At 40.8% G+C, this 60,194-nt stretch overlaps 1 protein-coding gene across 1 annotated transcript; it reads left to right on the forward strand.

Annotated features, from left to right (window-relative positions):
• The first annotated feature begins 1,484 nt into the window (after positions 1–1,484).
• On the forward strand, positions 1,485–37,482 carry drd4-rs (dopamine receptor D4 related sequence). Its single transcript, XM_072673838.1, has 6 exons — positions 1,485–1,831; positions 22,799–22,957; positions 25,036–25,313; positions 28,383–28,495; positions 31,615–32,318; positions 36,260–37,482. Exons 2-6 carry the CDS (start codon positions 22,942–22,944, stop codon positions 36,466–36,468), a joined length of 1,320 nt encoding a protein of 439 aa, XP_072529939.1. The 5' UTR covers positions 1,485–1,831; positions 22,799–22,941; the 3' UTR covers positions 36,469–37,482.
• The last annotated feature ends 22,712 nt before the right edge of the window (positions 37,483–60,194 follow it).

Below are 60,194 nucleotides of genomic sequence, written 5' to 3' on the forward strand. Positions count from 1 at the left end.
AGAAAGAAAAGACAGGGAGGATAGAGAGAATACGAGAAAGGTAGCGAGTGAGTGAGAGAGAGAATATGAGACAGGGAGGAGAGAGAATACGAGACAGGGAGCGAGTGAGTGAATGAGAGAATACGAGACAGGGAGGAGAGAGAGAATACGAGAAAGGTAGCGAGTGAGTGAGAGAGAGAATACGAGACAGGGAGGAGAGAGAGAATACGAGAAAGGTAGCGAGTGAGTGAATGAGAGAATACGGACAGGGAGGAGAGAGAGAATACGAGAAAGGTAGCGAGTGAGTGAGAGAGAGAATACGAGACAGGGAGGAGAGAGAGAATACGAGACAGGGAGTGAGTGAGTGAGAGAGAGAATACAAGACAGGGCGGAGAGAGAGAATACGAGACAGGGAGTGAGTGAGTGAGAGAGAGAATACAAGACAGGGAGGAGAGAGAGAATACGAGAAAGGTAGCGAGTGAGTGAGAGAGAGAATACGAGACAGGGAGTGAGTGAGAGAGAGAGAATACGAGATAGGGAGGAGAGAGAGAGAATACGAGACAGGGAGTGAGTGAGTGAGAGAGAGAATACAAGACAGAGGAGAGAGAGAAAATTCGAGACAGGGAGTGAGTGAGTGAGAGAAAGAATACAAGACAGGGAGTGAGTGAGTGAGAGAGAGAATACAAGACAGGGCGGAGAGAGAGAATACGAGACAGGGAGTCAGTGAGTGAGTGAGAGAAAGAATACAAGACAGGGAGGAGAGAGAAAATACGAGACAGGAAGTGAGTGAGTGAGAGAGAGAATACAAGACAGGGAGGAGAGAGAGAAAATACGAGACAGGGAGTGAGTGAGAGAAAGAATACAAGACAGGGAGTGAGTGAGTGAGAGAGAGAATACAAGACAGGGCGGAGAGAGAGAATACGAGACAGGGAGTGAGTGAGTGAGAGAGAGAGAATATGAGTTAGAAAGGATAGAGAGAATACAAGACAGGGAGCGAGTGAGTAAGAGAAAGAGAAAAACAGAGAAAGTACATCAGCAAGCATTAGAGAGAGAGAGTGCGAGACAGTGAGCATGTAAGTGAGAGAGAGAATACGAGACAGGGTGCGAGAGTGAATTTGAGAGAGAGTGAGAAAAAGAAAGAGTAAGAAAGAGAGAAAGACCAGGAGTGAGTGAGTGTGTGTGTTTGTAAGTGTATGACAGAGAGAGAGAGAGAGAGAGAGAGAGAGAGAGAGAGAGAGTACGATACAGGGACTGAGAGAGAGGGCATAAGAGACAGGGAGTGAATGAGTGTTTGTGTGTGTGTTTGTGAGAGAGAGAGAGAGAGAGAGAGAGAGAGAGAGAGAGAGAGAGAGAGAGAGAGAGAGAGAGTGGGAGTGGGAGAGAAAAAGCATATGAGACAGAGAGTGAGTGAATGAGTGAGAAAGAGAGAGAGAGTGAGTAAGTGAGTGAGAGAGAGAGAGAGAGAGAGTTGCACCCAGCAGGAGAGAGGAGGTGGAGAACACACACTGCTCTCCTCAGTGCGCATAATGAACACAGAATGACAGAGAGGAGAGGCAGGCACCAGCACCCCCAGGAAACTTTCTGCCATATGTGTGTGCGTTGATGTGTGTGTGTGTGTGTGAGAGAGAGACAGCGTGTATCAGGTAGAGGAGGGGACAGCAGAGCAGCACAGGGCTAAGAGAGGAGTCCAGTGGCCAGATAAGAGGTCAGAACAGAGGGAGCAGCAGAAGGACAAGCTGCTCTGACCTCCAGGCTAAAGTGCTTTCGGAAAGCAGGAATGGCTCACTGAAAAGCGGATTTCAGAGGATTTTCTGTGATGCTCCTCTTCAACCTTCAAGTTTTCTACCTTGAGGTGAGTGGCTTTAAGTCCTTTATGTGCATTTGTTTTGAAACACTTTTCTTATTATATCTAAAGTGCCTTCGCTGAATGATGACAAATACAGATTCCGAACACATCTGCTGTGAAAAGGAATAGCCAATCAAAAAACCAGAGCAGACTCACGTCTACCTGTTTAGGAAAAAGACGGACTGTGTTGACTTTAAGTTATGTAAATCACAGCAAAATGTGATAAATATGGATGAGTTCCAGATAATCAAATCACAAAGCTTCCTATGTGTATCTTCATACTATAAAAAAACACTACCACCCATTCATTCGTCTATACATTCATTCATATCTGATTCACATCTCACAGAGAGTCAGGAGACCAAATTGAATGCTATTAAGACATATTATGTATAATAAGTAAAACAGAGCAGATGCTGATGGGAAGAAGTGTAAATTCATGTCAATTGTTTTTTGTTTCTATAAAAAATAACTAAAATTGCTTCATCCAAAACTATTTACCTGAGGTCCACTGTAAATGCCTCGTAGATTACCCTGACCTTCAACCAACATTCAACCGAATATGTATTAAATGCAACTGAACTCTAAGTGGAATGTAAGTGACTCTGTATTGAATGTAAATGTGCACCTAGCCCTAACTTTACCCTTGCCCTAAAAACAACCCTAAATCCTAAACCTAACCTTACCCTAAATCCTAACCTTAACCATAGCCTTGAATGAACCCTGAATCCTTACCTTAACCCTAATCTTACGCTAAAAACATCCCTAAATCCTAACCCTAACCATACCCTTACCCTAAAAACAACCCTAAATTCTAACCCTAACCCAAACCTAAGCCTTAAATCAACCCTAACCCTAACCTTACCCTAACACAACCCTAACTCCTAACCCTAACCTTAGTCTTAAATCAACCCTTACCCTAACCTTACCCTTAAAACAACCCTAAATCCTAACCCTACCCCTAGCCTTAGCCTTAAATCAATCCTAACCCTAACCTTAACCTTTACCTTAAAACAACCCTAAATCCCAATCCTAAAAGGGTGAGGTTCAGGGTTAGGGTTAGGGTTAGGTGTAGGGTTACATTCAGTAGACGACCATTTACACTAAACTTCAGAGAGTTCAGGTAATTTAAGTTGAAGGTTAGTTGAATGCCATGTGGGCATCTACGACTACAATAGACCATCCAAGCAAAGTGAGTGTTAAAAAAACAACAACAACAACAGAAACAAAAAGCTTAAATCCTGTTAAAGGTTTTATATGGGCTAAACTGATAACATTTTAATATAGCATTACCAAAATATATGAAGGAATAATTATGAAGAATTTGAATAGATTGTACACTGCTTCATTTACTTGTCTCAACTGACCTACTGCTATGTAAAATGCTTTTGTGCCTTATGAACATTCTTCCTTACTGTTACTGTTACTGTTACTGTTACGGAGATTCAAGGTTTGCTGTGACAATATGGAACAGGTGGACAGATCCACTAACCATTAGTGAATACAGGTGCTGTAAGGTTTCATTTTTCATCATGTATGCCGTGATGTGTAGTGCGGAAGCTACACACTCCCTCACACTCTCCCTGACCTGACCTTTGCCTCAACACAGAATTCAAACAAACAGTATTACTGAGACCCCTATGGCAACTATACAGGCAGCTAGTTTATTGCTAGAGCTTTATGGTGATCAAGAGAAACTGAGCCAATAGTGAAACACGCACACACACACATATAACACCCCACCCCCCACCCACATACAAACCTTGGTCATGGGGCATGCACTGACACATAAGGGACCTTTTTTTTATCTCTAGCACTCGTCTAAAACTCCTCTTTTTAACAAGCAATTTACCATCTGCTCACAGCTGATCTAAAGGGTTCAATTAGAGCCATTTAATCCCTCATCATTTAGACACTTGCACAGTGGACATGGTCCAAAAGAACCCGAACCAAAGAGTACTGGCTGGCCATAGCCCAGACAGGTGCTTTGGTTGGCAGCTGAAGAGCATGGCAGCTGTTCCACCTTAAACAAGAGCAGCTCCCTGTTAAGCGTAATGATGGCGCGCCAATGCTAACATAAAAAAGGTGACACTCGGATTCCATCACCATGCGGCTAATTAGGCATCCTAATTAATAGAGCTCTTGGGAGCGGTGGTGTCTCCTCCTCAGCTTTGTATACATTAGCGAGACTGGGAAATTTTGGATTAGTAATAAGTATTAATAAATAAGCTCCCGAGTGGCACACCTGAAAAAGAGGAAGGTTTAGCTGTGAACAATACCACAGTTGTGTCCTGCAGGGCTGGAGCAAACGTTTGAAAAGGGGAAAGAATGGCAGAATGACTGGACCTTTTTCCACTGCACAGCAGGCTTCTAAAACATCAAACTGGTGCAGCTGACATGCTGGGTAGGGGGAATTGGCTTTGATGTACCTGGTAGAACATAATAAATATTTTTTTAAACAGCAAATAATAGTTAATACAACTCCTCAACAACTCAAACACCTGAAGTACCCTCAATTAATGAGGGTCAGAAAATGGTCCAATAAAAGCAAAGACAACAAAATCTGTAGAGAGTAGAGCTACACTGTTTATACTTGTCTTCTTTCCTTCACCCTTTGCAGTCTAAGAGCATTTTCTCAATTTTTAGGTTCAGAACAGTCTCACCCTTCTCTATAATGAGACCCCATGTGACCTAGAGCAGTGTGTGAAGAGATACTCTGCCCTAAACCTAAAAAACTGAAGTCTGATTTTAGAAATTCTTACTATTTCCTGTTAAAACAGCTTTACTCACATGGATGAATTGTTTTGGTGCTTAAAATGGGTTTATCAGAGTCTTAGCTTTACAAAAGCAGAGCAATTTATAAATTAAATTAAGTTTTGAGTTAATTAAGATGAATGTCCACTGGTCAGTTTCCAGACTGACCCAAACCCACAGACGGACATGCGAATCCAGTTTGACAAGGCAAGAGACAGGGATGAGTATGCCGCCTTGTCTTCATGGCCTCGTAACTCCAGATGTGTGTCACTTATGATCTGGCAATGAGAAGCAATGGAAAGAGCGGGTGCTACAGATTCAGAAAATGATTGAACTGTACTATTCTGTGCTGTACTATTGCAAATATATTAATAAAAGATAATAATAAAAATGCTGAGAAACATCACATTTGACACACCGGCACCTTTATAGACTCCAGAGGGTTCAAATAAAACATCTTGACCATGTAGTGGGTCAGTTTCAGGGACATGAAATAAGTCTAATCCTGGACTACAAACCATCCTGGTTGTACATTGCCTTATTGAATGAAATATGTAGTCCAGGGCTAGGCTTAAGTCCTGTCCCTGAAACCGACGTCATATGTGCAAAAGTGTGTAGACACCTGCTCATCCATTTCCTCTGACATCAAGGGTATTAATAAGGATAACAATAGCCTCTGCCCTTTCACAAAGGCTTTATATTAGATGTTGAAACATTGCTATGCTGGATTGATTGCATTTAGCCACAAGAGAATTAGTGAGGTCAGGTATTGATGTTGGATGATTAGTTGTGGATAACAAATGTCACTCAAACTCATCCCAGTGGTGTTGGATTGAGCTCCATCACTCCAGAGAACACAGTTCCACTGCTCCACATCCCAGTGCTGAGGGCTTTTTTTGTAACCCCCAAGCTGATGCAACTGGAATAGTGAACTTAGGCTCATGTGCAGCTGCTCCAGAGCGTCCCCCATTCCGTTGGCAATGCAATGATAATTATGCAGGCTGTGTGCACGCAAATGAACACCTGTGTCTGTAATGAGTGCACCTCAAAGTAGCCGAGTTCACCAATTAGAAGAGGGGTCTGGGTACTTTTGGACATACTGTGCATTTTCTTTAATTATTTTAGCTGACTTCAGCAATTTTCTGTATAAGATGCCTAAGAACACACTGAAGCACCCAGATAAGGACAGATATGTGTTAATGGTATAATCCAAAATGATCCAAATAGCCAGAGGAATCATGTGGAGTTCATTTTCCTTTGTTTCCCCTTCTCATACCATCATGCTGCGCAATTACGGTTCTCCTGGCACAGAGGGTGAGAAACACATTCGTTAAGCCTTATGGCCATCTGGCAGAGTGATCCACAGGTTGCCATGGTTTTAGGGGCCTACATTGTCACTGCCACTTTCTATCGTTGGGTGCGGGGAAGACAATTACTTCACATCTTGGTAGCAGTGGAGGGCGGAGGGCTTGTGAGTCAGAGAGGTGCTACTGAACATGCTATTTCAGGCTTGCAGTCAGTTCCCAGGGTTAAATCTGTCAAATCCATCCTCCATGTTCACAAGGAGACGGAGGGGCTGGCATTGCTGTATTACTGGGCTGCCTGTCTGTGAAGTCAGATAACAATAGAGAGTGCAGGAAAAAAATGGAGAAAAACAACGGTGTCAGAACAGTTTACACCTACGCGCATCTTGGCGCATCTCGGCGCAATCCCATCGGTCCCTGTGGATGAGACTAGAGCCACTTGTGTGTGAGTTCGCCTTGGAATTCAGTAAGCAGCCAGTGCTGCAGGATGCTAAAGTTCAGAGGCAGCGTGAATGACTCGTGAATGTGGAGCGCAGTGAAAGGGCCCTCTCCTCTGTAAGTGTTTCTTTGAGCTGTAGCAAGAGACTTCATTCAGAAGCGGTCTGTACCGCTGAGCTTGCGTAGGTGGGAGTCGATGTGCAGAAACTAAGTTAAGGGGCAGTCAGACAAGACAGCACTAACAGCCCCACAGCAGGTGCTGTTGTTAAAGCCACCATGCAAGGCTGAGGGTGAAAGATAGATAAAGATGCCCAATTCAACAGACCTCCAGATCTATTTCTTTTGTTGTTGTTGTTGTTGTTGTTGTTTACATGCTTTCTAAACACACCTTTCCAAAAGCTGCTTCTGTGTCATCATGAACATGTGCATTAATAATAGCTAGTGTTAACCCTTAGTTTCAGGAGTTTGTCATTCACTGGAATTGTTAGAAACTGACATGCACGCAGTGGCATGCAAAAGTTTGGGCACCCCTGGTCAACACATTCTGTTCATGTGATCAGTGCAGTGCGTAGAATATGGATTGATCTCCAGAAGGTGTAAAAGTTTTAAAAGCAAGATCAGTGTGTTATTTTTGTACACTGAGCATTGGGGCAAGTTAGGGCAAACCAAGAGAGTTACTTTTACCAGGGTCCATAGCCTTTAACCCTTTTCAAGTACAGTCCCACCAGTGGAATTTGTTGCGATGTGATTGGAAAGTTCAGCATAGAGCGTTTAGTTTCAATCTTGACACAACAATCAAGCTGGAGTAATTCTCTAGCTTCTTACAGGAATTATATGGTATAGAAGTTACAGGTCCCAAAATGTAACTGAGTGGAATATCGGCTTCATGCTGCGAGATATGGCAAATGCGGCAAACTTTGCTGTACTGTTTATATTTTGTTTAAAATTGCAATTTTATTTTTCATTTCTTTTTACATCACTTATCACTTAGATCCAGGAAATACATGCAACAAAGTGTCACTACTCTACTATAATAATAAAAAGATACCACAGGATTCTTGATCTGGTCTTGTCTGCACAGTTACCGCCTGTTGAATCACTACAGATGACGTACAGCCGATGAGTTGCTCAGTGCTGGTCCAATTCTAGAACTCGCCGCTGCTTGTTAGCTCACTCTTTGCAGACCGTCACAGACAGACAGAACTCACTTGTGAATGTGTGAAAGGAACGTCTATACATTTGAACATGATGCATTTTGAAAACAAGTCCTGTGGACTGATGAAGTTCAAATAAAATGTTTTGGCTACAGTGAGCAAAGGAATGATTGGAGAAAACCTGGGAGCAGAATTTCATGAAAAGAACACCTCTCCAATTGTTAAACACAAGGGTGAATCTATCATGTCGTATGCTTATGCAGCCAGTGGCACAGGACACATTTCACTGGTAGAGGGAAGAATGAATTCATTAAAATACCAGCAAATTCTGGAAGCAAACATCACACCATCTCTGAAAACAAAAGCTGAAGATAAAAAGTTAATGGCTTTGACACAGGATAATTATCCTAAACACACCTCAATACATACAATATATAATGGACTACCTCAAGAGGCACAGTCTGAAGGTTCTGCAGTGCCAGCCCAAGAATCTCAAGAGCTAGAAGCCTTTTGCAAAGAAGTATGGGTATAAATTCCCCAAACAAGAATTGAAAGACTCAGCTGGCTTCAAAAAGCATTTGCAAGCTGTGATACTTGCCAAAGGGAGTGTTCTAGAATGAAGTGGAAAAATGTATCCTGCTTGTGTCCCTTGCCACTCCTGCACAAAAGTGGGGGAGCTTGGCTGGCAAAGCAAAATGATTCTATGACACATTTGTTGAGATTTGAATTTTTAGAGAGAGAAAATTTAGAAATAAATGAGCTGTAGGCTGCTCATGCTGAAGTCGTCACATCTTGTGTACACATCCCGGACGGTGTGGCGACCCAACCTTTCTTGTGACAGACAGACTGGCTAGCTGTGTAACAAATGTAAGTCGATCTGAATAAAATACCATAAATGGAATTTACCAGGAAGATTATGTCAAGTGTGATCATGTGCATCCTAATAAATAAAATATATTATTAATTAATAAATAAACAATATTAAAATATTGTTTAAAAGCTGTATGAATGAAAGATGCAAAGTCATGCCTGTCGAATGAATAGTTAGTAGCTAATGCCCTCTCTTTTATGTATAAAAAGAGCATGGAATTATTTAAAGATATATATCTTGCTTGGTTCATTCAATAAAAAGAGCCAATAGTCAATAGGAAAGACTGTTTGTACATGCACAATATGGACAAAAGTATTGAGACACCTGTTAATTAATTGTTTCTTCTGAAATCAAGGGTATTAAAAAAAGATGTTTATCCTGCTGCTGTTGAAGTAACTGTCTCTACTGTTCAGGGAAGGCTTTCTACTAGCTTCTGAAGCATTGCTGTGATGATCTGATTGCATTCAGTGTTAGTGATGTAAGAATGTTGGATGATCACCACCCCACCTCTTCCTCAACTCCACAACCCGTCCCCTAAAGCATTGGATGGAGCACCACCCATCATTCCAGAGAATGTAGTTCCACTGCTGCACAGCTTAATGCTGGGGGACGTTATACCCCTCTAACCCAATGCCTGGCATTAGTCCTATTCTATTGGCACTTTTCTACAGGGACTATACAAGCTTTGTGTATGCATTAGCACTTCTGTGTCAGCAATGGGGGAAAATAAAAGTAGCAGAATGCATTCATTAGATGGGGTGTCCACAAACATTTGGACATATAGTGTAATTTGGGCCAATGACCACAAATGATTGTAAGAAAGTACCTAATAGCAGAAGAGTCCTGATTCCAGTCAAGCAGAAGCAGATCCCCTGCAGTCTGAACACCCCTGTTCTGTTTACAATACATGTTTTCCTGGGACCATCACCTCAGGCCACCTCAGGCCACTGTTATTGGAGTTTGGCCAAATATAGAGTTTAAAAGTCTAGCAGTACGTTTCCTTTCTCAGAATAAAACATGGGGCTAGAAAGAGCAACCACAAACAAAGCCTGTAATGCAAGATGCATCATGCAGCATAAACACCAAATATCCAGAAACAGACAGAGATGCAAACGCCATAGCTAACAGATGTACAACAGGCAAGGCTTCTGAAAATACCCAACTTGCTACAAACATGCACCTTCCAGCTGGCTCTGTTCCTACAGCTGATATCTCATTCATCTCATCACAGTCGTCTCTGTTTGGAACTGGCTCAGCCCCTCATTTCTCCCTCTGTTCCTTCTCCTTAGCTTACTAATTGTCTGCGTGAACTGACAGCGAGAGTAGGGCCCATCTGTGCCAGAGTCCATGGAAGAGTTTATAGCTCTCGGCACATTAATGAAATTTCCCTTCTTGAGTGCAAATTGACGTTTATTTAAAATCTCATTACTATCTCCAACAGAGCTGAGGGTGCCTGCAGTTCGACCACAGAACATAACAAGCATGAGAGAGAGAGAGAGAGAACTGTCACGAGAGAGCTACACATCACTCTTTACTCACATGTGGGGGGGGAGGGGGCTCTTTGAACATACTAGTGAATGAATTCTGTTTATCATGGAAAACGAATGTGTTCTGAATACTAATAGATCACCTGAAAGACAGAAGCCGCTGTTGTGAATTTATTTTCTTTGCCTTAGGGACTGGGATGCAGAATGATTTCTTTATTGTGCACGCTGAATAAGCATCCCTGAAACCAATCCAGATCAGTTATATGGCCTGGTCACTTCCAGTCCAGTCTCACACCCAGTCTCGTATAACTTTTTATAGTCTGAATAATCCTATTTATATAATAGTTAGTTCCAGCCACTCAAGCTGATTGGTTGAGAGGCATGTATATACTTAACAGTTTAAAGACTGTTAAGCAAAGTGGATGTAATAAGTGAAATGAAAAAGGAGGACTACAGCAAACCTAGATGTTAAAACCTTCTCTTTGTTGCGGTCAGGGACGTGATATCATATACACTGACCTAGTCAGTATATATATATATATATATATATATATATATATATTTATATATACTGACTAGGTCAGTCAATTATGTATTTTATCAACACATCAACACAGGGCCAAAAGTATAGATACATGGGTAAAACTATATCTACATACACTTTGATAATTAATCAGTATTGCAAAAAGTTCCAAAATGTCTTTAAACTTACCAAGTCCATGGCTTTTTAGCTCCCTGCTAGTGATCATGATAATATAATGATTATATCATGATTATAAAATAAAAAAAAATTGTTTGACAGCACTCTTGTTGGACTGCAGATCTGCAGATGACTGTACATTTACCCAACCAGAAATGTGAGCCGAGTTTAAACAACTTTATGTAAGTAAAACCTTTGCCAAAGTCCCAAACTGTCACCCTTAGCTGAGAGGTCAGGAACCAACAAGGTGCAGGTCTGCCAAGTCAAGCAAGTTTTACATCCCCATGGACTGAAAGGCTGCCGTTCAAGAAAAAAAGTGCTTGTCCAAAAACAACACCTTCAGTTTTGACTAAAGCTTGTAGTGACCACAAGGACAAAGAAGAAAAGTGTATAGTCAAATTGGACAAAGAATGTGTAGTTTGTTCACAGTGACCAGAGTTTAAAGACTGTTAAGCAAAGTGGATGTAATAATGAAAAAGGAGGACTACCGCAAACCTTTAGCTAGATGTTAAAACAAAACAGCAGCAGTATTTTACACTCCTCGCAACAATGGTTTAAATACGTCTTGCTTTACAGGCTCTGGATTTATACATCATTTGGTGCTTACTTCACACTCCCTAGCTTACCAGAAGAGGTCCTAGCCTCTATGAGGAGTTGGGTGATCCTCGTAATCTAAATATTATTGGTTTTTCTGCAGAGCTCTCCTCTTAGTCACTTATTTTCCCATCAATAAAATCCAAATTCACAGTGTTAACTTTTCTGCCTGAAGCAGAGTTTCATCACTGACTGAGACAACTTGAGTTGAAAACTACCCCACTGTCCAAACCCCCTCTGGGGGCTCTGCTAAACCCTCCTAACATAAATGTGTAGACTCTAAAACAGGAGGATTTTTTGAGGACGCCCCTTTTGCACACAGATTTTCAATTTTTCTTTGGGATTTTCCCATTCATTCTGGCAAAAGACTCTGACAAAAGGTCTGTTTAAGACATACCCACAGGTTTATGATGATGTTTGGGTTTAGGGATTATGAGGGTCATGGGAAACCTTTCACCTTGTGGTTTAAATTGAGGTGTGTTTGAGATCACTGGCCCACTACAAAAGCCATCCTCTTTTCACCTTCAGCTTTTTTCAAACAGAAAGTGTGATGTTTGCTTCCAGAATTTGCAGCCATTTAATTACATCCATTCTGCTCTTTAAGAGTGCGGTGTGACTGGCTGCACCACAAGCCCAAAGGATGACTGCTGCACCTTGTGCTTAAAAATTGGCCCTCTATTTATGCACTTTTTATCTCCAAACATGCCAAGCAATGTTGAGATGTTTCTTAGAAAACATCTGATGAGGTTTTCTAATGATGAGTCTGATGACCAGGTGTCAACTCTGTGCGCAGGTGTTGCTGCACAGTAGAATAGTGCACCACCACTCCAGAGTCTTCCTAAAGGTCTGCAGTGGCCAAACAGAGCTATTGAGTTGCTTTTCTAGCAGTCCTACAAGCAGTTCTGTCCAAAAGGATTTCCTAATTTTGGTGCTTGTTAACTGCCATTTCATAATTACATTAGGAAGGCTACCTGAAACACTTTACTATCATTGTATAGCCTTCTCCTGCAGTCTACCTGCTTTGGACACAGAGAATTACACTAGCTTCCTCATCTGCCTATATCCCCTTGAATGGAGCTCTAAAAAAAGCCAAAGCTGAAATTATATTGCTGTCATCTAGAGGGCAACAACTCTGAACTCAACTCTTTCACACCTGCACGGAAGAATGAAGCAATTTCTTTTAGCCTGATTTAGCCACTCGATACCAGTTGTAAGCTGAACATTGTTGCCTGCTTCCTGGACAATGTTAGCAGCATGTTTCTAGGTTGAGCATTCTTGAATTACCCTGTTAATTTGCTATTGTTGCCCTTTCATAATAACAGAAGCCACTCTCTAAACACCTGCTCACATCCTGCAAGATTTTTTGTCCCTCACACATTTTGCCAAAACTGTAAACTGATTTTCATGCCAATAATAGTGTTCTGGTAAACTATTTACACGGTGAGCATTTTCTTTTGCACACAGCTCATCTAACATCTGCTTCAAATCTTCTTTAAACGCACCTTTGTTGACATAGACACTACAAGTCTACAAATGTAGAATCTGACTTTATTTATTTCCCACATCAAGCAAAAAGCCCAGATTTAGCAACCCTGAGCAATATGTACCTACATGAATTGGAACGTCCAAAACCAGGATGTCTGAGACCCTTCTGTGTCCTTGAGTGAGGAACTCCTCACCCACATAGGCCTGAAAACTTGTTGAATCTCCATCCTAGAGCAAAACTACAAGGCACACCCACAAAAAGAAAAGAAATAGACAGAAACACCAACTGACGCTCTTTCTTCTGGCAGGTTTCTTTTTCTTTTTTTTATGACTCACTCTCCACCATCCTGGGTATTACAGCATGTGTTGTAAATTTATATTCTTGGTCCCAGAAATAAAAGAATCAGGAGACTGGAACAAAGAATGATTCCATTATTTAATGTGGAAAATAAGCATCCATTAAAGCTCAGTTCTAGTCCCTAGTCCCTTCATGTCCTGTCTCAAAGTCTAATCTACACTCAGTCTAAAGGCATGTCTTAACATGCACCTTTTTATCATAAGGACTGGGAGACAATATAAATGTCTGCACACCCCTGCTTAAACTAATAATCTACCTTGTGAGGTTTACCAGCCAGTGAGGTTTAGAAAATATCAGTAACTGATCATAATTCCATTCATGCGGGCAGATATTAGTGAACTGACCGTTTAAAAAATCTTCCACGGCTTGCTGATCTTAGTCATGGAATGATCAATGCTCAAGTATGGAAGCTTGCTTGCTTGCTTGCTTGACTGATAGACGGAGAATAAGATGCGAATGAGATAAACACCGATTTTTTGATGTCAGTCGTGCCTATGTGTGAGCATGAAAGTAAATGAAGCTGAATTCTTCTCACGGTTTGTTTATAGATGTCTAATATAGCCAGCAGCCTCTGACAGAAGAGATTAACCATATCACGCTAGAGAGGCCCTTCATTAATCTCACAGAGCGGTTGGGCTGTCATTGCTGTATTGACAGCAAATGACAGTGAATGTGTATGATTGCTCAAAGCTGTTACACACACTTATACACGGCCACTTGTCATTTAACTTTTTAATACACATACAGTCAAACGTCAGGATACACACTTTTGCACACACACACTTCATAAGGGCTATTGGCTCTGTTACATATTTGTGGTAGTGCTAACACAAGCCGCATATGCAAAAGCATCCTCGGCTGTCTATCTATCAACCTGTGTGCAGAAGGATGCTACTCAGCTGCAGGGTTTGGCACACCTGACTTCATTAATTAGCACTTTACAGAGAGGCGCTATTGGGCCAGAAATACACAAACACTGACAATCTGAAGAGATTTATAACTGTTAACTCTCTCTGGGCATTTTAAAACTGAGATTTAACTTCTCCATCTTCCTGATTTTGTGCAAATCTGTTCTTGGCATCTCCACGATTCTAATTCTTAACCATCGCCTGAACAGCATTTTTCAGGGTTTGATGTTTCTAAATGAGAAACCAAACACTCATTCTCAAAACCACCTGGAAAAACAATTATAATTATTTTTTATTATTCAAAATATATCCAGAAGGCAGCAAAAATGTAGTGATAGTGAATACTGCATGTGATAACGTTTTCTGGCTCACAGGCCTAGCACAATGTGTAAGGCATGTAGCCTACCAATTGAGTCTTAAATAACTTACACTGTGATTGTTAGGAATGCAATGATCACGGCATTGGATTTTTTGGGCAATTTCTAAACACACTAACTAAAGCCAAATGCACAACATAAATGACATTATTTGCTTTTTAATTGATCAAACTTCCAATCTTAAAACAAAATAGTTGCCTATTGAAATAACATGAGGTCAAACAGAGCCACCTCAAAAATACAAGACAACTGCAACACACCTGCTGAATTCCAGTAATAACATCAGCCAGGTGCTTGTTTGGAGTAAACTGGGATTTCACTCCCTCTAACTGTTTGGTGAAACAGCTGATGTGAAGTGTTACAGTTAGGGTTAGGCTTAGTTTTAGGACCAGAGAAAAAGATTAGCTTTAGGTTTAGGTCCAATTTAAGGGAAAACTAAAGTGACAAGAAGTTTAGTTACATGTATGTTTCCACTAGTTAAGTGAACGGTAAATGACCGCCAAGGAGGTGGCAGAAGTAGATGTATTTCTGCCATGCCAAGGCACCAAGACTCGTACATCCTCAGGGACCGGAGATCCCTTCTCACAACTCCCAGGGACCAGGAACCCTGGCAGTCATCAGTATTCACCACAGTTAGATATGTAACCTGCATTATGTTTCATGCCACCTGACTGGCTGCCAGGACAGTGCTAGAAGTGGATGACAAGTACCAACAGCATCACGAGCATAACTTAGGAGCAGCCCATGAACCGAAACAGGACAGCTATAGTCAGTCCCTTGGTGACAGCAACATTCACATTGTAGAAACCATGTAGCCACAGGGTATATCAACTTCAGGGAATCCTCCAGAGTGCAGCCCAGTAAGCCCTCAGAGTTAGCTCCAGCCAAAGCAACAGCTGCTGTTTCAATAAGCCCAACTTGGCAGCAGAAAAACAAACAAACATACTTTGACGAACAGTATCTATGGATGAACAGTAGCATGGATGTCCACATAAGCTTGGACATCCATGGTGTGGTCCACAAAGGCAGGATCCACAACTTAGACATGACAAGACAATCATATTTGCCATTTGTGTCAGACACAGATGGAATTTAGCTTCCACCTTTAACCCGTCTGTGCAGTGAACAAACACACATACACACTAGTGAGCAAACACACACAGTAACAGTGAGGGCCCAACAGTGGTAGCTTGCCAAGCCCCCACAAACACTTTAAGCCTCAAGGGGTATCTCCCCTCGCCATGCCTACCCATTCAACTGAGAGATTAGATCTGCCTGTATCAGTGCAGTTGGAAGTACTGGACAGGTGAGTAGTTCTCAGAGACTAGAGCTCAGCGTAGGCCCTTGTTCAAAGATCCTGACTGAGCCTCAGTAGCTCCAGGGACCTCATCCCACCAAAGTGGTTCATGTGGCAGACAGCCAATACAATATTGTCCAAGCACACTAAAACCTTTTTTATCAAGTCAAAAGGAAGCAGAGAACTCAAGACAAGAAATCCTAATGCAGGGGAATTAGAACAGCGTGTTGGAGCATAAGCTCTCGGTTCCTAGAGTATCTAAGCCTAGTCTAGCCAGTGTTAACTTCAGTGTTTTAATCACTTATTTATTCACACATATTTGGCATGCAGCAGAAGGGCCCAGGGCAATTTCTGCTTGGAAAAGGCTTAAGCACCAGTCTGTGGTCAAGAACTGACAAGGGAAAATCTATGTTTGACATGTATAACCTGTCTTTCTCCATGGCTGTTCTAAGCTCTTTAGCTGGTTTAGTTTTGGAACAACCATCTCTATGGGTAGAAAGAGTGCTCAGCTTAGCGTGATCTTACTTTGCAGGGACACAAAGGTCTAGCACAGGTCAATAAGCACCTTGCACAAGTGAACCAAGCCCAAGTATGATGGGCATAGTGCCCAACATCTGGTTCCAGAGGGTCAGGGTAGTGCATACAGCTTACCTGAAAAAGCATTGCCGTGTGTGGTTTAGCAACAGGCCATGGCCACCTAAGCAGTGTCAGCATTGCAGGAGCAAAGCTAACATAACATGCTGGGAGCGAGAGTTGATCAGCACGTAAGGGATATCCTGATGACCAAGTAGCAGCAGCAGCAGTGAAACACCTGAAAGGAAACGCTCAATGGTTCTCAAAAGCATATGTGATTAGCTACAGTGAACTCAGTGTCCCAGAGCCCAGTGAAGGTCTGTGCTAGTAGTAGCTTGGCTAACTAGCAGTGAAAAAGGGTTATGTACCACTTTGAAGAATGCAGTAATCCAGCACAGCTTGTGAGAGCCAGTAGCGGAGGCCCTGTGTACATTCTGTATGGCCAAGCCAGCCACTGCCAATGGTCCATGATAGGAAAAGAAGAGAATCCCAATCCAAAAAAACAAACAGCTTTGGAGGTCGGAGAATCTGCAGCTCAGAAGAAGCTGCACTCAGTTGGATCCAGGCAAGAAGAGAAGTATGTGCCAAGCTGTATACACACATATACCCACGCTTGGTTCCATGAGCTACCGTATTGGCATACACTCTTAGTTCGCTGTGGTATGGCAGAGATACATCCACTTCTAACATCGCTCTGGAGATCAGGAGGTATATATATATATATATATATATATAAATGGTAAACTCTATGTGTGAAAACAACAAGTGTCCTCTGCACATTTGCAGGTTCTTTCTTCTCCATCCCCTTTTGAGCATCTATAAAAGAGGAATGCTTAGAAAGGCCAGCAGAAGTTTGCTGCTTTATGACACAAATACCCTTTCAGTTCCTTCACACACACACAAGTGCGTCAGGATCCATTGCGCACACACAGCCTCCACATGTATGTACACCCCCCATCCATCGAGAAATCCATAACACTGATGGTTTCCTCGCCTCCCTCCACAGGCTGCGTTGTCTCTAATGCCTCCCCCCATCTCTCTCCCTGTCGGGGCCCTGATGGCTCAGCTCAATAGCCAGGTTGTTATAAATCTTCAAAAAGACATTCAGACTTACAAAGGAAATGTCACAGGCCACCGCCTGGTCGAACATCTCCAGCGCTTTCTCATAAATCAAAGGGCTAATGGTGAAAAATACTTTCTGTCTCCACTTTTTTCACCGTCTTGAGACAGGGAAAACTGTTACACTGGCTGATTTCCTCCAACATTTCCTTTATCTGGTATGCACTTTCCTGAAGATTTGACAGTAATGCAACTCATTAGAGCAAAACAAGGCCCTTCAATGACTTTAGTCACTTTCCCTTTCACACTCTGGAACTGGGCAATGTCTTTTTGTTGAATTAGCAGTGCCGTGTCAGAAGCAGGCCCAGCTCAGACCTGCTGCGCTTTGATTGGAAGAGTGGTAATAAGAGACAGAAGGAGGGCTATAATTATAAATAACAGTAACAAGGGACAGAAGGAGGGCTGTAATTACCTTGATCACACTTCATTGTTCCTGCTCTAGAGGAATGCAGCGGCTCTGGCTCTTTTTTGCAGCCTGGCTGCCATTAGACAGCCTGTGCAGCAGGAAATCTGTATGTGCTGGGAGGGGGGAACAGTTGTTCAATAGCACTAAATCGATTCATAATTGAAGAAAGAGAAAAAGGCATTCAGTGACTAAGAACCACAACTGTGAACAATCCTTAAATGAGCCTGAAATGTAACAGAAAACATGTACATGTCTTAATTTGCATCCTTCTACTATTGGCTGACCAAGACTAATAAACACTGTATTCAATAAATGCTAACTTTTGATAGCACCCAAGAAATAAGTCTAATAGTATGGTAGCGCTAAGCTAATGATGATGCAAATGAACATTTTTGTACAGACATGAATGGACATTTGTAGCATATGGCATTATTACTGCTAATGTCTGTTATTTGAACAGACATTAACATGCCTATTTTCGTTGTTTGTGACTTTTTCAGCAAAGAGACCTGGCTTTCAAATAAGAGAGCTGCCACAGCTTTACTCCATTTTTAACAACTGACTGAAACTTGGTAAGGCTACGGTTAGGCCACGTATCAGTGCAGTTGGAAGTACTGGACAGGTGAGTAGTTCTCAGAGACTGGAGCTCGGGGTAGGCCCTTGTCCAAAGATCCTGACTGAGCCTCAGTAACTCCAGGGACCTCATCCCACCAAAGTGGTTCATGTGGCAGACAGCCAATACATTGTCCAAGCACACTAAAGCTCTCTGTTCCTAGAGTATCTAAGCCTAGTCTTGCCAGTGTTAACTACAGTGTTTTAATCACTTATTTATTCACGCATATTTGGCATGCATATTTGACTGAAACTTGGTAAGGCTACGGTTAGGTTACGGTTAACACGACCTGTAGTTTATAATCAGTGATGCTTCTCCAGAGAGGAGGGCTGCTTGATCCTGGTCTTGGGATCTCCCATCCTGCAGTGTTTAGCTCCAACCATAATCCAACCCTAAACACACCTTATCCAAGTAATCAAGACCTTCAGGAACATCTGAATATTACAGCTGGGTGTGTTCGATCTGAACTCTGCGGGGAAGTAGACCCTCAAGACCATTATTGGGTCCCCCTGGCCTAGAGTACTGTAAATCAAAATATGAATGGCTCAAAATATGATTGGCTCATTCCACTGTCTGTTCTTATTTCTGTTAGTAGATAACCAAGACTTAAAAGAGATGGTTTGGCCATATCGCGTTAGATAACATGGGGTATCTAGCAATATACAGACCCAATATGTAATGGATGAACTGGGTGTTTCAAGACCTCAAGCTTTTTGATTCCAACCAACACTTAATAATAATGGTATTACAGCAGTATTTACAGAATCTAAAACTACTTTCAAGTAAAAATGTTGCTACTTGAAGGACACAATGACTGTGAAAGTAAAAGTATCTGCCAAAAGCCAACCTAGTTAAGAGTAAAAATACATAAATACATGTGACAAAGTACATGACACTAGCTTTGTCCTTCACTCCATACATCCATACACACGTCTTTCTGAAGAGTACCTGTGTAGAAGAGATTAGCACGCATCCAGCCCCACTTGCAGTAAACGAAGGCTTTGCATCAATGTGCGAGGCTAATAAAGCGGCTCTAATCAGAGAACAGACGTTCGAGTGAACACAATGAAAAGGCCTTCATGCATGAAGGTTGGGGGGAGGGAGGTGGGTGACTTGTAACATTTGCAGTTGGCTTATGTGTCCACTGTGGCATTTCAGTGTTTATTAACGTGATCGTTTTCACATCTCTCTCAAGAGCAGGCCGTAATGGATGTCCTTGTTTACCTCTGAGAACACTAACTGTGTGCTACTGAGGACTTATTAGCAGTTTCAAACATCCTGATCCTGATAAAAATCTCACCCTATGTGCATTTTGTTTTCCGCCGTTCTTGTACATTGTCTTCTTCCCATCGCTCCCGTTACACTGCGATCTCGCTTGGGGTGACATTTACAGCAGAACGTTGGGTACAAGAGCCGTACAGATGGATTACTGACTGATGAGTGCCAGGGACGCACATCAGGGGGAGTGGGTGTGCGTGTGTGCATGTGTGTGTTTGTGTTCAGACAGCAGGGGATTAAGCAGATGCTCCGCAGACAAGCTTTTACATTTAATTTCAAATCTACACAGTTAAACAGGCAGGAAGAGCAGTGAAGAGGATCACTGACAGCACTCGTGAAGTTGCGAGTGTCAAAACTGGTGAAAATACTGTAGTTAAAGGCAACAATAAGGGAGACCTATTAAACATGCAGAGCATATGATGAACTGCTCATACAGCTACAAATCAGCAGACAGTGAGGTATGAAATTTTCATTTTTGCAAGTAAAACAATCTCAGGCTAAGGCAATGATACAAGATGGCATTTAATGATATTAGAAAGGCTTTGTAGTACTGAAATTAAAATTAGTTGTGGGCTCATCATGGCTTAATTCAAGTAGGAACTGCAACATTTTGAGTCTCACAGTCCATTTCAATAAGCCCTCATCTACTTGACCTCATCAGTTCTCCTCAGGGGAATACACAACATCATTTTAAGGGCCTTTCCATTACTACCTTATTAGCCCAATTGCAGTTTAATAGATAGCCCTCAGAGAGACAAACCAAGACAAAAAAGGCAAGCTGCTTGTAAGTTACTGCAGCAAATTACTTTAACACATTTATTGCCGGTTCACTGTCTGTGGCTACTTTGTTAAGTGGCTACTTTGCAAACCCTAATCCTAACCCTCATCCTAGCCCTAATTCTAACCCTAACCTCAACTCAAACCATAATCCTAACCCTCATCCTGGCCCTAATTCTAACCCTAACCTCAACTCAAACCCTAATCCTTAAACTCAACCCAAACCCTAATCCTAACCTTCATCCTGGCCCTAATCCTAACCCTAACCTCAACCCAAACCCTAATCCTAACCCTCATCCTGGCCCTAATCCTAACCCTAACCTCAACTCAAACCCTAATCCTAACCCTCGTCCTGGCCCTAACCCTAACCTCAAATCAAACCCTAATCCTAATCCTTAACCTAAGACATAACCCTAACCTTAACCTCAACCCAAACCCTAATCCTTACCCTCATTCTGGCCCTAATCCTAACCCTAACACCAAACCAAAACCTAATCCTAACCCTCATCCTGGCCCTAATCCTAACCCTAACCTCAACTCAAACCCTAATCCTAACCCTCATCCTGGCCCTAATTCTAACCCTAACCTCAACCCAAACCCTAATCCTAACCCTCATCCTGGCCCCAATTCTAACCCTGACCCTCAAATCAAAAAACCCTAATCCTAACCATTATCCTGGCCCTAATGCTAACCCTAACCTTAAACCAAACCCTAATCCTAACCCTCATCCTGACACCTTAATCTCAGCCTAATTCAGTTCCAGACCGGTGTTAGCAGCAGGTCTATAATGGCTTGCTGAGGATGCCTGAATTAGTTCTAGATCAGTGATTGCTCAGATGAACATCTGCAGATCTGAATGTGGACTCTACAAATAAAGTGAAAAGCAACTGAATTCAGCAGCCAATAAGAAAAATGTGTTCATGCAGTTAATTAAAAGGGTTTGATCATTGTTTATTGAATCTTAAAAGGAACACTTCAAATAAAGTGTCATCCTAATTTATATCTTATTCATTCTGCTTTATTTCTAGGTTTTGGGAATGGCTGTTTTGCAGTGTGTTGAGCAGAACTGTGGGACTTACTCTTAAGAGAAAAAGAGAGAAAGAAAGAATGAATTAATGAGTAAATGAGAGAACTTCGAACGTAGATACTTTAGGCTAAGTCTGAAACTGTGCTTTATACACGTTGTGCAATACTTTCAAAGCATTGCACTATGTAATATGGCCTAGTTGGACATAGCCAGAGGGTAAGAAAGAGAAAAAGAGAGAGAGGGACATTTAAACAGACAGAGAAAGGCTGTGTAAAGCGCTGCAGAGAGAGATAGAGAGGGAGATAGAGAGACATAGGATGAGTCTATTCTTTGTCAATGTTGACAGAAACAAGGGACAAAAAACTTCTCTCAATTAGGTTTTTTTGATTTGAAGAAGCAGGCAGAGGCGCTTCATGTGAAGTGGAGGGAAATGGTGCGTCTGGGTTTTTGTTTATGTGCATGACGACAAGTGCCTCTCTCTTTATTCTGCTACGCACATCGCTGGGTGTCATGGCAACCCTCACCTGTAGTTTAGAGAGGAGAGAATTTCAAACGGTGCTACGGGGCACTCTCATAGCCCACCACTATCCTCTGATTCCTCTCTCCGCGCTGGCTTACAGAAAACACACAGTGACTTCACGTGGTTATCATAACACACAATGCTATTTCTGGAAAAGCTGTCAAAGTGACTTAAACAAACTGATTTAGCCAGCAAAGCAAAATGTGTACTTGGCTGGATGGTACATAAGAACAGAGCACACACATCCGTTAACACCACTACATGTCACAGTCCGCTCTGTTTGTACAGAGGCACATTACTGATGCATTGGTCACTGCGCACACTGCACTCTTTTCCTACATGGTAGAATAATGCAAGGCAATGTCGATAATGCAAGGCCAACAGGTGACATCCCTAATGAGCACATTTACTCTATGTAGGACAACTTCATAAGAGAAAGCAAAAATATTCGTAACGTAGACAATGTACTTATGATATGTTAATACAGTACATTTTATTATATAAAAATTCTTGCAACAAGTCATTTTGGACAGTTTCTACTGATCCATTGAGAAAGAGAGAGGTAGCGATTACTTACACAATGTAAAGGACATTTATGAGTTATGAGCTATAAGCTTTGCTTATGACAGCACTAATACCAAGCATACTTTTCCTTGGTTCCTTCTTGGTTGTGAGTGAATCAGGACTGTACCTGACTAATCACACCTTCCGACCCGCCAATGACACTTAGAGCATCTCCTCGACACTGTCATGTTGAACTAGAGGCCTGGAGTGAACTTCAATCAGATCCTTCCAAAAACAGCAACATGAGCACACATTTGCTTCACAGTTCTTTTCAAGCCCTGTTTTCACACGCAGCATCCGCAATGCAGATTCTGCCCGTACGCAGCGGAGGCAGCCGTTTCAATTATCACCCCTCTTCTCCTCTCGCAGGTGCGTGTGCCTCCAAAAGTGAGGTGTGAGCATGGCATCCGCGTGCACTGACGACACATCCAAGATGTTTGGTGAGCGGAACCGGAACTCGAAGGCCTCGTGCACTGACATCTTTAACTACGCCGCACCCAGCGCAGCACTCTATGGGACTTTCTCAAGGTAGTAGACACTACTTGCATGTGTGAGAGCGTTTGATCATGACACAAAGAGATAGAAAAGAGTGCTAAAGATGATAAGATATATGACATCAGCAGCACACAATGTGAATTCACTTTGAGCTGAGCTCATTTGTTCACATGTATGATCACTCCTGCAATGCATTTACCCAGTATATACTATATGGGTAACACCAACCTATGCTTTATACCATGTATTAAGAAGACTAGCACGCTTGCCACATTATTAAAAACAACTATACAGTTGAGTTTTTATATTCTCTGCTTGAGCCTGACCCAATGCCCAAACCGAAATCAGGTGTGATTTCCCACCACTTACCTTTTCCACATTTTTTAATGCTCTTTTTTATTTTACATAAAGCTAAGGCGTGATAATCACAATATATCAAAGTAACAAATCACAAGTTAGAATGTTGTAATCGCCCAACGATGACTGGACATTGCGCACACCTGAGCTCCTCCACCTGTCTGCATTACACTTGAACTGCAGCGCTGTGTGTAGCCAGCGGAATGGGCCCGCCGTAAACCTGTGTTGGAAACATTTAGCCTGCTAAATATAGCCTCATTCATAATGTATTTTTTATCTTATGTTGTAACCTAAATACAGAATGAATGCGTGCTATAACATTATTTATTTGCAGCAACTGGAGCATTTGCACCAGCACAGCCCAGGCTACAATTTGTTTGATGAGCTATTATAAGCCTTTATTATTTAAAGAATATCCAATGTTATCTTGGTTAATTTTGCAAGTAAATTATGATATTGTTGTTGGCCTATTGCAGTTTAATGATTGTGCAGTGCATAGCCTTATTGCTGCTTTTTTGTGGTTTTGCACTTAGGCTATACGCTTATTATAAAAATGTTAGTTTGTTCAGAAAGTATTTTATATTCTTAACCCTTGTTAAAATCAATGTCCATCATTCTTGTAGCCTATTTTGCCAATGTTAAGGCCTGTGGATCATTGTTTCGCATTGTTGGTGTTTTATTCATTTGGAGTTCCAATCTTAATAAACAGTTTTAATAACAGGCCTATGCTTCTTCCGTATTGAACTGTTCGTTAACGTCATTCTGAACTCATTTCGGTAATTCAAACAACTCAGAATTGTAGTTAAAAAGGTCAGTTTTAATGCTCTACTTACTAAAAAATAACGTGTTTAAATTGACCAATTGACCAATTGAAATTTACGAATGACCAAGAAAAATTACCAACGCCCAGCACCTGCCTGGGTATCATAATTGGACAGGCTACATCACAGAAAACCAAAAGTTCCAGCTGTAGAATCTAGGAAAAGAAGTGCCAATTAAGAAAATGCAATTAAATGTGTGTGGTATCAAATGTAACAACCCACTGTCAAAGGCAGATTATAAAAAGCGAAAGTAACAATATCCAGATATACAGGTTACAAAATCTGCCTGGTTGTTCTGACCAGCTGAGCCATGTTCAAAGCCATTGTAAAAAATACAAAATTCTGTATTAACACTGGAATGGCCAAAGCAGTCATTTTGATATGCCTGTTTATAGAATTACACAGAATAAATGTTGTTAAATACACAGCCAAAAATTGTAACATTGTACAATTGTAACATGTAACAGACCTTAGTCCTTATGGGCTGCATTACTGCAGGCTTCATCATGTCAGTGTGATTGTCGGGCTGAGAATGCGGTCAACAGCGGTCAGTGGCCTAAATATTATCTGGTCAACAGCTGTCCTGGGGTCAGAAACTGACCAGTGAGTATTGCAATAAAGGATGACTAACTAACCGTGCATGACATCATTCAAATGGGCTACACTTGTAAAGTAACTTAGGTAGGTGGACCTCAGAAAGTGACCTGTGAGTGAATTTAGTTAATATAGATATGTTAGATAATATTAGATAAATTGAGAGTATATACACTATAGTAAGCACATTAAAAGCCCCAACTCACAGCAGTGCACATACATCTATCCTTGGGACAGTTTCACAGACAAGCAAACACACGCACACACACACCATGCAGACTCACTGATGTTCCATACACACCCTGCACAGCTCCATAACCCAATAATCATTCTCCACAGATGTTGACTACAGACAAGCGTCAGAACCCGGGGGCACCATGGCCAGTAATGTGACGCCCAGCCACGGGTCAGAAGAGGCCCATGAACAGTACAACTACCTGGCTTTGGTGTGTGGTGTGCCTCTCATCCTCATCATAATCTTGGGCAACGTCCTGGTCTGCCTCAGCGTACTGACGGAGAGGTCCCTCAAAACTGCCACCAACTATTTCATCGTGAGCCTGGCTGTAGCGGACCTGCTACTGGCAGTTCTAGTCCTGCCACTGTATGTGTACTCAGAGGTGAGCGCCAGACATTTCCGGAGGAATGAGGATAGTGTGGCTTCAGGTTATTTTATCTGTAACTGGATTCTAGGTACATCCCCAGTCAGAGTTTTTTTTATACTTACTTACAGTGGGGGAAAAAGTATTTAGTCAGTCACCAATTGTGCAAGTTCTGCCACTTAAAAAAATAAAGGAAAAGGTAAAAAAGGATAAAGGTGCACGTATTCGTCACTGTACAGTGTGGACTGTACAGCGAAATGTGTCCTCCGCATTTAACCCATCTGGTAGTGAACACACTCACACACACACACGTGTTAGGGGCAGTGAGTACACACACACACCCAGAGCGGTGGGCAGCCAACTCCAGCGCCCGGGGAGCAGAGAGGGTAAAGGGCCTTGCTCAAGGGCCCAACAGTGGCAGCTTGCCGAGCCCGGGAATCGAACCCACAACCCTGTTATCGATATCCCGGCGCTCTAACCGCTGAGCCACCACTGCCCCTATGAGAGAGGCCTGTAATTGACACCATAGGTAGACCTCAACTATGAGAGACAAAATGAGGAAAAAAATTCAGAAAATCACATTGTCTGATTTTTAAAGAATTTATTTGCAAATAATGGTGGAAAATAAGTATTTGGTCACCTACAAACAAACAAGATTTATGGCTGTCACAGACCTGTAACTTCTTCTTTAAGAGGCTTCTCTGTCCTCCACTCATTACCTGTATTAATGGCACCTGTTTGAACTCGTTAACAGTATAAAAGACACCTGCCCACAACCTCAAACAGTCACACTCCAAACTCTACTATGGTAAAGACCAAAGAGCTGTCGAAGCACAGCAGAAACAAAATTGTAGACCTGCACCAGGCTGGGAAGACTGAAGACTGATCACAAGAACGGTGAGCAGAAATCCCAGAACCACACAGGGGGACCTAGTGAATGACCTGCAGAAAGCTGGGACCAATGTTACAAAGGCTACCGTCAGTAACACACCATGCCGCCAGGGACTCAGATCTTGCAGTGCTAGACGTGTTCCCCTGCTTAAGCCAGTACATATCCGGGCGCGTCTGAAGTTTGCTAGAGAGCATTTGGATGTTCCGGAAGAGTATTGGGAGAATGTCTTATGATCAGATGAAACCAAAGTAGAACTGTTTGGTACAAACACAACTTGTTGACTTGTTGATGCTGAGTTGCATCCAAAGAACACCATACCAACTGTGAAGCATGGGGGTGGCAACATCATGCTTTGGGGCTGTTTCTCTGCAAAGGGACTAGGATGACTGGTCCATGTACATGACAGAATTAATGGGGCCATGTATTGTGAGATTTTGAGTGCAAACCTCCTTCCATCAGCAAGGGCATTGAAGACATGACAATGATCCCAAGCACACTGCCAGGGCAACAAAGGAGTGGCTTCGTAAGAAGCATTACAAGGTCCTGGAGTGGCCTAGCCAGTCTCCAGATCTCAACCCCATAGAAAATCTTTGGAGGGAGTTGAAAGTCTGTGTTGCCCGCCGACAGCCCCAAAACATCACTGCTCTAGAGGAGATCTGCATGGAGGAATGGGCCAACATACCAGCAACGGTGTGTGCCGACCTTGTGAAGACTTACAGAAAACGTTTGACCTCTGTCATTGCCAACAAAGGATATATAACAAAGTATTGAGATGAACTTTTGTTATTGACCAAATACTTATTTTCCACCATTCTTTGCAAATAAATTCTTTCTCATTTTGTCTCTCATAGTTGAGGTCTACCTATGATGTCAATTACATGCCTCTCTCATCTTTTCAAGTGGGAGAACTTGCACGATTGGTGACTGACTAAATACTTATACAGTGAATGCTTTTTAAATAGGCTTTCATATATCAGTATATGTGCCCAAATACTTAAGATTTGCACTGTCATATAATGGTAACCGTTTACTGTTTATCTAAGGTCAGGGTGATTGGTGATCTACCATTCCAAGAAATTCCAGAAACTCATCTCATACATTCTTTAAAGAACTGCCTTTGCAATGACTTTGTTTGTTCCTGTAAATAATAAATAATACATAATTTTTTGGGATGCTTTTTGTATATGTGTATATAAAGCTGTTACTTTCCTACAGCTCCCCTGACAAAACCTAATTTCCTAAAGAGTTATTGCATGTTACAGACTTGCAATAACTAATCCAAACACATTCTTTCTCCCTCAGTTTCACACAATTGTGGAAAAAAGCCCACTAATATGACCTAATGAGAAACTGTAGTGTGTTTTGTCACAATTTCTAAGAGCAATATTAATTTTTAATTAAAATGTTTAACATGTCGGCACATTCAACGTCCTTGTTGCGGGTCTGTCATTGCCAATGTGAAAAAAGGCCCAGCACTTGCCTGGGTACCATAATAGACAAGCTACAACACAGAAAACCAAAAGCCGGCTAGATTCTAGGGAAAGAAGTGTTGATTAGGAAAATGCAATTATATTTATGCGGTATCAAATGTAACAAAAACTTTAATCCCACCAGTCTTAAAAGAAATATTCATTTAAAATGAAAATGTTCAACATCTTGCACATTAAATGCCATTGTTCAACATCTTGCACATTAAATGCCATTGTTGTGTTCCTGTTATTGGCAGTGTTTAGTTTTGATTAGCTGCCTGCTAACAATGCAGCTTGGTACTGCAGCATTTTAAACTGGGAACTCGAGTTTAAGAACACAGCAGTTCTAAATAAATATTGTAATCGTCCTAATGAAATAACTTACAAATGTTTTGACAAACCTGGAGATGTTTGCTACAGTTTCTCACTGGTTTTCTCATTTTCACATTTTGCACTGAACCCTCCTTTAGAGCTGGTTAGGCCTTAGCAACAGTAACCATGAAAGACTTTTGTGGGTGGACCACTGAAAAATTAATTAATCTGAAACCAACTTAAGTCATAAAAAAGCATAGGTTGTACTCTGTTTAGCAAATAAATACACTGCAATAAGGTGTTCTGATGATGATACTACTACTACTAATAATAATAATAATAAAATAATATTATAACAGTGTAGGATAGATTTTTGGTAACTATGTGTGTGTGTGTGTGTGTGTCTGTGTTTAGTTCCTTGGAGGGAAGTGGACTCTGAGCATGTATATTTGTGACGCTTTGATGACCATGGATGTTATGCTCTGCACTGCTTCTATCCTAAATCTGTGCGCAATCAGTGTCGACAGGTAAGACAAACACTGCCACCACCCGCTGAAACTTGCATATGGTACATTTAAACACACAAACACACACTTGCACTTGCTTGTAGCTCCTCAGGCATCACAGTTCAAACTTCAAAAATCATTGTCAAATAAGTAATAAATAAACAAATCCAAAAAAAGTGCATCAAGCAAAATGATAGGCCAGTGTGGTGAAATTGCACATATGATTTCTCTAAAAATAAGAAACAAGGTTCTGCAAATAATCTTATCTTAAAATCTGGAAATATTTACAATCCAATTTAATTAAATTTATTAATTAGCGCTTTTCACAACAAGCATCACAGATCAAAAGAGTCCAAGCCCCTTTTGAGCAGGCTAGTGGCAAAAGTGGTAGGGTAGCTTAGATCGAAAGGAGAAAACCTTGAGAGGAACCAAGACTCAAAAGGGGAATCCATCCTCCTCTGGTCGACAGCAATAGCAAAATAATAAGCAAATTTACCATGTCTAAACATGTATCCCTCTCTTCTAAACCTTATAAATTACTCATCAACCAGTAGGAGTTGTTTTTCACATATTTACTGAAACATAATCATAGAATGTAATATCGCAAAAGTCCCAGAGCTTCATGAGCTACAGAACCTCAGTGTGATGTAATGGTCAAAAATTAATGTAAGGGTTCTTCTCAAAACATTTACTTAATGTGTTGCTTCTTTAAATGGTTTCAAAAGATTCTTCACACACATCCTATTTGCAAACATGGTTCTCAAAGTGGACATCTGGGGACTTCCAGAGGCCTCTGACATTTGCACTCTGATATAGGTCAAAAGAAACATGTAATTATATCAAATCAAATATACTTGTATAGTGCTTTTTACAACTGGGGTTGTCACAAAGCAGCTTTACAGGAATTAGTAAGAGATCAACAAATCATATAAAAACCTAAAACCCAAGCCAAAGGAGACAGGAAAAGGAAACAACTTCCTCAGAGTTAGAGGAAGAAACCTTGGAAAGAACCAAGACTCATGAAGGGGACCCATCCTCCTCTGGTCAGAACTATTTATAAATTATTGATAAAAGCCACTGTACCACCATACAATACTGTTCTACTGCTCAGGTGTGTTGATATAATCATAAAATAAGATAACTAATATAAGTGAATCAGTCTGGTGGGTTGGCAGCTGGTCTGATGCAGGTGCATGAGACCTTACCAGGCTCACAGCTCTGTAACTCCACTAAATACCCTAAATTTCAAGTGCGATGATGACACCATTGTTTAGTTTTAATGAGACCAGTGGACCACAATATAAGCTGTCTCAAGGTTCTAGTGAATGGGGTCATGAGTCCGTTTACACAGTAACCTGATTATATGAGCCAAAATAAAAACAACAACAACTGAGGCTTACTTCAAGCCCCCCGCCTTCTTTTCTGAAAAAACAAAATATGGCCACCCTACTTGTTACCCTCACCCTACCTGTTTTTCAATGACGAGAGCGATGTGGCATTTTCAGTCTGAGATCAGAGGACAGAAATAACAGCATAACAACAAGTTAGTGAGTTCCTTTCATTCATTTTATGAATAAAAATTTAATATCATGCACATTCAGCAGTTGCTTGGTGGCCTCTTGCCTTCCCCATGGTGAGTTCAGATGGTGAATCATAAGTCAGTGGTTAAATGCGGCTGTTGCATGCTGGGGCTGCCTCCTGAGCACAACATGCAACTAAACTCCTCTAATGAAGCCACCCAGCAAACATGACCCCAAGCAAAGAACTCTGCCTCTATACATCCAGCAAACAACATTTTACCACTTCAAGAGTTCCCTGGGCGTGGAGACACTACAAAAACTTGCTTTACTGGACAAGTTAAATATTTAATAACCTCTGCATTTCTCTGGGATTCAGTGTTTGAACTGTTTTGTTAGGAGGGTAAGAAGGAGAGCTTGTAATGAATGATAAAATGCACATAAAGTGAGAGGATGAGGGGAAAATACACTCAGCGGCACACACTGAGATTCCAAAGACCACTGAGTTTTACCCAGAAGCCAATTCCCCTGGTGCTCATTAGATAAGCATACAAAAGCTCCAAAGCGAGAGACAGGTGCTGGCTGCATAACGCTATAAAATTGGGTGTGGATGTCTGCCAAAAAACAGATCACTTCTACAGTGATAAAATACTGTGAATGAAAGTGCAAATGAATGAAAAATAAGAAAAATAAGAGCAAAAACTGATAGCAATATTGTTATACTCATTGCTCAATATTTTGTGTGTAATGCAAGATATATGCCAGTATAAAGCAATGTGCAGAATGCAACTCAGAATGCAGCTCTTTCCTGGTGTGAATATTGAATAAGCACTGGTTTAATTGTATTTGTATGATTTAGTTGTTGTTGTTCATCATAAATTAAAGATTACATATGAATGAGATCATGAGGTTTTGTAATCATGTGTAAATCCTTCCCCATTTAGGCAACAGTGTTTATTAAAGGCTCATTAGGGACAAACATTAGCATTAGCATATCATTATATGTGTTAGGATTTATGGCATCAGATTATTCCTTGTCATTTTACATTCTAGCAAACACTGCTTTCTAGGGTGGGGTACCAAAGTCTGTACTTTTAAAAGTACAAAGTTTTGGAGCTTCTTCAGTTTGAAACCTTTTCTTCTAAAAACCTTCTCTTGAAGGTTCCTCAAAGCACTTTAAGAAGGTTCCTCCCCAGTTTCAAACTAAAGAACCTCCAACTGCATTACGTTGGCACCACCGAGTACCAATTGACGTCAAATCAATGTGACTACTTTTGGTTTAAGCATAACATACTGTCAGGGAGGTGCCAAGCTAAAAGTGGCTCTATGTTAAATATTTGTGATGCAAAACTGAGCAAACACCTGTATATTTCTGTGAACCAGGGATTTACTGCCAAAGTTTAACCATAAAGTTTTACTGCTGCCGTAGTCTTTCACACATTTTATTCAAGCCATACACAGACATTTGTAGCTTGTATTAAAAACCAAAAATAACAATTTTAAATGATCTTTTCCATGTAAGACAATCCTTAATTCATTTATTTAGCTAATAATGCACTGCCTTCATTTGTGTGCTTTAGTGATCCAGCCTGAATGAAGGATAAAGTCTACTATCTGTTGCAGGTACATCGCAGTGGTGGTCCCTCTGAAATACAATCGGAACCAGTTTAGCGTTCGTCAGCTGGCCCTGATCACAGCCACGTGGGTGCTTTCCCTGGGTGTGGCCAGTCCTGTCATATTTGGGCTGAATCAGGTGCCAAACAGGAACACACATGTGTGTAAGCTGGAAGACAACAACTTTGTGGTCTACTCCTCTGTGTGCTCTTTCTTTGTACCATGCCCTGTGATGCTCCTGCTCTACTACTGGATGTTCAGGGGCCTGAAGCGCTGGAGCTCAGGCCGCAGCCGCTCACGCCTCAACCGGGCCCCTGGGGGCCGCCACAGTCTGTCCCTACGGCTGGGGGCGGCACTGCAGAGGGAGAAGGGCAGGGCCAGGGAGAAGGTGGTGTACCTCATGCCGGGAGGCCTTAGCCCCACCTCACTCTCTGCCACACCTGCTAGTCCACTGTCACCTACCAGCCCGGTTACGCTGAGCCCAGACGAGCAACAGGAGGGGCACAGCCCGATGGCCGACAGTGACCCGATGACCACGCAGATGGACAGTGTGTCGGATGCAGAAAATGTGGAGAAGGCCACTGAAGGTGGAAGCATGCGGGAGAATGGCTTGGGGAAGAACCACGAGGCTCGTAGGGTGCGTAGACACAGCAAGACCAGCAGAGTGAGCGGACGTGAACGCAAAGCCATGAAGGTGTTACCTGTCGTAGTGGGTAAGTTATATATGTGTTTTGGAAGCAGGGATTCATACAGATACAGCCAGAGGTGGGGCAGGGTACCCTTAAATACACTCAACCCAATCTGTTGTTAGTTGAACTAGATAAATCTTCAAGTAGGAGCAAAATTAAAAATATTTTGAGGGTCATTTTAGTCAATGTCATTTTATTAGCCAATTTAAGTCCACTGACCCAAACTGAACTTCCATGGCCGCCTCATATCAATCAGTGCTCAGTGGCTCTTAAACTAGAATAAAAAATAAAACACAGTGTGTCTAATAACTGTGTAGTTACACATTAACAATCCATGTTATAACAATGTAATTACCAGTAATGCATTAACTGATTAGTTGATACGGAACGATAATACAGCGTAGGTAGTTACATATGTGTATGTCAGTTTCAGCTTTGACACAAGAGCATCTCAATAGGTGTAACAGGAACAACAGCACATCCTATGAGTGCAGTTTACCTCATCTTGTTACATTAAATAAACACATAAAAGAGTATGATGTTAAGACTAATGAGATACACTTGTAGAATTACATGAGTCAAAATATTGTTAATACACCCCTAATTACACAAGTTGTACTACAAGTTATTACATGATTATTAATGTGTAACTACACAGTTATTACAGAAAATATAAAGTGGGCCCTAAAACGCATTAGAAATCCACTAAAGTAGAATGTCCTTAGCATAGTCTAAAGGCTCATCTTCCGTGTATTCTACTGCCTTTAAAAAAAGCTGTGCCTGAATCAGTGCACAGTTTGTAGTTTTACAGAACTGACTTGTTTTGAGCTGTTAATCTTGCTCTAAACAAAGAATTGCCAGCACACTACATAAAAAGTGCTCCTTTCTTCATAAGCATACTCGAGTGTGAGTCAAAGAAATGTCATTTAAAAATGCACATGAAAGTACAAATCCATCAAAAAGTACAAAATCAAGGACACATGGCTACACTGTGACCAGATTTGTTTGTGTAACAGCGTGACCTGAGTGTGCTTGTGCACCAAAACAACTAACTGTAGAACACCCCTGCCCACATATGCTCTTGTGCACTCACTTGAACTCATGAAGGATTTTCTAGTTAGTTGGAGTTCATTAGTTGGTGTGTTAGAATGGGAAAAGCACCAAAGTATGCAGGACAGGACATACTGGACGGCAATCAGGATCACTGCACACACACATCTCTGATAGTTACAATAAAATATGGTTCTGGGATGCTAGAACCTGACTTTATTTTATGCAAAGTTTTCTTTTCTGGTGTTTGCCTGGCTTTGCCTATATTTCTTGGGCTGTCTTGAGTTGTTTCAGGGATGCGTATGCCTTAACAGTATTTAACTGGTCAATCTAGTGTAAGAGAAAGAGAAAATGCACTCTGCTGCACACAATAGTCTTCCGTGAATGAAATAAAGTGAATTGAAAAGAACTGATCTCAATTTGTGCACATCCATTCATGTACATCCATTATGTACATCCAATAAGACACATTCATTATAATGTCAGATTCTGAGTCTCTGACAATTCTGCAAGCCACACACAGGCTGATGTGGGAGTGAACTACTCCCTGACCATACTCTATCCATTCTGCTCCTCGAAACTCTTTCCTTTCAGTTTTAGTTACTCTTCTGATATAAACAAACTGACTTGACCTGAATACACGTTTGAGCCTGCCCCATACATCCTAATCCACAGGAAGTGTCTTTCCACCTTAAAGTAAAGGTAAAGGTGTATATCCCTGCATGCAGGTCTTTACATGGATGCTGCCAGACTGTAGATACATTTTTATATTTTGAAACTGAGATTTAAAAATGACTGTTAGAAAACAGTAAGTCAAATGCAACACTCTTTCAGCCAGAACTGGCCTTGTGGCAGCAGATCACTGTATAGCAAGCTAATGGTGTACATGTGAACACATGAAATTAATGCAAATGGAGCTGCATTTGAAATGTCTTTATATAATTATAGATCACGTAAGCATTTATCAAATTTGAAAGTAAAGTCACATAAGAAAACTTTAACCTAATTACAGGAGTCAACATCTGTCGCAGGTTCTTGTTAAATGTTTCTCTTTTGGATTCTGTGCTTTCAGTTTAGACCAAACTGAGCACAATACAGTCAAGCTGAAAAGTCTGCACCCTCCTTTCACCTTCTCCACAATCCCTTTTTCTATGATACTCATATTCTATAATATTAAAATACTCTAATTCTACAATAAATTTGAGTTTATTGTTTGCCTCAAACATCCACGTTGAAAAATATTAGAAAATATACAATTTAATTTCCAAAACAAATTAGGTAATTTAGGGGTTACATACTTGTACAAAGTCTAATACTTGATGGATGCACCTTTGGCAGCAATTACAGCTTCAAGGCATCTTGGGAAAGAAGCTATGAGTTTGGCACACTTGTCCGCCAGGTTGGATAGGGAGTGTCTTTCCCTATCCCTTCCACAGATGTTTTATTGGATTCAGGTCTGGGCCCTGGCTGGTCCACTCAAGGAGATTCACAGACATTCTCTGAAGCCACTCCTTTGCTCTCTGGGCTCTGAGCTTCGAGTCGTTGGCATGTGGAGCAGGTGTTCTTCAAGGATCTAGGTGTACTTAGCTGTATTCATATTTCCCTTTTTCAGGACTAGTCATCCTGGTCCCACTTTTCACTGTAGGGATGGCATTATCCAGGTGGGGAGCGGTGCACAAGATGTTACATTTTGATTTCATCAGACCACAGAATCTTCTTTCTCATGGTCCAACTCCAAGCAGGCTGCCTTTTACTAAGGAGTGTTTTCCCTCCGACTGCTCTACCACTGAGCCGTGATTTGTGGAGTGCTGCCTAGATGGTTACATTTACATTACATTTACATTTATGGCATTTAGCTGACGCTCTAATCCAGAGCAACTTACAAGGTCACACGTATTACAGATGTGGGCCAATGTAGTGTTAGGAGTCTTGCCCAAGGACTCTTATTGGTATAGCGCATCATAGTCACCCAGACTGGGAATCGTACCCCAGTCTCCTACATGGTGTGGTAGCTCACTGACAGCTAGTGGTGTTATTTGTGCCGCTTGTCTGTCGCGCCACACCAACCAGATGGTTGATCTGAAAGCATCTCCCATCTCCACAAGTATATGCTGGAGCTCTGTCAGAATGACCCTCTGGTTCCTGTATACCTCCCTGGCCAGGGCCCGTCTTCCCCGATCACTCAGTTTAGCCGAGCACACAGATCTAGGAAGATTCTTGGTGATTCCAAACTTTTAGGAATTTACAAATGATGGTGGCCACTGTGCTCTTTGGGATCTGTAAAGCTGCAGTAATTTCTTTGACTCCTAGGCTAGAAGTTTGCTCTGACATGTGACAATTGTGAAATGTTATGATATAGGCAGGTGTTGGCAATCCCCAATCATATCCAATTAACAGAATTTACCATGGGTGGACTCCAATTAAGCTATAAAAACCTTTCAAGCAGTATCAGTGGAAACAAAATGTACCTCAGCTCACTTTCGGGTGTCATATTAAAGAATGTGCATACTTGTGTACATATGATATTTTACATTTGGATTTTTAAGAAATGTCATACAATATAGCAGTACTTCTGAGTGGACAGCTTCTATTTGATCAGCAGGTGAGACGATTATTTTATGTATGTGTAGATGTACATTGTCCACCCTTTTTTCTAGGACCTACACATTATGTGCCTTTTGTTGTAATGCCTTGACTAGAAGGTAGTTACGACTAGTAGGTAGGTATTTCATTCTCTCACTGAAACAGCATAAAATGTGGATCAACCATTTCTGACTGGTATCACATTCCGATAAAGTTCAGTATCGGCTGTGATGCTAATCCAGCAAGTTACATGTTATGATGCATCTTTAAGAACTTCCATAGTCTGAATGTCACATGAGTTCCCTAAGTTGAGCTTTTATTTGTTTCTTCAGGTGTGTTCCTGGCCTGCTGGACTCCTTTCTTTGTAGTTCACGTGACCAAAGTACTCTGCGAGTCATGTGACATTGGACCAACGCTGATCAGTGTGGTCACGTGGCTTGGCTACGTCAACAGTGCCGTGAACCCCATCATTTACACAGCCTTCAACGCTGAGTTCAGGAACGTCTTTCACAAACTCCTGTGCTGTCGATCAGGAGACTGAGCCTTTCAGGAGAGTCACGTGCAATGGTCCTTTATCAAGGCTGAATGGCCCGAAGACTTGTGGGAAAAGCTTTGGTGTTGTACACCTGTTCGTTCCAGGTAATGAAGAGATACTTTTGGAAAGTGGAACCTCTGAATGGTTTACTGACTCAAGCAACATGCTACAGAAAAAATGAGTGTATGATGAAAAAATACTACAGAGGCCTTAGTTGACAAAACCGATAAGACTTTTTTTCTTGTAAAATCGTTGCTTAACTACAATAGATTACTGAGTACTGTTGATATCATAGCCCAGAGGCATAAAAATATGTGAATATGTGCACATTTGAAAAGACAGTAATTGGTGTTGAATATGTGATTGTTATCGATGTTGATTTCATGATGTTCGAAATGGTCAGATGTACTTTATGTACTTTTTTGCATCTACACAGTTTAAATAATGATGAAGCAAGCAGCTGTGAATGAATAGTCACAGTGAAGGCAGGATTTTGGTACTCAAAAAAACACCTAATTTACCTTACTAGATGCCTCATCAATGAAGTTCATTGGAGTACATGAGGAAAGAAAGAAGGCTGCCTACTTCACCTATAAACAGTAACTTAAGGAGTTTTAACACAGTATTGTTTCAAAGAACCAGAATCGCTGGGTTGTATATAGGGCTGACCAAGTGCTTTCTCTCTCTCTCTCTCTCTCTCTCTCTCTGTCAGTATTTAAAGTTTACTCACCAATTTCACTGACATATTCAATCTGTGGAACATGTACGTGTTATGAGCCTCTGCATTGACATAGTAATTCTGGAGGTCATGGGTGTTGTTGGAATTAAAATACTGCTCATTCAGTTAATGAATAGTAAATGTGGTGATGTGTTGTGAAGAGCCTTAAGTGGACAGGATTTTGCATTCAGAAAAGAAGGGAAATGTCAGCTGCTTCACTGAAAGGTTGTTTCTGCTCAGCAAGTTGTACGCATACAATGTAACTTTACCTATTCATAATAAATATACATTTCTGGCCATCATTAAGAGCAAGCTTAATCTGGTGAGGGGCATATTAAACCATACCACTCCACAGAGCGTGCAGTTAGAGAGCTACTGCAAACACTGACCCACTCCTGTGATTCATTAACACGATCAGCATCAGAACAGTCCAGAGCTGCTGAATGAGCTCCAAATACTTACAGTCGTGGTTACAAGTTTACATACACACATCATGAACATGACATGGCAACATCGGGCATACACAGAGATGCTGCTATTATGATGTGAGACCATTAGGCCTCGCCATATCCTATTAATTACAATGAAAAGAGCTGCTGAATGCGCATCGACAGCAGCCTCGCCGTATGGGCAAAAAAATATACATGCATTTACATTGTACTACTTAACTCACTACAGGCTGTAGCAGCTACCTCAGTGGAACTATACAACACTAAGTGTATACAACGGTAAGGGCTCTATCTTAAATAGCAATGGTGCTAGCGAATATATCTACGCCGATGAGCATGGTGATCTCGAAATGAGGGGTGTTCAGGTACATTTCAAAACAACCTAGGCAGATGTCAACAGTCAGATGTTCATTGCTATCTTGGCAGTGAATTGTATCATTGAAATAGCAATCTGCAAAAATCAGACCGTACTTGGCCCTTAAAGGAAATTGCAATTTGTTGAAATTGCAAATTGCAATTGTCTGGCACACACAATTTAATTGTACATACAGGTATAGAAATTTGCAGAACAATTACATTGTTACATTATTAACTCAGTGGTGCTGAAAGTTTTGAAATTGCTTTGAACTTGCCAAGACCTCTTAACGTCCTGTTAGTGACGGCCAACAGGTGTTCTCACTTTGCTACGGTCCGGAAGAAGACCCGAACCTTCACCCTCATCCTAGAGGAAATTGGTTCAGATTGTCAGGAACAACCCTTGCCATGGACTGGAAGCTGGTGGAACATCAAAGTCACTAGTGCATAACCTTTTCAAGCTGAAGATTTCAGCTGACCACATGGACAAGGAAAAAGTCTAGGGGAATGCTGATACTGTATAGTATCAGATACTGAGAAGTAAATGTGAAGCATTCAATCCTAAGAACACTGTACAAACTGTTAAGCATAAAGACAGAAGCAACATGCTCTAGAGCTGTTTTGCTGCCAGTGTATGAGATAATAAAGATAAAGGACTACCTCAGAATTCTTCAGAATAACATGCAGACAATTAGCTAGATGGTTGAAACTTGGACACAATTTGGTGTTCTAAAAGGACACCAACCCCAAACATACATTAAAGCTGAATAGACCAGACTAACATTTTGCATTTGCAATGGGCTTCCCAAAGTCCTGACCTCAAACCAATCTACAATATGTGGATTATTTTAAACATTAAGGTTGTGCCATTAAACAAATTATCTAAACTCTACCAGCTCTATCAAGAGAAGAGGTCCAAATATCCAAATATCAATTTAGTTCGTTTAAAGATGTATGGTGTACTTCCATTCTGGCCCAGAAAAAGAATAGTTAAATAGCAAAAATTCATTGAAAGTCCAATATTGCCAATATTGAGAGTATGTAAACTAAAAAAAATGCTGAGGAGATATGTCTTAGGCATCATGGACGATCATGTTCTCCAGGGGCCAATAAGATGGCAAGCATGTAATTTCACCTCAAGCTTAATGTTATAGCTGCCAGTTAATTGGGCCACCTCCACACTCCTAAACAAACCCAGCTGTCAAACTCTAGATAAGAAGCCACCAACGTGCTGACAAAATTGGCCATGATGAAATATGTGGGTAATTTGGCACCTCAATAGAAGTGGAGAACAAATGAGGCAAAAAAGACTTTTAGCCTGCCACATACTCTCTTCCTAATGCTCTTCAGAAACGCCGAAACTACAAGGAAACAGAAGCCATACTGTGCTGACCCCCAGAAATTTCACCAACAGCAACAACAATCCCACATCAAAATCGATCCTGCTGCTGACATTAGTAAACACCGCATGCTGGTCAGCAAAGGCGTCTACATTCTCTGTGCCTAATAAACAGGTTAAAGAACAGTGCAATTGCCATGATAACAGCCCAGAGTAACCACGGAAACAAGGCACAATGAGGCTTAGGGCACACTTCATCTTAAGTGCACCGACGCTATCAGAATTCCAGCTCAACCACTCGACACCATCAATCCACCCCATTTAATGGTCAGCATGCCGGATTTTAAATGTCAAACACTGTCATTGTGGTGCATATCTCTTATAAAGGTCCACTCTCACATGACAAGGATAATGTAATTGCACCCGGCAGGCCAGTAAACATCAGTTCGATAACTTTCGAATGGGAAACTGCGACATATGAAGGTATCATAGAACATAGACCACCTTTCAATAGATAACACAGCACATATAATCTTTCAGCACCAATATATGATAGTCTACATTGGACTGAGTTGAAGCCAATAATCACATGCACCTGCAGGTGCTCAGAGATCATCACAGTATCTTAAATGGGAGGCAAATGAGAGTGTGAGTGAGTCCAGTTAATCGCTGTTGTTCTCACATTCACAGACTAACAGATAGAAGGCAGTAAGGCTGTCATTACTGCCCATAAACACCTCCTAGACAAGTTTTCCCCAAATGTACACTAACAAAGAAAATTATGCCTCTCTCCCTGTTACCCTTTCTACTTCCTTTCCTCATGCCTGTCAATGTGTCTACTGCTCCCAGACTCAGGGATGTGAATCAGGCCAAAGCAGTCTGTCTTTTGTGTTGCATTTCAAGTAGTCTAGGTAAACTATGCACACTTCCAGACAATACAGGGGAGGCATAGGATCCCAGCTGCACAAATGCTGCACTCGAGTGGTGTCGGAAACTGGGAAATAGAAGTAAAACAGAAAATTAAGTGAAAAATTAAGTTTCCTAGCGGATAACTCAAGTTTATAAGATGTGACGTACAATGCAATCAGAAACCAGAAATCAGAAATCTTCAGACCCTTTTTACTTTTCACATTCATATAGCGTCCTTGGGCTATGTTTTCCCCCATTACTCTGCACTCAATTCCCCATAATTTGGCAGATTTATTGAAAAGGAAAAACTAAAATATGTTGATGAGCAGTGCCTGGTTTCTTCCAGACATGACTCCTAAAATTTCAAAAAGTTCAATCCTGGTTCCATCAGCCCAGATAATCTGTTTTCTCACAGTCTGAGAGTCCTTTAGGGGCTTTCATTTGTCTTTTACTGAGGAGAGGCTTCGGTCTGGCCACTCTGCCATAAAGCCCAGAGTGGTGGAGTGCTGCAGTGATGGCTGACCTTCTGGAGGTTTCTCCCATCTGCACACAGGCTCTTCAGAGCTTAGCCAGAGGGACCATTGGGTTCTTGGTCAGCTCTTTTGCAAAGACCCCCTTCTCCCCTGATTACTTAGTCTGGTGGGGCGGCTGGCTCAAGGAAGAGTCCTGGCTGTTCCCAATCTTCTTCCATTTAAGAATTACAGAGGCCACTTTGCTCTTGGGACCTATTATTGTCGCAGACTTTTTGTAGCCTTCTTCAGATCTGAGGATCCACACAATCCTGTCTCCTTACTCATCATTGCCTGGTTTTTAGTCTGTCATGCATTATCAGCTGTGAGAACATATACAGACAGTTGTGTGTCTTTTCAAATCATGCCCAATCAGCTGAATTTACCACAGGTGAACTCCAATCAAGGTGTACAAACATTTTAAAGATGATCAAGAGAAATGGGAGGCCCCCAGAGGTAAACTTCAAATGTTGTAGCAAAGAGTCTGACTAGTTTTATCCATGCAAAAGTTCAGTTCCTTTTCAATATATTGGCAACAATTTTTAAAAATCAGTTTTCACTTATTAGGGGGAACTGAGTGCAGACAGATGAGGGAAACTAGATTGCTTTATTTTACCACAAGGCCTCAACATAACCAAACATTTTTATCTCATTGTATATCATGACATTTACCTTTACCTGTATGTTTTAAATATATTCCATTGATTAAATTCCATTAATTCATTTAACATTTTTTCATGTTTTTGTGCTTGCACTCCAGCGTTTAGCTGACTAGTTTCATTTCATTTGGTATTTCACAGCATTTGTGGATGACTCAATGTCATTGTTTGGGGATATCCTATACGGATCTCCATGCTCAGTGGGCGATCTTCCAACAAGAACCTGTGAAGAACAGTACAGTACAGAGTTAATCTGTATTTCCCAGTTAACCATCTGGTATATACAACCTTTCGATGAGCAGCATTAGTGTATCTCTCAGCACACTGGATGGTAAGACAAATTTTGAGTTCAAATCAATTGCTTGAATAGTAGATACAGTATTAGTATCACTATATATAGTATATTACTATCAGATTCAATTATTTAAACACTTTGATGAGAAAAACTGAAATACTTTAACAAAGATATATTTAAAATATACTTTAAAAGTATAGTCATGAACTATCCACTATCCATCTCTGCAGAGCAGGAGCATGAGAGATTTCCTGCGACTGACTAGAGATATTTTCGTATTGGCTGTCAGGACAGTGCAACAGAAGATATAAACCACTGTGTCCACCTTCAAAGCGTGGAGAATGTGCAGTGATAGTATCAGGAGGGTTGTTCCAAAAGAAGCTCAATTTCCTCACCCTGTTACCGTATCTCACAACAAACGAAGACCATTCGTGTGATGCCTTTTCAAGCAAGGTGCAGAGAAGCTCAATTTTCCTCTTCATATAGCGCAGAGGGCTGCTTTATTTACCTGAAGTAATGGGAGGGCAATCCTGACCTTTCAAGAGATGGGCCCTGGCAAGGGTGTTTTGCTGAGAGGTGTGAAGAGAGTGAAGAGAAAAGGAACAGCCTGGCCCAGAAAAGGTGCTGTGCCCGTTAAAGTGCTGCGTTGGACATGGCAGACCAAGCATTCTGCCTTAATCTGTGGATCTGTGGAAGTGAGAACAACAGGGATCAACTAGGCTCACAAACGTTTACCACTGCCGGGACATTGCTTGAGTGCTTGCAGGTGTTTGTGATGATGAATTTCAGTTGAGCCTGGTTAGACTGGCCCGTCCTCCTTTTTCTGTAAAGTTCTTCTCAACAACTGTGCTGCAGCGTAACAGTCAGATCTGTCTGAATCATGCTCGTGGAGTCAGGCAAATCTCTTCATTCTCAAACACAATTCCCCCAAAGGCACACTCTGAAGATCAAGTGAACACCTGACAGTTATGATGCTCTGTTCAGTACTGGTGTGACTAGGATGTTAGTTTGTGGCCAGTGCTTTTGCTTGTTAGTGCATTTAGCAAAAATAGTAATTTTAAGCTATAAATATCATAGTTTTTGCAAGCATTGGCATATTGACATTACTTTTGTACTAAAATATTCCTTATTAGCTTTTAATATATATGACATTCCCTATATTTTAGTTATGGAAAAATTTACTGATGGCTGAAATAGAGACAACATCAATTGACACTAATCAAATTATGTTTTTTTTTTGTTTTGTTTTGTTTTTTTGCATTCAGCAACAAGAACACTAGTTAAGTCCAGAGGATCCCCAACTTCCCAACTCATCCCAATATTTCTTAAAGGAGCACCATCATTTTAGAAAACACAGTTTCACTGCTCCACAGCTCTTTGCTATTGTCAGTACTTACTCTAACAGGGAGTAGATTTGCTGTATGTGTGCATTTGCACATTGTGTCAGCAATGGGTGCAATTTAAAGTACCTGAATGCACTTATTAGAGGCCGCATTTGAACATAAGGTGTATGTAAAAAAATCTTTTTTTACAGAGCTGTGAAAAAGTATTTGCTGATTTCTTCGATTTTTGTACATTTAAATGTTTATGCTAGAAGGTCTCAAACAGCAGCGCATGATGCCATTCTAAAGAGATTCAAATACAGATGCTAAACAAAATCATTGAAATCTACCAGTCTGGAAAAGGTATTGCTATATTGTGCCTAGGATGTTAGGTTGTGGCCAGTGTCTTTGCTAGCTAGTGCATCCAGCACAAATTCTCATTTTAAGTTATGAATATTATCGCTATTTCAGCCATCTGCATATTAATGTTACATTTTTACTACAACATTCCTAATTAGCTTTCGATATGACTGACATTCCCTATATTTTCTTTATGGAAAAATGTACTGAACTGCAACATCAATACATAATGTTGTTGTTTTTTTTAATCAGTACACGTCAACTGTTTAATCACTGGAAGTGGGACAACTGTGTTAACACCTTCTTCATGCAGGCCCACTTAGATCTTTAAGAAACATTAAGAAAACCACTCTAGCTGTTTTGATGCCAAAGGCTTGTGTCATATTGGTTAAACTCGTGTACATTTCTGTTTGCTTGATGGGCAGCTAGATTTTATGGGCGTCCCAAACCATATAAAGATCATGCAGAAAATGGGTAGAGATATCAGAAGGGGGTCTGCTGCCACTTAATATACTAATGGTAACTTGCAATAACAAACTGTTTGGCTGATGTGATACATTCTACATGCCCAATTAACTAATTTTTTTATTTTATTTTGTTGAGCATTGAGGCTCAAGTGGCAAACCTGAACTACATTGCTCCCTAACAGTGTCATGCAGAGAACAAAGAGTGTATCAGTCTTCATGTCTGACTATTCTCAAAAAAAAAAAAATGAGCAGGCAGAGCAAAAAACACATTTCACACTCTCTCTACCAGTTAAGATAGCCTGGAGCCGCTAGCCTGGAGCCGCTAGCCTGGAGCCGCTACATGTACAAATGTATCGGGACACCTGCTCATTCATGGTTTCTTCTGAAATCAAGGTTATTAAAAAAGAGTGTACCCTGCTTTAGTTGGAGAAACAGTGTCTCTGCTGTCCAGGGAAGGCTTTCTGCTAGATTTTGGAGGAGCAGTGCTGTGAGGAATTAATTGCATTTAGTGACAAGAGCTTTAGTGAGCTGAGGATGTTGAATGATCACCACCCCACCTCATCCCTGACTCATGCCAAAAGTTTTTGAAGGAGTACTATTATTGCAGAAAATACAGATCCACCACAGCTCAATACTGGGGAGCTTTATACCCCTTTAGGCCATGTCTGGCAATAGGTTCATCTTTATCTGCTCCAGAGAGTCCTATATGCAGTGTCTGTGCATTTGCATCTGTGTCAGCAATGGGTGCAATTCAAGGTAGCTGAATGCATTCATTAGAAGGGGTGTCTACAAACATTTGGACATACAGTGTATATACGGTCCCATGAAAAAGTATTTGTTGATATTTTCTATTTTTGCATTTTTGTCACATTTAAATGTTTAGACTAGAAGATCTTACACAGCAGTCCATGATGCTGATGTTCTACAGAGATTCAAATACAGTTGTGAAACAATGTCTGGAAAGGGTTAGAAAGCCATTGCTAAGGCTCTGGGACTCAAGCAAACCACAGTAAAACTCATTATCCATGAACAGAGAAAACGTGGAACAGTGCTGAACCATCTCCAGAGTGGCCAACCTACCCATTTTCACCAGGATTGCATCGATAAGTCATCCAGGAGGTCACAAAAGAACCCAGACAAACATTTGAAGAACTGCAGGCTGCACATGCCTCAGTTAACCCCAGCAGAAGGCTTATTACTTCTGTACAAACTGGTGGGGTTTGTAATAAAAATTTCAGCTCACCGGCATCTAAACATCTAAACGTGAATAAAAAAATGACATAATGCAGAAGTTTGACGTTCAGAAATACCCCCCCCCCCAAAAAAAAAAAATAAATAAATAAAAATAGATACAGAAATAGAAAGATCTGACAAGAATAATAATCCAAATTAATGTCTGTTGAGAGCCTGTGCTCTCTGAACTTTGTAGATTAAACCTGGCAAAAAGTGAGGTGGTTTAACTTCCCTCCTTCTCATGTTACAGATTTGTTTCATGGAACACTGGTAAATACACACAGAAACACAGCTTACATTTTATTACTGCAATTTTGTTGCTCAGGTGTCTATGTGACAAAAGAAGAAAACCTCATTCGTAGGCCATTTGATTTATCCAATAATGTCAGAATGGCTTCTAAGTAATAACTCATTTCTCACTTCATGATTTAGTCCTATTCATTTAAACAAGAAAAAACCCACTCTCTCCTTCTGTTCCCATCATACTCTTTCAATTTTGGGCCAACAGGTTTCCTAGAGATTTGATTCTGCCTCTTGATTCTAGTCTTCCTGGAGTGGATAATCAGAGGGTGTATAGAGCACTTTTCATTTCCAGCAGGAGACATAAAGCCCACACAGTGGTCAATTTTCATCTAATTCGTATCTTCCTTTTATACCGGTATAACTCATCTAGTACAAAGGCTGAACATTTGTATGTTTTTTTAAAAATCATTCATGTTTTTTTTTCAATTAATTTAAAATGTGTATCATCCATTTGAAAAAGTAATTGTTTCCTTAGCGATTAAATTATCCAGTTAACTAAATTCAGTTGACAATTGAGTTTAATATCACTAGCCACACCCAGTCATGCTAACAGTCAGACCTGCTCAATCAAAAACATCACTTAAATGTGAAGCAGGTTAGAGGGTCATTGTTAAGGCTAAAGGATGCCACGGAACCACAGCGAGGCCCATCGAGAAAGAGTGGCCAGCCTACCAAAATTTTACCATGAGAGCACTGGTAACTTTTTTTGACATTTTAAGAAGTGCAGGCCTCACTTGTCTGACTTTGTCAAAAAAAATGGCATGCATTGAAGAGCAGAGGCACAAACCACTGCTGAAGAAATACTTTTCCACAGCACTGTATTCAAAAATGCCATTTCTGTTCTGTTTTGCTTTTACCTGTACAACAAAAGAAGAAGACCTCATTCGTAGGCCATTTGATTCATCCAGTAATGTCAATATGACTTCCACATAATGACTCATTTCAGGCTTTTTAGTTCCTGATTTAGTCCTATTCAAAGTATTTAAACAAGGAATCTCTTCCTCTCTTTCTAACTCTCTCTCTGTTCTCATTACATTCTTTCACTGTTTTGTTATTTTATCATCTTAATTATACATTTTCCCATTCAAAAAGCTGGAGGTGGGGGAAAGTGTCTGTAATAGCATGCTTTAGCAGTTACAAAATGACAATAACATTAGAAATATTTGTCTCAGCTCAGCATCTTAATCTGAAACACAGATAAAAGCAGGCTTTTAGACATTTGTGCTAACGTTTTTTTGTTTTTTTTTTTAATCTAAATGTAAAATGTCATATGTACACAAGTGTGCACATGCTTTGATATGACACCCAGCAGAGACAATGGGCATTTTGTTTCCACTGATACTGCTTAAAATGTTTCTTTAGCTCAATTGTAGTTCACCTGTGGTAAATTCAATTGATTTTACATGATTGGGGATTGCCAACAACTGCTTTCCCACAGTTGATGATGCATGTCAGAGCAAACTCCAAGCCATGGAGTCAAAAGAATTATCTGCAGACCTTAGAAAAAGGACTGTATCAAGGCATAAATCTGGAGAAGGTCCCAAAGAGCACAGTGGCCACTATCATTCGTAATTTGAAGAAGATTGCAACCACCAAGAATCTTCCTAGACCTTATGGTAGAGTGGCCAGATAGAAGCCCCCTCTTTATTAAAGTCACATGACAGCCCGCTTGGAGTTTGCCAAAGGGCACCTAGAGGACTCTCAAAGCATGGGAAGCAAGATTCTCTGGTCTGATTAAATCAACATTTAACTTTTTGGCCTAAATACCAAGCCACACGTCGGGAGGAAACCAGGCACCTCTTATTACCTGCATGGCAATGGCAGCATCATGATGTGGGGATGTTTTTCAGCAGCAGGACTGGGGCAACTATTGCTGATAGAGGGAAAGATGTACATCGAGATCCTTAAAGAACACCTACTCCAGAGCGCTCTGTACCTCAGACTGGGGTGAAGGTTTACCTTCCATTATGATAATAACCCAAAGCACACAGCCAAGAGAAGGCTTCAGAGAAAGTCGGTGTATGTCTGTGTATGAAAATCTGTGGAAGGAGCTAAACATGGTTGTGTACCGATGCTCCCCATCCAACCTGACAGAGCTTATATGCCAAGAGGATTGGGCAGAAATCTCCAGTAACAAGTGTGCCAAGCTCATAGCCTTTTTTCCCAAAACGCCTTGAAGCTGTAATTGCTGCCAAAGGTCACGTTTGGAGAATATGACCTACTGAATGAGCCTGATCCATCATTACCTGGATCAGGTTGGAGCTAATCCCTATAGGGTGGTAGATCAGCATTCTTATCATTGTATGCTATTCCAAACATACTGCTGAGGCGGTGGCTTGGTGATGCTCTGGGACTGCAGCATGTGGAGGTACGATGGATTTAATCAAGCATCAGGAAATCCTACCATACCTTCTAACAGGACAGTTTCCCAAGCATAGCTCAAAGTCAAAACCAAGAATATTTGTGAACTGGAGGCCAATTACTAAGATTCCTCAGAAACGCTGCCAGAAGCTGGTATCTGGATGTGCATCACATTTGCAGCACATCATGACAGCTAAAGGGTGAAAGGTTGTTTGCTAATAAACTGAATGATTATGATTGCAACTTTACTTTTTTCAGGTTGATAGGTAAGTGTATAGTAGACAGTATAGTAGAGTGTGTACAAGACCAGGGATGCCATTTGTTTTTGTTTTGTTTTTTTTCTTTTCTGAAATGGTGTTGAAAGTAAAAAAAAATAAGGCTATTGCATTACACATTGTAATACCACATATTAATAAAATTGAACAAACATGATTTTTGCATTAAAAAATTACATAATTTTTACACCCACAGTTTATTACACTCACAGTATATATAGTTTCTAAATTCAGCCATGTCACTCCACTGCTGCGTTCTCTTCACTGGCTTCCTGTAGCTGCTTCCCGCATCAGATTCAAAACCCTGATGCTGGCCTACAAAGCCAAGAACGAACCAGCCCCTCCATACTTGATGGCAATGGTCAAAAGCCGATCCGCACCAAGAGCCCTTCGAGCTTCAAGTACGACTCTGCTTGACCCGCCATCCCTCAAAATCCACAAAAGACAAGCATCCAGGCTTTTTTCTGTGGTGGAACGAACTTCCCCTGGGTGTCCAAACGGTTGGTTAGTTTTTTTTTTTTTCAAAACTGCACTTTTGTTCTCTAAACATGTGTTTTTTAATCTAAATACCTGCTCACTGTGGCCAAAATGTTCAATGTTAACTTTGTTAACATGATCTTTTCCAAAATATATTGCTTCCAGATATATTGTTAAAAAAGCCTGATGCTGAATTTTGTGACGAGGACATGGGAAAGGTGTACTTCTGATGACCCCGTAATGAAGGTAATTTGTGCAGGTGTTGTTGTACAGTAAAGCAGTGCACCATCACTCCAGAGTCAGCTAAATCTTCCTAAAGGTCTTTTACAGTCTAACAAGTTTGCATTAGCCTTTCTATTAACCCCACAAGCAGTTCTCACTGAAGGCTTTAACTCCACCATTACAATTGTCTTAATTGCATTACAAACAAAGCAAAACCAGTTACCAGAAATGCTTTGCTATATTGTTATAGCCTTCTTCAAATTTTAATTGTCAGAGTGTTAGGTAGCTGCTATGAGAACCCCATTGCTGCTGATTGTTGGAACAAGGTTTGATGAGTCTATATTTATAAATCCTCTACTTACTAACATTCACCAGAAATTTTTAGTTTTATTGTGTGATTGTATAGGGAAAGTGGAGTTCACAGAGTGGCCAGAGAGTTAAATTGCTGTTTAGATGTTCATAAGAAAGTGAATGGCAAATGAATTCTCATACAGTATACTTACCGATTGTTGAAATAATAACCTTTAAAAAATATCCATTAACTCGTACATTAAACCTTAATTCAATTCAGATCAGGGTTTGAGCCTCCTTTGTTCAAGGAAAAACTCCCCCCCTAAACCCTACGAACAAATGAATCAACAGGGGTTTATGGGAGACTCACTAACTCTTATTGCTCAGGGTTGCTATAATGAGGCCTAGGTTGACACTTACTGTGCATCAAACTGGCATTCATTTATGAGGCGGTTTAGCAGCAGCATGACGGCACTGGGAAACGCAAGCTCTCAGCAGACAGGCGGTTATGCAAGTCTTTATGGTTCCCCCTAATCAGCGCATGTGTTCTGAACAAATTGCAGCCACCTCAGAAATCTCATAGCTTTGTTCTCTGGTCTGCCCTGGATTACAGCACAACCAAAACGGAGTTAGTGACTCATAAGAGAGGCATAAGAGAGGGGAGGCAGTGAATAAGTGTGTGTAAGTGAGCAAACACTCAGGTGGGTGAATGAACAAACAAACCTAATTATTCATCACAATACGCTTCAATATTTAATTAATGTCTTTAACATTTCACGTTTCTTAATGACCGCATCAATCCTGTGTTGTAAGGATTACAAGCCTCTTCCACTAATTCTGTCTTGTGTCACAGCAGTAACACCAAGATGATACTCCCACACCCCAAGTTAAAAACTGTAGGGTGCATAGCTCCAAATCTGTGTGTGACCAGTCGAGCAGGCATATTGGGACACTAAGACGCTGTGTTTCAACCGTGGAACATTTGATTTATAAGAGCTTTAAGCTTTGGTGCTGTATTCTAATGGAAATGTCATTTCTACGATTAAATTGAATAACATTGACAGATAACCTCTAAACAGTTACACTAGCTTCAAAATAGAGATATGGAATTCTAGCAAAACAGGTACTCCTAAAACGCACATATAGGAAGGGTATTATCGTTAACCCTCTGGAGTCTATGAATATGCCAGCACGTCAAATTCGATGTTTCTTAATGTTTCAATTAATATCTACGCGATGATACAACAGACATTCCCTGAATCTGTAGAGCTCTCCCTTTCCGTTGCATCTTTTGCAATCGTACGTGTCTCACATCCAGAGTTATGAGGCTGTAAAGACGGGTCAAGATGCTTATCTCTGCCACTCGTTGTGTCGAGATGGTGGATTCGTGTGTCTGTCCCCTGCCTCTCATCTGTAATTGTGTGAAATTGACCAATGAACACTTAGAAACTCGTCTTCTGCCTCTTTTATATATATAAAACACTTATATACTATATTAATCATACATTTCCCCTCTTCTGTGAAGCTAAGACTCTAGTAACCCATTTCAAGCATCAAAACAATTCCTCCACTGAGTAAAGGTATGTTTTCACAAGAAATATAAGGAATTTGACTGAGTGTCTCTATGCTATATGTTACATGGGGTCTCATAACAGAGAGAGTTGAGACTGTTTTGAACATTTTGATTTAAAACAGGTGGGTATTATTTCACACGCAAGTGCATTTGAAGGCAAATTTGCAAAGACAGTGAAAACCAAAAACATTTTCTAGCATTTATATGAAAATATACATATTTCTGAATATTTGCAATATCTTTATAATATTTTATCTTTTCCTTTTTAATAGATTTGCTAAAATTCTGTTTTCTCTTTCTCATTATGGGATACTAAAAATGCAAAATTACATATTTTAGTGCAATGCTGCAACATAAAAAAAAAAAAAAAAAAAATATATATATATATATATATATAAGAAGGTTGTTCACTAAGCACAACCCCTTCTCAGTCTCACACTGACAGTGCTTTTTGGGAAGTGATCATTTTGGTCTTCATGTCAGGCAAAGAGATCACTGATGATAGAACCCAGGCTGTATTAAAGAAACAAGTGAAGAGGTATATTACCACATAAATAAACTCTACATAATAGGCTACATTTATTCCAAATGTGGAAAGAAATGAGAAGCCTACATGACAAAAGACTCTGGCATTATGATTTGATTATGATTTATTTATTACTGTAAAAACATTTAAACATTTTTAACATTTTGTACACAATCCCTTTATTGACAAAGGCTTGAAAGTAATTGGACACTAGACTGATAAGCAATTTCATGGCCAGGTGTTGCCAGTTCCCTTGTTCTTCAAGGACAAATTAAGAAGACAAAATGTCTAGAGTTGATTTCAAGTGTTGAATTTGCATTTGGTAGCCATTTAATGTGTGTGTTACAATCAAGAGATGCTTTCCCGCATTTGAATATAGAGTTTTCCCCAAGATGCAAATTACTTGTGATGCTGAAGAACTGAAAGGTCAGATTAGACTGCTAGAAAATATCTCTTAAAAAAAGCCTGCCAAGTACTGGACCAAGATTCTTTGCACAGATGAAAGCAGGATTAACTTAGTAGTGGTAGTGGTCAAATATGGAGGAGGCACTGTTATGACGAGGGAATGTATGGCTGCCAGTAGAACTGGATCACTGGTGTTTACTGGTGATGTGACTGCTAATAGAAATAGCAAAATGAATTCTGAAGTGTACAGAGCTGTACCTTCTGCTCAGATTTAGTCAAATGCTGTAAAACGTAATATAGTGCTTCACAGTACAGATGGATAATAATCAAAAACCCATGAGCATCTTATTAATGCCAAAAAAATCATATGACCTCAGCCAACTGACAAAACTAAAGGCAGAAAGACCCACAAACACGCAGTAACTGAAGGTGGCTGCAATAAAGGCTTGGCTAGACAAAGGAAACTAGGCATTTGGTGGTGTACATGAGTTCCAGAATTCAAGCAGTCTGCAAAGGATCTGAACACAAATACCCAAAATATTTATAATTATGATTTTGATTATGATTTACATAGATGATCATGTTTGTCGTTATACTTATATGTGTAGTTTTGTTAGTTTTCCAATTACTTTTATGTTTTCTTTTGCTCCATTTCAAATTCACTGAGGTGGTGCATAGTACTAGTTACTAGTTTATGCAAGTACATGATATTTAGCACCACTGCTGATATCCATTATATACACTGTGTGCACATTTATTAGGCTTATTAGTATTATTTTTATTAGTCACCAACCACAGTGCTTTCCGTTAATTCAAAATTTAAAAAAACTTCAAACATGAGTGTTTAATAAAGTAAAAGTGAGGTTTTGGCTTTCTTAAAAGGGCACAGAGCTCCACTTTCAAGTCAAACGCCAGCAAGGTGGAGGTGTGGTATTGGTATGGGCTGGCATTATTACAGATGAGCTGGTTGGACCTTTACAGGTTAAAGATGGGCTCAAAATCAACTTCCAAGCCTACTACCAGTTTTTAGAAGACACTTTCTGTAAGCAGTGGTACAGGAAGCAGGCTGCATCTTTCAAAAAGACAATGATTTTTATGCAGGACAATGCTCCATCACATGCACCCAAGTACCCAAGAAAAACTCATGAACTTTTGAGCCCATCTTCAACCCGAAAAGGTCTAATCAGCACATCTTTAATAATACCAGACCATACCAGTACCACACCTCCACCTTGCTGGTGTCTGACTTGGAGTGGAGCTCTGTGCATGTTACTAATCCAGCCATGAACCCATTCATCTGGTCTGTCAAAAGTCTCTAATTACATCGGTCCATAAAACCTTTGAAAAATCTGTCTTCAGATATTTCCTGGACCAGTCTAGATGCTTCAGCTTATGTGTCTTGTTCAGTGGTGGTCAGGTTTCAGCCTTCCTTACCTTGGCCATGTCTCTGAGCACTGAACATCTTGTACTTCTTGGTACTCAAGGTAGATACAGTTCTGGAATATGACAGAACTGGAAGATAATGGGTTCCTGGTGGCTTCACGCTTGATTCTTTTAACAGTCTATTCAGGGATTTTTTTACACTAGATGTTGGAACATAGCCACAAGAGCATTTGTGGATAACAAATGCCTCATTAAATACAGTCTTGATAATAATTAGACATGATTAATCAAAATGACATAAGCTGATTTTATTCCACAGTGACCTAAAAAGTGTTACACAAAAACGATTGGAAACACACATGATTTAATCTTCAGTCACTCTTTTGGGGCAAAGAGGAGTTGAATGCTGGCAAAATGGAAATGCAGGTTTATGCATCCGAACACCCTGATTCATTCTGAAAGAAATATTCCTGACCTGAGTGCCCCCACAGTCTTGTTTAATTGTGCTGCCAGTCTTAAAGAAAGGTCAGTGGATTAGAACAATGGCAGAACGGTCACTAAACAAAATCAAGCCAAGTGGAGAAATTGGCCTTTAAAAGGGAGAGAGAAACAAAAGGGAAGCGATAGCATGAGACAGAGGGCCTGTGGATGGGAAGGTGGCCCTATATGCATGTGTGGATTTTAGAGCAAAATAAAGCAGGTACAGAGCACTATTCTTAGCTCATTAAAAAGAAAACCGGAAATGTGTCTTACAAATTAAAAGACAGCTTCTCTAAAAGGAATGAGAGGAAATCGAGCAATTAGTCATTCAACAGACAATCCCAACTAATCACTTCAATGCAAGCGGGACTTGAGTGAATTTTCTCTAAAACACTGCCCTCTAGCTGTGACTGGAGAGACAAACAGAAAAGTAGAGCAGTTTCTGCAACAGAGCATGACCTATCCAACACAGGTCACGGGTCCTCAGAGGTATTAATGTGCAGAGAAGAAAGTCAGTTTATTCATAGAAAGACTGAATGAAACTCTATTATAATAAACCTAAATGTGATGTTTCCTATTTTCTATGTATGAGGGGGCATTGTCTCGTTGCATGGCAACAAGTATTTCCATTAGGTGGCGGGAGGTGTTATGCAAGGCTATCTTGTAAGAATAACAAATGCTTTGTTACTGTAATAGATTTGAGAGACCTGCCCCAGAATACTGAAAAGTTACTACAGGAGCACTAATCCCAAAGCTGAATCAGTTCTTTGCACACACTTCAGCTTACACACACTGCAGTGCTGTTTCTGTAGATTACTTGGAAAAGGCCTTTACATTTAAACAAACTATATGCACCATATGCTATATGCAATACGCTCAGTCCACGTGTATGAGAGGATTGCTTATAGAATATAGGATATTCACAGCTTGTTTTTCTTCGCTGCAGATATTGCTTTCCCCCTTCGCTCTCTCTTTCTCTCTCTAATATATATATATATATATATATATATATATATATACAGTGGGGCAAAAAAAGGATTTAGTCACCCACTGATTGTGCAAGGATTTTTAAAGAATATATTTGTAAATTATGGTGGAAAATAAGTATTGTATCTGTATTGTATATGTATATTGTATTGTATTGTATTGTAGCTGGTATTTTGGCCCATTCCTCCATGCAGATCTCCTCTAGAGCAGTGATACAAGATATACCACACCACACCATAAGATTTTCACTGATCACATAGAGGAAGGTAGCATAGGGGAATGACTACATGCTGATGGTGAGTGTGGGGTCCAATATGCATATAGATGGTTCCAGGAGCCAATGGAAAAGGTGCACTGCCCAAACATAAGGCACACTCTAAAGGTCACCATATTTAATGGAAACAACTCAGCTAAATCAATTAACCCTTAAAGAGTCTAGGGCCCGCAGGTGGTCCGAATGTGTTATGACAAGCTTCTCTTAACAAACAAGTTTATACAGAAGCCAATGTACCTACTGACTAATACACCTTAGTGTGAAATAAGCCTTTCTGCATTAAGGGGTTAATAGACCTCAACTGAATAAATTAAATGAACTCAAATGATGCAAAAACAAACGTACGCAGTAGTAGTGTAGTTAGGTTTTACAGTATATTTAAAACTTCATGAACATAGGCTTTCTGGAAGAACACTGGTTTTAAGAGCAGAGAATATATGATTTTGAAAACAGGCCTTTTGTTTGAAACAAGCATTTCCGTGATTTGGCGTGTTTGTGCCAGATGTGAGCGAAGCTGAGCCTTCATTAGAAGATGCTAACTTTTGTAAAATATAGCATTTCCATTGAGTTTAGGACCAAAATTGCCTAACCACACAGTACCCATAAGTGCATTCAATGTGTCTGTTACTACTGTGTGCCTGCTTGCGTTGCTTCGCGTTTGAGCACAGGTGATTCCTCGTGTGAGTACACAGCTTGCGTGACCCTTTACGTGTGCCTAAGAATGTGACAGTCAGCACATGCAAACCAGCATGTCTGAGTGCATGTGGTGGCATGTGCTCCTGTGAGGATGTGGGCTGAGCTTTGGTGCGGCACCTGTCCTTACACAGAGGATGAGATGATTTAAAGGTGAGTTCAGTCTAAGGCCAATCAATTCAAACCCTAATGCAGGAGAATCTCAAGCAGTCCTCGCCATCATTACAGGATAATGAGTGTGAGCTAAGGGAGACTGTGAAACAATCTGGCTGATGATCTAAGTCTGTTCAATGGGCCCCAGCAATCAATGTAATGTAATCCTGCAGCACACCTTATGTTTCACAAGCATCCGAAGACCAAAGTATGTGCAAACAGGTCTGCGGTGCTTCTTTATAGCTGGGGAAGAAAGTGGACATGTTTAATCTGTAACGGTGGTTAATCAGAGCACATGGTTAAAGGAGCCTAAGCCAATTATCTGCTGTTGCACTCAGCTACACCCAAGGCCTTCAGACCAGACGTAATCAGTGCAGCAGTCCTGTCCAACTGGCATCTAAAAGTAGAAGGGGGGATAGTGGCCCATCCTGAAGGCTGCAGTTGACTTCCACATGCAGTTGAAGCGGACAGACAGAGAGAAGCGCTGGGCAGGCACCATAATCCCTTGTCAAAGGTAATTAAAGGCCTGTGGTGTCAGCCAGAGGCTTCTGAAAGGTGAAGGAGAGACAGTAGAAATCTCTCACTGTGGCAGAGGATCAACTGTAGAATAATTAAGACAGCTCCCAAGGAAGGTCTGGCAGTCTCTTCAACACACAGCATTAACCTTTAGTAATAACAAAAATATGAAGCAGCAACAGGGTCATGGGTGCCCAAAGCTCATAGATTGGCGTGGTGAGCAAAGGCTAGTCTGTCTGGTCTGATCCCACAGAAGAGCTTCTAAATCACTAAAGCTACTAACTGCTGAAAAACGCAACCCGATAAACCCTTTATGTAACTCTGTATGTAAGCTTACAGTTCATCAATATCACAATTTGCCTTACTATCATAGGCCCTAACCCTATGGCACTCAACATAATTTGGTAATAATATGGCTACATAATCGTTTCTTCTTCATGAATAATGACTGATTTATTAGATTACGGTTTAAGGGGTAATGTTGGTTATGTCTGTGGAGTTCATTCCTCTATGTGTCAGAGCTGTTTTTGTGGCACAAGGTGGACCTACACAAAAGTAGGCAGATGGCTGTAGCGTTATGGCTGGTCAGCGTGAATAAGTTAGTTGCCTGATGCTTTTGTGAAATGAGAAATGTGGCACAGTGGCATATGTTGGCTTTTTACTATGTAAGGAAATGTATTATATATATTTTACCATTGACATATTATATAAAATTATATAAAAAAGTCAAGTGCAGATTCAAGGCGGTAAACAATGAGTGTAGATCAAGGTACGTAATTAACCTCTTTAAATCCCAGCCTTAATGCATCCTAAGACTTAAGTGACTACAATGACCACAGTGCAAACAAACCAACTAGGACGTGTTTACACCCTATTTCACGCTGTGGATGGATCAATGGTCATTTATGGGATATTTAAAGGGTTAACTATGAATTTGTTATTTTTATTGTTATTACAGCAAAAAACTCTCAGCTCTTAAGGGTTACATCTACCTGATACTCTAAGGGGAATAAATGCAGTGGCTCCTGAGCTGTGCATTGCAAGCAGTGGAGTTAGTAGAGAAAGTGGCTGTGCACAACCAACCTGGACCTCATTAGCTCTTTAGCCCTTGTTCTCGCTTTAACCTGTCTATCAGCTGCCAGAGAGTTATCTCGTCCTGGAAATGCCCTCTAAGTCCCATGTCTGCTCTACACAGGAGCTCTTAATACTCTCTAGCTAAACACTTTTCACTTGCGCTCCCTCTCTCACCCTCTCTCTCTCTCTCTCAGGCCAGCTTGGCAGGCAGAGGAAATCCGTCACATTTGTTGCCGTGGCTCAGCCGCCATCCCAAGCTCCGCAGAGTCCAGACATCTAACCCCAAACAGCAGAGACATGAGGCCAGGGATGAAGGAGGCCGCTATAGGGATGGGCTGCCCGATGGCCTGAGTTATACAAACCAAGAGCTACGTGGACAAAAAAAGGTGAGGAAAACAGCAGGAGAAAGAACACCAGTGTAGTTTTTGTTAATAGCTTGTTTAGCTAGTGGCTGAGTATGAATACGTGTAGCTTGTCGGCTGTTTGTGTCCTTGAGTCCTTTGTTTCACAGAACACTAGTTGCTTTCTGTTTGTGCATAAAACCGTTGGAGCATAGCGTCTAGAGGTCAGTCTCAGAGAGAGCAACGGCTGGGCATGGGGCTGCAGTGCTCTGCTGTGCGTCGTTAAATGGGTTCAACAGAGAGAGAGTCTTTCTGCCCAAGGTGTCTGAAGGAGAAAGACGGATCAGACCAGTCATGACATCATATTCTGTGATTCACAGACTGGGCTGCAGTCTGGCCAAAACACTGCGGCCAAATAGGTTTTTGTGTAGTTCATTCATTTGCATTTGGTGTTCCTAAATACTTGACTGTTTCTAAATACAATATGATTCAATCATATTTGCAATTCAAATCTTGTATGATATTGAAATCAACATCCTTGCTCATATTTAGCGCAGATAGTAACTTACTTTGTGCTTGTGCGACCTTATGTTGTGAACACTTCTGTAAACACTTTAAATGCATCTCACCAATTGTCTCAAAATTGTCCCATATTCAGAGTGGTCTACTAAGTTTAAGGGGCTTGCTTTTGCAAAGACAGAGTCATTAAGGCTTCCTATATAAGCAGACCATGATTTGCTCCATAGGCCATTTCAATACCGCTGTGTGCAAAACCATAAATCAGCACTAAATAACACCCTAAAGGTTTCAATTTTCTGACTGGAATAAGACATTGCAACAGAGTATGAAACAGCCAAATCTTCTGTTTACACTTGTGTAAGAGCGTTAATTCCATCAAGCAGCCCCCACACCCACATACTACGCACTAAATGTATAAGTGCCAAGGCAGGGTGACGTAGTAGGCAAGAATATGAAATCATATCCTCACTCTGGTAATCTTATAATCTTAGATGTGGCACAGACCTACTTCCTGTCTCACTAATCCTTGCAGAGCTTGGAGTCCATAGCCAGCAGCTATTCCAGTAATCTCATAGTAAATCTTATCGATGTGGCTGCCACTATCAGCTGTCTGCAGAACCAGAATAGTTCTTGACTCTAACAATAGAGTGAAAAAGTTTCCAAGGCTTCCTAAAATTCTCCCCATTCCTCTTACGACAACTGACTTTTTTTTTCTTAGGAGTTTATAGTCTTCTGGAAGGTTAAGGTTAAATTCACATGCATGGTTCTTTCCTGGTAAAGAGTGTGTTTCCTCTTCGCTTTCCAGTCCCAAATTCGTTGGTCAGTCAGCTGCCTTCCTGAACTTGACACTCACCAGCTTTCTGAAGTGTTTACTTGCAAAGACCAAGGCGAGGTTTCTCTCAGATTCTCTCAGATTTTCCTCAGATCAGTGTCAGTCGCAGGGCTTTAACAATAAAAAGTCCAAAAGCCTAAACAGGGTTTCCATTCATCAACTTGAGTCAATATCTCAGGCAGCAGGAAAAAGGTGGTGTGCACCACCTGGTGGTAAATAATTATTACTACACACATACACTAGAACATAGCCAATCCTAGAGAGAGTGAAATTAACAGAAATATCAACATACCAAAACGAGTTGGGCTAACGCAAGTCACAAGAACAGCCTCAATGCACCTTGACATAGTCAACTGCTGTTTTTATGATGTTGGAAAGCACTGCCGTCCCAAAATCACTCATAGGTGTTCAACTTGGTTGAGATCTGATTACTGAGAAGAGCAGGCATATCATTTAGAACATTTTCTTGAGGGTTAACAGTGATTATCACTGCCTCTACATCTCTTAAGACCAGAGCCTGTGGGCTGTGGAGCACAGAATGTGGGGAGAGGGGGTTTATGCATTTCAGCCCTACTATGACATCCCTCTCCATGTAGCTATGAACGGTATGTTCTTGTTGATCACATCATGTATTGATGCTGAAGAACAGTGGCTCTACAGTTTTTCCTTAGATATCACACTAGTGCATGACCACGATCACCAAATATATGCTTTCAATTGCAATGTCCAACCTTTTAAATGATGTGTTTAAAAAAATAATTTAAGATAAGATAATCCTTTATTAGTCCTCGGAAGTAGGTCTGATGGATTAATTTATTATATTATTAATTATTAATATTCATGTCTTTTTACTCAGAGTTTCTATTGGAATACCAAACCATTAAATAATCTTTGTGAATTGATTTCCTGCAAGGACTTTTAAAGCAGGTCTTTTCCTTTTGCCAACAGGATCTAAAATCAGTGTCAACTAGGCCTGCTTTGAAATGTGATACATGCCGCAGAGCATGGTTGGATGTTAATTGTACATGTAGAACACCTGTACTGAAGCGTTCTCACTGTGTCTTCACTCATTTATTTAAGATTTTACTTTTATTTTTCAACCATCTATACTTCATTAAACCATGCACTAAACACAATGGCTAGGGTTTAGAATTGTGAGTCTGAATCAAGCATTACAGTGGTGGCGAAGTGTGTGCTGGTATGTTTGAAATGGGATAACTTAAAGCAGCCCTGTCAAAGTGATAGTTTTAGAGCAACTAAACACTACTATGAGGGCTGAAGACCAAAAAGCAAAGCAAATACTCTAAAATAAAGAGTTAAAGTGATTCAGAGAGTACATACACGGCACCTCTGCTCAATTTTCCTGGTTTTGTTAATAGTCAAGAAAATGTGAACTGGTCTCCAAAGGGGCAAAACGGAAACTTTTGAAACGA

This window comes from Salminus brasiliensis, chromosome 2, assembly GCF_030463535.1.
Source record: "Salminus brasiliensis chromosome 2, fSalBra1.hap2, whole genome shotgun sequence".
In the NCBI taxonomy this organism is placed as follows: domain Eukaryota; kingdom Metazoa; phylum Chordata; class Actinopteri; order Characiformes; family Bryconidae; genus Salminus; species Salminus brasiliensis.

What these genes read in the sequence shown, in the direction of transcription:
- drd4-rs (XM_072673838.1), top strand. An exon ending in TGCGCAATCAGTGTCGACAG is followed by an intron (nt 28,496 to 31,614) that starts GTAAGACAAACA and finishes TATCTGTTGCAG; the next exon opens with GTACATCGCAGTGGTGGTCC. An exon ending in GGTGTTACCTGTCGTAGTGG is followed by an intron (nt 32,319 to 36,259) that starts GTAAGTTATATA and finishes TTGTTTCTTCAG; the next exon opens with GTGTGTTCCTGGCCTGCTGG.